The sequence below is a fragment of the Pleurodeles waltl genome, chromosome 12 (assembly GCF_031143425.1).
Source record: "Pleurodeles waltl isolate 20211129_DDA chromosome 12, aPleWal1.hap1.20221129, whole genome shotgun sequence".
Taxonomy (NCBI): domain Eukaryota; kingdom Metazoa; phylum Chordata; class Amphibia; order Caudata; family Salamandridae; genus Pleurodeles; species Pleurodeles waltl.
This window is the reverse complement of record NC_090451.1, coordinates 579,564,716-579,635,672: the sequence shown is the minus strand read 5'-3', so window position 1 is coordinate 579,635,672 and position 70,957 is coordinate 579,564,716.

The following is a 70,957-nucleotide window of genomic DNA, read 5'->3' as shown; positions in this document are numbered from 1 at the left end:
ACCAAAATGTGAGGAAAATGTGTTTTTTAGCCAAATTATGAGGTTTGCAAAGGATTCTGGGTAACAGAACCTGGTCAGAGCCCCACAAGTCACCCCATCTTAGATTCCCCTAGGTCACTAGTTTTCAAAAATGCACAGGTTTGGTAGGTTTCCCCAGGTGCCGGCTGAGCTAGAGGCCAAAATCTACAGGTAGGCACTTTGCAAGAAACACCTGTTTTCTTTAAAAAAATGTGATGTGTCCACTTTGCGTTTTGGGGCATTTCCTGTCGCGGGCGCTAGGCCTACCCACACAAGTGTGGTATCATTTTTATCAGGAGACTTGGGGGAACGCTGGGTGGAAGGAAATGTGTGACTCCTCTCTGATTCCAGAACTTTCTGTCACCAAAATGTGAGGAAAATTTGTTTTTTTAGCCAAATTCTGAGGTTTGCAAAGGATTCTGGGTAACAGAACTTGGTCAGAGCCCCACAAGCCACCCCATCTTGGGTTCACCTAGGTCTCTAGTTTTCAAAAATGCACAGGTTTGGTAGGTTTCCCCAGGAGCCGGCTGAGCTAGAGGCCAAAATCTACAGGTAGGCACTTTGCAAAAAACACCTCTGTTTTCTTCCAAAAAATGTGATGTGTCCACGTTGCGTTTTGGGGCATTTCCTGTCGCGGGCGCTAGGCCTACCCACACAAGTGAGGTATCATTTTTATCAGGAGACTTGGGGGAACGCTGGGTGGAAGGAAATTTGTGACTCCTCTCTGATTCCAGAACTTTCTGTCACCAAAATGTGAGGAAAATTTGTTTTTTTAGCCAAATTTTGAGGTCTGCAAAGGATTCTGGGTAACAGAACTTAGTCAGAGCCCCACAAGCCACCCCATCTTGGATTCACCTAGGTCTCTAGTTTTCAAAAATGCACAGGTTTGGTAGGTTTCCCCAGGTGCCGGCTGAGCTAGAGGCCAAAATCTACAGGTAGGCACTTTGCAAAAAATACCTCTGTTTTCTTTAAAAAAATGTGATGTGTCCATGTTGCGTTTTGGGGCATTTCCTGTCGCGGGCGCTAGGCCTACCCACACAAGTGAGGTATCATTTTTATCAGGAGACTTGGGGGAACGCTGGGTGGAAGGAAATTTGTGACTCCTCTCTGATTCCAGAACTTTCTGTCACCAAAATGTGAGGAACATTTGTTTTTTTAGCCAAATTTTGAGGTTTGCAAAGGATTCTGGGTAACAGAACTTGGTCAGAGCCCCACAAGCCACCCCATCATGGATTCACCTAGGTCTCTAGTTTTCAAAAATGCACAGATTTGGTAGGTTTCCCCAGGTGCCGGCTGAGCTAGAGGCCAAACTCTACAGGTAGGCACTTTGCAAAAAACACCTCTGTTTTCTTTAAAAAAATGTGATGTGTCCACGTTGCGTTTTGGGGCATTTCCTGTAGCGGGCGCTAGGCCTATTCACACAAGTGAGGTATCATTTTTATCTGGAGACTTGGGGGAACGCTGGGTGGAAGGAAACTTCTGGCTCCTCTCTGATTCAAGAACTTTCTGTCACCAAAATGTGAGGAAAATGTGTTTTTTAGCCAAATTATGAGGTTTGCAAAGGATTCTGGGTAACAGAACCTGGTCAGAGCCCCACAAGTCACCCCATCTTAGATTCCCCTAGGTCACTAGTTTTCAAAAATGCACAGGTTTGGTAGGTTTCCCCAGGTGCCGGCTGAGCTAGAGGCCAAAATCTACAGGTAGGCACTTTGCAAAAAACACCTCTGTTTTCTTTCAAAAAATGTGATGTGTCCACGTTGCGTTTTGGGGCATTCCCTGTCGCGGGCGCTAGGCCTACCCACACAAGTGAGGTATCATTTTTATCAGGAGACTTGACGGAACGCTGGGTGGAAGGAAATGTGTGACTCCTCTCTGATTCCAGAACTTTCTGTCACCAAAATGTGAGGAAAATTTGTTTTTTTAGCCAAATTCTGAGGTTTGCAAAGGATTCTGGGTAACAGAACTTGGTCAGAGCCCCACAAGCCACCCCATCTTGGGTTCACCTAGGTCTCTAGTTTTCAAAAATGCACAGGTTTGGTAGGTTTCCCCAGGAGCCGGCTGAGCTAGAGGCCAAAATCTACAGGTAGGCACTTTGCAAAAAACACCTCTGTTTTCTTCCAAAAAATGTGATGTGTCCACGTTGCGTTTTGGGGCATTTCCTGTCGCGGGCGCTAGGCCTACCCACACAAGTGAGGTATCATTTTTATCAGGAGACTTGGGGGAACGCTGGGTGGAAGGAAATTTGTGACTCCTCTCTGATTCCAGAACTTTCTGTCACCAAAATGTGAGGAAAATTTGTTTTTTTAGCCAAATTTTGAGGTCTGCAAAGGATTCTGGGTAACAGAACTTAGTCAGAGCCCCACAAGCCACCCCATCTTGGATTCACCTAGGTCTCTAGTTTTAAAAAGTGCACAGGTTTGGTAGGTTTCCCCAGGTGCCGGCTGAGCTAGAGGCCAAAATCTACAGGTAGGCACTTTGCAAAAAATACCTCTGTTTTCTTTAAAAAAATGTGATGTGTCCATGTTGCGTTTTGGGGCATTTCCTGTCGCGGGCGCTAGGCCTACCCACACAAGTGAGGTATCATTTTTATCAGGAGACTTGGGGGAACGCTGGGTGGAAGGAAATTTGTGACTCCTCTCTGATTCCAGAACTTTCTGTCACCAAAATGTGAGGAAAATTTGTTTTTTTAGCCACATTTTGAGGTTTGCAAAGGATTCTGGGTAACAGAACTTGGTCAGAGCCCCACAAGCCACCCCATCATGGATTCACCTAGGTCTCTAGTTTTCAAAAATGCACAGATTTGGTAGGTTTCCCCAGGTGCCGGCTGAGCTAGAGGTCAAACTCTACAGGTAGGCACTTTGCAAAAAACACCTCTGTTTTCTTTAAAAAAATGTGATGTGTCCACGTTGCGTTTTGGGGCATTTCCTGTAGCGGGCGCTAGGCCTATTCACACAAGTGAGGTATCATTTTTATCTGGAGACTTGGGGGAACGCTGGGTGGAAGGAAACTTCTGGCTCCTCTCTGATTCAAGAACTTTCTGTCACCAAAATGTGAGGAAAATGTGTTTTTTAGCCAAATTATGAGGTTTGCAAAGGATTCTGGGTAACAGAACCTGGTCAGAGCCCCACAAGTCACCCCATCTTAGATTCCCCTAGGTCACTAGTTTTAAAAAATGCACAGGTTTGGTAGGTTTCCCCAGGTGCCGGCTGAGCTAGACGCCAAAATCTACAGGTAGGCACTTTGCAAAAAACACCTCTGTTTTCTTTAAAAAAATGTGATGTGTCCACGTTGCGTTTTGGGGCATTCCCTGTCGCGGGCGCTAGGCCTACCCACACAAGTGAGGTATCATTTTTATCAGGAGACTTGACGGAACGCTGGGTGGAAGGAAATTTGTGGCTCCTCTCAGATTCCAGAACTTTCTGTCACCGAAATGAGAGGAAAAAGTGTTTTTTTTGGCCAAATTTTGATGTTTGCAAAGGATTCAGGGTAACAGAACCTGGTCAGAGCCCCACACGTCACCCCATCTTGGATTCCCCTGGGTTTCTAGTTTTCAAAAATGCACTGGTTTGCTAGGTTCCCCAGGTGCTGGCTGAGCTAGGGGCCATAATCCACAGGTAGGCACTGTTTTCTATTAAAAAATGTGATGTGTCCACGTTGTGTTTTGGGCCATTTCCTTTCGTGGGCGCTAGGCTTACCCACACAAGTGAGGCACCATTTTTATCGGGAGACTTGGGGGAACGCTGGGTTGAAGGAAATTTGTGGCTCCTCTCAGATTCCACAACTTTCTGTCACCGAAATGAGTGGAAAATTTGTTTTTTAGCCAAATGTTGAGGTTTGCAAAGGATTCTGGGTAACAGAACCTGGTTACAGCCCCACAAGTCACCCCATCTTGGATTCCCCTAGGTCTCTAGTTTTAAAAAATGCACAGGTTTGGTAGGTTTCCCTAGGTGCCGGCTGAGCTAGAGGCCAAAATCTACAGGTAGGCACTTTGCAAAAAACACCTCTGTTTTCTTTAAAAAAATGTGATGTGTCCACGTTGCGTTTTGGAGCATTTCCTGTCGCGGGCGCTAGGCCTACCCACACAAGTGACGTATCATTTTTATCAGGAGACTTGGGGGAAAGCTGGGTGGAAGGAAATGTGTGGCTCCTCTCAGATTCCAGAACTTTCTGTCACCGAAATTAGAGGAAAAAGTGTTTTTTTTGGCCAAATTTTGATGTTTGCAAAGGATTCTGGGTAACAGAACCTGGTCAGAGCCCTACATGTCACCCCATCTTGGATTCCCCTGGGTTTCTAGTTTTAAAAAATGCGCTGGTTTGCTGGGTTTCCCCAGGTGCTGGCTGAGATAGAGGCCAAAATCCACAGGGAGCCCTGTTTTCTATGAAAAAATGTGATGTGTCCACATTGTGTTTTGGGCCATTTCCTTTCGTGGGCGCTAGGCCTACCCACACAAGTGAGGTATCATTTTTATCAGGAGACTTGACGGAACGCTGGGTGGAAGGAAATTTGTGGCTCCTCTCAGATTCCAGAACTTTCTGTCACCGAAATGAGAGGAAAAAGTGTTTTTTTTGGCCAAATTTTGATGTTTGCAAAGGATTCAGGGTAACAGAACCTGGTCAGAGCCCCACACGTCACCCCATCTTGGATTCCCCTGGGTTTCTAGTTTTCAAAAATGCACTGGTTTGCTAGGTTCCCCAGGTGCTGGCTGAGCTAGGGGCCATAATCCACAGGTAGGCACTGTTTTCTATTAAAAAATGTGATGTGTCCACGTTGTGTTTTGGGCCATTTCCTTTCGTGGGCGCTAGGCTTACCCACACAAGTGAGGCACCATTTTTATCGGGAGACTTGGGGGAACGCTGGGTTGAAGGAAATTTGTGACTCCTCTCTGATTCCAGAACTTTCTGTCACCAAAATGTGAGGAAAATTTGTTTTTTTAGCCAAATTTTGAGGTTTGCAAAGGATTCTGGGTAACAGAACTTGGTCAGAGCCCCACAAGCCACCCCATCATGGATTCACCTAGGTCTCTAGTTTTCAAAAATGCACAGATTTGGTAGGTTTCCCCAGGTGCCGGCTGAGCTAGAGGCCAAACTCTACAGGTAGGCACTTTGCAAAAAACACCTCTGTTTTCTTTAAAAAAATGTGATGTGTCCACGTTGCGTTTTGGGGCATTTCCTGTAGCGGGCGCTAGGCCTATTCACACAAGTGAGGTATCATTTTTATCTGGAGACTTGGGGGAACGCTGGGTGGAAGGAAACTTCTGGCTCCTCTCTGATTCAAGAACTTTCTGTCACCAAAATGTGAGGAAAATGTGTTTTTTAGCCAAATTATGAGGTTTGCAAAGGATTCTGGGTAACAGAACCTGGTCAGAGCCCCACAAGTCACCCCATCTTAGATTCCCCTAGGTCACTAGTTTTAAAAAATGCACAGGTTTGGTAGGTTTCCCCAGGTGCCGGCTGAGCTAGAGGCCAAAATCTACAGGTAGGCACTTTGCAAAAAACACCTCTGTTTTCTTTAAAAAAATGTGATGTGTCCACGTTGCGTTTTGGGGCATTCCCTGTCGCGGGCGCTAGGCCTACCCACACAAGTGAGGTATCATTTTTATCAGGAGACTTGACGGAACGCTGGGTGGAAGGAAATTTGTGGCTCCTCTCAGATTCCAGAACTTTCTGTCACCGAAATGAGAGGAAAAAGTGTTTTTTTTGGCCAAATTTTGATGTTTGCAAAGGATTCAGGGTAACAGAACCTGGTCAGAGCCCCACACGTCACCCCATCTTGGATTCCCCTGGGTTTCTAGTTTTCAAAAATGCACTGGTTTGCTAGGTTCCCTAGGTGCTGGCTGAGCTAGGGGCCATAATCCACAGGTAGGCACTGTTTTCTATTAAAAAATGTGATGTGTCCACGTTGTGTTTTGGGCCATTTCCTTTCGTGGGCGCTAGGCTTACCCACACAAGTGAGGCACCATTTTTATCGGGAGACTTGGGGGAACGCTGGGTTGAAGGAAATTTGTGGCTCCTCTCAGATTCCACAACTTTCTGTCACCGAAATGAGTGGAAAATTTGTTTTTTAGCCAAATGTTGAGGTTTGCAAAGGATTCTGGGTAACAGAACCTGGTTACAGCCCCACAAGTCACCCCATCTTGGATTCCCCTAGGTCTCTAGTTTTAAAAAATGCACAGGTTTGGTAGGTTTCCCTAGGTGCCGGCTGAGCTAGAGGCCAAAATCTACAGGTAGGCACTTTGCAAAAAACACCTCTGTTTTCTTTAAAAAAATGTGATGTGTCCACGTTGCGTTTTGGAGCATTTCCTGTCGCGGGCGCTAGGCCTACCCACACAAGTGACGTATCATTTTTATCAGGAGACTTGGGGGAAAGCTGGGTGGAAGGAAATGTGTGGCTCCTCTCAGATTCCAGAACTTTCTGTCACCGAAATTAGAGGAAAAAGTGTTTTTTTTGGCCAAATTTTGATGTTTGCAAAGGATTCTGGGTAACAGAACCTGGTCAGAGCCCTACATGTCACCCCATCTTGGATTCCCCTGGGTTTCTAGTTTTAAAAAATGCGCTGGTTTGCTGGGTTTCCCCAGGTGCTGGCTGAGATAGAGGCCAAAATCCACAGGTAGCCCTGTTTTCTATGAAAAAATGTGATGTGTCCACATTGTGTTTTGGGCCATTTCCTTTCGTGGGCGCTAGGCCTACCCACACAAGTGAGGTACCATTTTTATCGGGAGACTTGAGGGAACGCTGGGTGGAAGGAAACTTGTGGCTCCTCTCTGATTCCAGAACTTTCTGTCACCAAAATGTGAGGAAAATTTGTTTTTTTAGCCAAATTCTGAGGTTTGCAACGGATTCTGGGTAACAGAACTTGGTCAGAGCCCCACAAGCCACCCCATCTTGGGTTCACCTAGGTCTCTAGTTTTAAAAAATGCACAGGTTTGGTAGGTTTCCCCAGGAGCCGGCTGAGCTAGAGGCCAAAATCTACAGGTAGGCACTTTGCAAAAAACACCTCTGTTTTCTTTAAAAAAATGTGATGTGTCCATGTTGCGTTTTGGGGCATTTCCTGTAGCGGGCACTAGGCCTACCCACACAAGTGAGGTATCATTTTTATCTGGAGACTTGAGGGATCGCTGGGTGGAAGGAAATTTGTGGCTCCTCTCTGATTCCAGAACTTTCTGTCACCAAAATGTGAGGAAAATGTGTTTTTTAGCCAAATTATGAGGTTTGCAAAGGATTCTGGGTAACAGAACCTGGTCAGAGCCCCACAAGTCACCCCATCTTGGATTCCCCTAGGTCTCTAGTTTTCAGAAATGCACAGGTTTGGTAGGTTTCCCCAGGTGCCGGCTGAGCTAGAGGCCAAAATCTACAGGTAGGCACTTTGCAAAAAACACCTCTGTTTTCTTTCAAAAAATGTGATGTGTCCACGTTGCGTTTTGGGGCATTTCCTGTCGCGGGCGCTAGGCCTACCCACACAAGTGAGGTATCATTTTTATCAGGAGACTTGGGGGAACGCTGGGTGGAAGGAAATTTGTGACTCCTCTCTGATTCCAGAACTTTCTGTCACCAAAATGTGAGGAAAATGTGTTTTTTTAGCCAAATTCTGAGGTTTGCAAAGGATTCTGGGTAACAGAACTTGGTCAGAGCCCCACAAGCCACCCCATCTTGGGTTCACCTAGGTCTCTAGTTTTAAAAAATGCACAGGTTTGGTAGGTTTCCCCAGGAGCCGGCTGAGCTAGAGGCCAAAATCTACAGGGTGGCACTTTGCAAAAAACACCTCTGTTTTCTTTAAAAAAATGTGATGTGTCCACGTTGCGTTTTGGGGCATTTCCTGTAGCGGGCGCTAGGCCTACCCACACAAGTGAGGTATCATTTTTATCTGGAGACTTTAGGGATCGCTGGTGGAAGGAAATTTGTGGCTCCTCTCTGATTCCAGATCTTTCTGTCACCAAAATGTGAGGAAAATGTGTTCTTTAGCCAAATTATGAGGTTTGCAAAGGATTCTGGGTAACAGAACCTGGTCAGAGCCCCACAAGTCACCCCATCTTGGATTCCCCTAGGTCTCTAGTTTTCAGAAATGCACAGGTTTGGTAGGTTTCTCCAGGTGCCGGCTGAGCTAGAGGCCAAAATCTACAGGTAGGCACTTTGCAAAAAACACCTCTGTTTTCTTCCAAAAAATGTGATGTGTCCACGTTGCGTTTTGGGGTATTTCCTGTCGCGGGCGCTAGGCCTACCCACACAAGTGAGGTATCATTTTTATCGGGAGACTTGGGGTAACGCTGGGTGGAAGGAAATTTGTGGCTCCTCTCTGATTCCAGAACTTTCTGTCACCAAAATGTGAGGAACATTTGTTTTTTTAGCCAAATTTTGAGTTTTGCAAGGGATTCTGGGTAACAGAACCTGGTCAGAGCCCCACAAGTCAACTCATCTTGGATTCCCCTAAGTCTCTAGTGTTAAAAAATGCACAGGTTTGGTAGGTTTCCCTAGGTGCCGGCTGAGCTAGAGGCCAAAATCTACAGGTAGGCACTTTGCAAATAACACCTCTGTTTTCTTTAAAAAAATGTGATGTGTCGACGTTGCGTTTTGGAGCATTTCCTGTCGCGGGCGCTAGGCCTACCCACACAAGTGAGGTATCATTTTTATCAGGAGACTTGACGGAACGCTGGGTGGAAGGAAATTTGTGGCTCCTCTCAGATTCCAGAACTTTCTGTCACCGAAATGAGAGGAAAAAGTGTTTTTTTTGGCCAAATTTTGATGTTTGCAAAGGATTCTGGGTAACAGAACCTGGTCAGAGCCCCACACGTCACCCCATCTTGGATTCCCCTGGGTTTCTAGTTTTCAAAAATGCACTGGTTTGCTAGGTTCCCCAGGTGCTGGCTGAGCTAGGGGCCAAAATCCACAGGTAGGCACTGTTTTCTATTAAAAAATGTGATGTGTCCACGTTGTGTTTTGGGCCATTTCCTTTCGTGGGCGCTAGGCTTACCCACACAAGTGAGGCACCATTTTTATCGGGAGACTTGGGGGAACGCTGGGTTGAAGGAAATTTGTGGCTCCTCTCAGATTCCACAACTTTCTGTCACCGAAATGAGTGGAAAATTTGCTTTTTAGCCAAATGTTGAGGTTTGCAAAGGATTCTGGGTAACAGAACCTGGTTAGAGCCCCACAAGTCACCCCATCTTGGATTCCCCTAGGTCTCTAGTGTTAAAAAATGCACAGGTTTGGTAGGTTTCCCTAGGTGCCGGCTGAGCTAGAGGCCAAAATCTACAGGTAGGCACTTTGCAAAAAACACCTCTGTTTTCTTTAAAAAAATGTGATGTGTCCACGTTGCGTTTTGGAGCATTTCCTGTCGTGGGCGCTAGGCCTACCCACACAAGTGACGTATCATTTTTATCAGGAGACTTGGGGGAAAGCTGGGTGGAAGGAAATGTGTGGCTCCTCTCAGATTCCAGAACTTTCTGTCACCGAAATGAGAGGAAAAAGTGTTTTTTTTGGCCAAATTTTGATGTTTGCAAAGGATTCTGGGTAACAGAACCTGGTCAGAGCCCCACATGTCACCCCATCTTGGATTCCCCTGGGTTTCTAGTTTTAAAAAATGCGCTGGTTTGCTGGGTTTCCCCAGGTGCTGGCTGAGATAGAGGCCAAAATCCACAGGTAGCACTGTTTTCTATGAAAAAATGTGATGTGTCCACATTGTGTTTTGGGCCATTTCCTTTCGTGGGCGCTAGGCCTACCCACACAAGTGAGGTACCATTTTTATCGGGAGACTTGAGGGAACACTGGGTGGAAGGAAACTTGTGGCTCCTCTCTGATTTCTGTCACCAAAATGTGAGGAAAATGTGTTTTTTAGCCAAATTATGAGGTTTGCAAAGGATTCTGGGTAACAGAACCTGGTCAGAGCCCCACAAGTCACCCCATCTTAGATTCCCCTAGGTCACTAGTTTTAAAAAATGCACAGGTTTGGTAGGTTTCCCCAGGTGCCGGCTGAGCTAGAGGCCAAAATCTACAGGTAGGCACTTTGCAAAAAACACCTCTGTTTTCTTTCAAAAAATGTGATGTGTCCACGTTGCGTTTTGGGGCATTTCCTGTCGCGGGCGCTAAGCCTACCCACACAAGTGAGGTATCATTTTTATCGGGAGACTTGGGGTAACGCTGGGTGGAAGGAAATTTGTGGCTCCTCTCAGATTCCAGAACTTTCTGTCACCGAAATGAGAGGAAAAAGTGTTTTTTGTGGCCAAATTTTGATGTTTGCAAAGGATTCTGGGTAACAGAACCTGGTCAGAGCCCCACACGTCACCCCATCTTGGATTCCCCTGGGTTTCTAGTTTTCAAAAATGCACTGGTTTGCTAGGTTCCCCAGGTGCTGGCTGAGCTAGGGGCCAAAATCCACAGGTAGGCACTGTTTTCTATTAAAAAATGTGATGTGTTCACGTTGTGTTTTGGGCCATTTCCTTTCGTGGGCGCTAGGCTTACCCACACAAGTGAGGTACCATTTTTATCGGGAGACTTGGGGGAACGCTGGGTTGAAGGAAATTTGTGGCTCCTCTCAGATTCCACAACTTTCTGTCACCGAAATGAGTGGAAAATTTGTTTTTTAGCCAAATGTTGAGGTTTGCAAAGGATTCTGGGTAACAGAACCTGGTTAGAGCCCCACAAGTCACCCCATCTTGGATTCCCCTAGGTCTCTAGTGTTAAAAAATGCACAGGTTTGGTAGGTTTCCCTAGGTGCCGGCTGAGCTAGAGGCCAAAATCTACAGGTAGGCACTTTGCAAAAAACACCTCTGTTTTCTTTAAAAAAATGTGATGTGTCCACGTTGCGTTTTGGAGCATTTCCTGTCGCGGGCGCTATGCCTACCCACACAAGTGAGGTATCATTTTTATCAGGAGACTTGGGGGAAAGCTGGGTGGAAGGAAATGTGTGGCTCCTCTCAGATTCCAGAACTTTCTGTCACCGAAATTAGAGGAAAAAGTGTTTTTTTTGGCCAAATTTTGATGTTTGCAAAGGATTCTGGGTAACAGAACCTGGTCAGAGCCCCACATGTCACCCCATCTTGGATTCCCCTGGGTTTCTAGTTTTAAAAAATGTGCTGGTTTGTTGGGTTTCCCCAGGTGCTGGCTGAGATAGAGGCCAAAATCCACAGGTAGCACTGTTTTCTATGAAAAAATGTGATGTGTCCACGTTGTGTTTTGGGCCATTTCCTTTCGTGGGCGCTAGGCCTACCCACACAAGTGAGGTACCATTTTTATCGGGAGACTTGTGGGAACGCTGGGTTGAAGGAAATTTGTGGCTCCTCTCAGATTCCACAACTTTCTGTCACCGAAATGAGTGGACAATTTGTTTTTTTAGCCAAATGTTGAGGTTTGCAAAGGATTCTGGGTAACAGAACCTGGTCAGAGCCCCACAAGTCACCCCATCTTGCATTCCCCTAGGTCTCTAGTTTTAAAAAATGCACAGGTTTGGTAGGTTTCCCTAGGTGCCGGCTGAGCTAGAGGCCAAAATCTACAGGTAGGCACTTTGCAAAAAACACCTCTGTTTTCTTTCAAAAAATGTGATGTGTCCACTTTGTGTTTTGGGGCATTTCCTGTCGCGGGCGCTAGGCCTACACACACAAGTGAGGTATCATTTTTATCAGGAGACCTGGGGCAACGCTGGGTGGAAGGAAATTTGTGACTCCTCTCTGATTCAAGAACTTTCTGTCACCAAAATGTGATGAAAACTTGTTTTTTTGGCCAAATTTTGAGGTCTGCAAAGGATTCTGGGTAACAGAACTTGGTCAGAGCCCCACAAGCCACCCCATCTTGGATTCACCTAGGTCTCTAGTTTTCAAAAATGGACAGGTTTGGTAGGTTTCCCCAGGTGCCGGCTGAGCTAGAGGCCACAATCTACAGGTAGGCACTTTGCAAAAAATACCTCTGTTTTCTTTCAAAAAATGTGATGTGTCCACGTTGCGTTTTGGGGCATTTCCTGTCGCGGGCGCTAGGCCTACCCACACAAGTGAGGTATCACTTTTATCAAGCGACTTGGGGGAACGCTGGGTGGAAGGAAATTTGTGACTCCTCTCTGATTCCAGAACTTTCTGTCACCAAAATGTGATGAAATTTTGTTTTTTTAGCCAAATTTTTAGGTCTGCAAAGGATTCTGGGTAACAGAACTTGGTCAGAGCCCCACAAGCCACCCCATCTTGGGTTCACCTAGGTCTCTAGTTTTAAAAAATGCACAGGTTTGGTAGGTTTCCCCAGGTGTCGGCTGAGCTAGAGGCCAAAATCTACAGGTAGGCACTTTGCAAAAAACACCTCTGTTTTCTTCCCAAAAATGTGATGTGTCCACGTTGCGTTTTGGGGCATTTCCTGTCGGGGGCGCTAGGCCTACCCACACAAGTGAGGTATCATTTTTATAGGGAGACTTGGGGTAACGCTGGATGGAAGGAAATTTGTGGCTCCTATCTGATTCCAGAACTTTCTGTCACCAAAATGTGAGGAAAATTTGTTTTTTTAGCCAAATTTTGAGTTTTGCAAAGGATTCTGGGTAACAGAACCTGGTCAGAGCCCCACAAGTCACCTCATCTTGGATTCCCCTAAGTCTCTAGTGTTAAAAAATGCACAGGTTTGGTAGGTTTCCCTAGGTGCCGGCTGAGCTAGAGGCCAAAATCTAAAGGTAGGCACTTTGCAAAAAACACCTCTGTTTTCTTTAAAAAAAATTGATGTGTCCACGTTGCATTTTGGAGCATTTCCTGTCGCGGGCGCTAGGCCTACCCACACAAGTGAGGTATCATTTTTATCAGGAGACTTGGGGGAACGCTGGGTGGATAGAAATTTGCGACTCCTCTCTGATTCCAGAACTTTCTGTCACCAAAATGTGAGGAAAATTTGTTTTTTTAGCCAAATTTTGAGGTCTGCAAATGATTCTGGGTAACAGAACTTAGTCAGAGCCCCACAAGCCACCCCATCTTGGATTCACCTAGGTCTCTAGTTTTCAAAAATGCACAGATTTGGTAGGTTTCCCCAGGTGCCGGCTGAGCTAGAGGCCAAAATCTACAGGTAGGCACTTTGCAAAAAATACCTCTGTTTTCTTTCAAAAAATGTGATGTGTCCACGTTCCGTTTTGGGGCATTTCTTGTCGCGGGCGCTAGGCCTACCCACACAAGTGAGGAATCATTTTTATCAGGACACTTATGGGAACGCTGGGTGGAAGGAAATTTGTGACTCCTCTCTGATTCCAGAACTTTCTGTCACCAAAATGTGAGGAAAATTTGTTTTTTTAGCCAAATTTTGAGGTTTGCAAAGGATTCTGGGTAACAGAACCTGGTCAGAGCCCCACATGTCACCCCATCTTGGATTCCCCTGGGTTTCTAGTTTTCAAAAATGCGCTGGTTTGTTAGGTTTCCCCAGGTGCTGGCTGAGCTAGGGGCCAAAATCCACAGGTAGGCACTGTTTTCTATTAAAAAATGTGATGTGTCCAGGTTGTGTTTTGGGCCATTTCCTTTCGTGGGCGCTAGGCCTATCCACACAAGTGAGGTGCCATTTTTATCGGGAGACTTGCGGGAACGCTGGGTTGAAGGAAACTTGTGGCTCCTCTCAGATTCCACAACTTTCTGTCACCGAAATGAGTGGAAACTTTGTTTTTTAGCCAAATGTTGAGGTTTGCAAAGGATTCTGGGTAACAGAACCTGGTCAGAGCCCCACAAGTCACCCCATCTTGGATTCCCCTAGGTCTCTAGTTTTCAAAAATGCACAGGTTTGGTAGGTTTCCACAGGTGCCGGCTGAGCTAAAGGCCAAAATCTACAGGTAGGCACTTTGCAAAAAATACCTCTGTTTTCTTTAAAAAAATGTGAAGTGTCCACTTTGCGTTTTGGGGTGTTTCCTGTTGCGGCGCTAGGCCTACCCACACAAGTGAGGTATCATTTTTATCGGGAGACTTGGGGGAACGCTGGGTGGAAGGAAATTTGTGGCTCCTCTCTGATTCCAGAACTTCCTGTCACCAAAATGTGAGGAAAATGTGTTTTTTTAGCCAAATTTTGAGGTTTGCAAAGGATTCTGGGTAACAGAACCTGGTCAGAGCCCCCCATGTCACCCCATCTTGGATTCCCCTAGGTCTCTAGTTTTAAAAAAATGCACATGTTTGGTAGGTTTCCCTAGGTGCCGGCTGAGCTAGAGGCCAAAATCTACAGGTAGGCACTTTGCAAAAAATACCTCTGTTTTCTTTAAAAAAATGTCATGTGTCCACGTTGCGTTTTGGGGCATTTCCTGTCGCGGGCGCTAGGCCTACCCACACAAGTGAGGTATCATTTTTATCAGGAGAATTGGGGGAACGCTGGGTGGATAGAAATTTGCGACTCCTCTCTGATTCCAGAACTTTCTGTCACCAAAATGTGAGGAAAATTTGTTTTTTTAGCCAAATTTTGAGGTCTGCAAAGGATTCTGGGTAACAGAACTTAGTCAGAGCCCCACAAGCCACCCCATCTTGGATTCACCTAGGTCTCTAGTTTTCAAAAATGCACAGGTTTGGTAGGTTTCCCCAGGTGCCGGCTGAGCTAGAGGCCAAAATCTACAGGTAGGCACTTTGCAAAAAATACCTCTGTTTTCTTTCAAAAAATGTGATGTGTCCACGTTCCGTTTTGGGGCATTTCCTGTCGCGGGCGCTAGGCCTACCCACACAAGTGAGGAATCATTTTTATCAGGACACTTGGGGGAACGCTGGGTGGAAGGAAATTTGTGACTCCTCTCTGATTCCAGAACTTTCTGTCACCAAAATGTGAGGAAAATTTGTTTTTTTAGCCAAATTTTGAGGTTTGCAAAGGATTCTGGGTAACAGAACCTGGTCAGAGCCCCACATGTCACCCCATCTTGGATTCCCCTGGGATTCTAGTTTTCAAAAATGCGCTGGTTTGTTAGGTTTCCCCAGGTGCTGGCTGAGCTAGGGGCCAAAATCCACAGGTAGGCACTGTTTTCTATTAAAAAATGTGATGTGTCCAGGTTGTGTTTTGGGCCATTTCCTTTCGTGGGCGCTAGGCCTATCCACACAAGTGAGGTGCCATTTTTATCGGGAGACTTGGGGGAACGCTGGGTTGAAGGAAATTTGTGGCTCCTCTCAGATTCCACAACTTTCTGTCACCGAAATGAGTGGAAACTTTGTTTTTTAGCCAAATGTTGAGGTTTGCAAAGGATTCTGGGTAACAGAACCTGGTCAGAGCCCCACAAGTCACCCCATCTTGGATTCCCCTAGGTCTCTAGTTTTCAAAAATGCACAGGTTTGGTAGGTTTCCACAGGTGCCGGCTGAGCTAAAGGCCAAAATCTACAGGTAGGCACTTTGCAAAAAATACCTCTGTTTTCTTTAAAAAAATGTGAAGTGTCCACTTTGCGTTTTGGGGTGTTTCCTGTTGCGGCGCTAGGCCTACCCACACAAGTGAGGTATCATTTTTATCGGGAGACTTGGGGGAACGCTGGGTGGAAGGAAATTTGTGGCTCCTCTCTGATTCCAGAACTTCCTGTCACCAAAATGTGAGGAAAATGTGTTTTTTTAGCCAAATTTTGAGGTTTGCAAAGGATTCTGGGTAACAGAACCTGGTCAGAGCCCCCCATGTCACCCCATCTTGGATTCCCCTAGGTCTCTAGTTTTAAAAAAATGCACATGTTTGGTAGGTTTCCCTAGGTGCCGGCTGAGCTAGAGGCCAAAATCTACAGGTAGGCACTTTGCAAAAAATACCTCTGTTTTCTTTAAAAAAATGTCATGTGTCCACGTTGCGTTTTGGGGCATTTCCTGTCGCGGGCGCTAGGCCTACCCACACAAGTGAGGTATCATTTTTATCAGGAGAATTGGGGGAACGCTGAATGGAAGGAAATTTGTGACTCCTCTCTGATTCCAGAACTTTCTGTCACCAAAATGTGAGGAAAATTTGTTTTTTTAGCCAAATTTTGAGGTTTGCAAAGGATTCTGGGTAACAGAACTTGGTCAGAGCCCCACAAGCCAGCCCATCATGGATTCACCTAGGTCTCTAGTTTTAAAAAATGCACAGGTTTGGTAGGTTTCCCAGGTGCCGGCTGAGCTAGAGGCCAAAATCTACAGGTAGGCACTTTGCAAAAAACACCTCTGTTTTCTTTAAAAAAATGTGATGTGTCCATGTTGTGTTTTGGGGCATTTCCTGTAGCGGGCGCTAGGCCTACTCACACAAGTGAGGTATCATTTTTATCTGGAGACTTGAGGGAACGCTGGGTGGAAGGAAACTTGTGACTCCTCTCTGATTCCAGAACTTTCTGTCACCAAAATGTGAGGAAAATTTGTTTTTTTAGCCAAATTCTGAGGTTTGCAAAGGATTCTGGGTAACAGAACCTGGTCAGAGCCCCACACGTCACCTCATCTTGGATTCCCCTAAGTCTCTAGTGTTAAAAAATGCACAGGTTTGGTAGGTTTCCCTAGGTGCCGGCTGAGCTAGAGGCCAAAATCTTCAGGTAGGCACTTTGCAAAAAACACCTCTGTTTTCTTTCAAAAAATGTGATGTGTCCACGTTGCGTTTTGGGGCATTTCCTGTCGCGGGCGCTAGGCCTACCCACACAAGTGAGGTATCATTTTTATCAGGAGACTTGGGGGAACGCTGGGTGGAAGGAAATTTGTGACTCCTCTCTGATTCCAGAACTTTCTGTCACCAAAATGTGAGGAAAATTTGTTTTTTTAAGCCAAATTTTGAGGTTTGCAAAGGATTCTGGGTAACAGAACTTAGTCAGAGCCCCACAAGCCACCCCATCTTGGATTCACCTAGGTCTCTAGTTTTCAAAAATGCACAGGTTTGGTAGGTTTCCCCAGGTGCCGGCTGAGCTAGAGGCCAAAATCTACAGGTAGGCACTTTGCAAAAAATACCTCTGTTTTCTTTCAAAAAATGTGATGTGTCCACGTTGCGTTTTGGGGCATTTCCTGTCGCGGGCACTAGGCCTACCCACACAAGTGAGGTATCATTTTTATCAGGAGACTTGGGGGAACGCTGGGTGGAAGGAAATTTGTGACTCCTCTCTGATTCCAGAACTTTCTGTCACCAAAATGTGAGGAAAATTTGTTTTTTTAGCCAAATTTTGAGGTTTGCAAAGGATTCTGGGTAACAGAACCTGGTCAGAGCCCCACATGTCACCCCATCTTGGATTCCCCTGGGTTTCTAGTTTTCAAAAATGCGCTGGTTTGTTAGGTTTCCCCAGGTGCTGGCTGAGCTAGGGGCCAAAATCTACAGGTAGGCACTGTTTTCTATTAAAAAATGTGATGTGTCCACGTTGTGTTTTGGGCCATTTCCTTTCGTGGGCGCTAGGCCTACCCACACAAGTGAGGTACCATTTTTATTGGGAGACTTGGGGGAACGCTGGGTTGAAGGAAATTTGTGGCTCCTCTCAGATTCCACAACTTTCTGTCACCGAAATGAGTGGAAAATTTCTTTTTTAGCCAAATGTTGAGGCTTGCAAAGGATTCTGGGTAACAGAACCTGGTCAGAGCCGCACAAGTCACCCCATCTTGGATTCCCCTAGGTCTCTAATTTTCAAAAATGCTCAGGTTTGGTAGGTTTCCACAGCTGCCGGCTGAGCTAAAGGCCAAAATCTACAGGTAGGCACTTTGCAAAAAATACCTCTGTTTTCTTTCAAAAAATGTGATGTGTCCACTTTGCGTTTTGGGGTGTTTCCTGTTGCGGCGCTAGGCCTACCCACACAAGTGAGGTATCATTTTTATCGGGAGACTTGGGGGAACGCTGGGTGGAAGGAAATTTGTGGCTCCTCTCTGATTCCAGAACTTCCTGTCACCAAAATGTGAGGAAAATGTGTTTTTTTAGCCAAATTTTGAGGTTTGCAAAGGATTCTGGGTAACAGAACCTGGTCAGAGCCCCCCATGTCACCCCATCTTGGATCCCTCTAGGTATCTAGTTTTAAAAAAATGCACATGTTTGGTAGGTTTCCCTAGGTGCCGGCTGAGCTAGAGGCCAAAATCTACAGGTAGGCACTTTGCAAAAAATACCTCTGTTTTCTTTAAAAAAAATGTGATGTGTCCACGTTGCGTTTTGGGGCATTTCCTGTCGCGGGCGCTAGGCCTACCCACACAAGTGAGGTATCATTTTTATCAGGAGACTTGGGGGAACGCTGGGTGGAAGGAAATTTGTGACTCCTCTCTGATTCCAGAACTTTCTGTCACCAAAATGTGATGAAAATTTGTTTTTTTATCCAAATTTTGAGGTCTGCAAAGGATTCTGGGTAACTGAACTTAGTCAGAGCCCCACAAGCCACCCCATCTTGGATTCACCTAGGTCTCTAGTTTTCAAAAATGCACAGGTTTGGTAGGTTTCCCCAGGTGCCGGCTGAGCTAGAGGCCAAAACCTACAGGTAGGCACTTTGCAAAAAATACCTCTGTTTTCTTTCAAAAAATGTGATGTGTCCACGTTGCGTTTTGGGGCATTTCCTGTCGCGGGCGCTAGGCCTACCCACACAAGTGAGGTATCATTTTTATCAGGAGACTTGGGGGAACACTGGGTGGAAGGAAATTTGTGACTCCTCTCTGATTCCAGAACTTTCTGTCACCAAAATGTGATGAAATTTTGTTTTTTTAGCCAAATTTTTAGGTCTGCAAAGGATTCTGGGTAACAGAACTTGGTCAGAGCCCCACAAGCCACCCCATCTTGGGTTCACCTAGGTCTCTAGTTTTAAAAAATGCACAGGTTTGGTAGGTTTCCCCAGGTGTCGGCTGAGCTAGAGGCCAAAATCTACAGGTAGGCACTTTGCAAAAAACACCTCTGTTTTCTTCCCAAAAATGTGATGTGTCCACGTTGCGTTTTGGGGCATTTCCTGTCGGGGGCGCTAGGCCTACCCACACAAGTGAGGTATCATTTTTATAGGGAGACTTGGGGTAACGCTGGATGGAAGGAAATTTGTGGCTCCTATCTGATTCCAGAACTTTCTGTCACCAAAATGTGAGGAAAATTTGTTTTTTTAGCCAAATTTTGAGTTTTGCAAAGGATTCTGGGTAACAGAACCTGGTCAGAGCCCCACAAGTCACCTCATCTTGGATTCCCCTAAGTCTCTAGTGTTAAAAAATGCACAGGTTTGGTAGGTTTCCCTAGGTGCCGGCTGAGCTAGAGGCCAAAATCTAAAGGTAGGCACTTTGCAAAAAACACCTCTGTTTTCTTTAAAAAAATGTGATGTGTCCACGTTGCATTTTGGAGCATTTCCTGTCGCGGGCGCTAGGCCTACCCACACAAGTGAGGTATCATTTTTATCAGGAGACTTGGGGGAACGCTGGGTGGATGGAAATTTGTGACTCCTCTCTGATTCCAGAACTTTCTGTCACCAAAATGTGAGGAAAATTTGTTTTTTTAGCCAAATTTTGAGGTCTGCAAAGGATTCTGGGTAACAGAACTTAGTCAGAGCCCCACAAGCCACCCCATCTTGGATTCACCTAGGTCTCTAGTTTTCAAAAATGCACAGGTTTGGTAGGTTTCCCCAGGTGCCGGCTGAGCTAGAGGCCAAAATCTACAGGTAGGCACTTTGCAAAAAACACCTCTGTTTTCTTCCAAAAAATGTGATGTGTCCACGTTGCGTTTTGGGGCATTTCCTGTCGCGGGCGCTAGGCCTACCCACACAAGTGAGGTATCATTTTTATCAGGAGACTTGGGGGAACGCTGGGTGGAAGGAAATTTGTGACTCCTCTCTGATTCCAGAACTTTCTGTCACCAAAATGTGAGGAAAATTTGTTTTTTTAGCCAAATTTTGAGGTCTGCAAAGGATTCTGGGTAACAGAACTTAGTCAGAGCCCCACAAGCCACCCCATCTTGGATTCACCTAGGTCTCTAGTTTTCAAAAATGCACAGGTTTGGTAGGTTTCCCCAGGTGCCGGCTGAGCTAGAGGCCAAAATCTACAGGTAGGCACTTTGCAAAAAATACCTCTGTTTTCTTTAAAAAAATGTGATGTGTCCATGTTGCGTTTTGGGGCATTTCCTGTCGCGGGCGCTAGGCCTACCCACACAAGTGAGGTATCATTTTTATCAGGAGACTTGGGGGAACGCTGGGTGGAAGGAAATTTGTGACTCCTCTCTGATTCCAGAACTTTCTGTCACCAAAATGTGATGAAATTTTGTTTTTTTAGCCAAATTTTTAGGTCTGCAAAGGATTCTGGGTAACAGAACTTGGTCAGAGCCCCACAAGCCACCCCATCTTGGGTTCACCTAGGTCTCTAGTTTTAAAAAATGCACAGGTTTGGTAGGTTTCCCCAGGTGTCGGCTGAGCTAGAGGCCAAAATCTACAGGTAGGCACTTTGCAAAAAACACCTCTGTTTTCTTCCCAAAAATGTGATGTGTCCACGTTGCGTTTTGGGGCATTTCCTGTCGGGGGCGCTAGGCCTACCCACACAAGTGAGGTATCATTTTTATAGGGAGACTTGGGGTAACGCTGGATGGAAGGAAATTTGTGGCTCCTATCTGATTCCAGAACTTTCTGTCACCAAAATGTGAGGAAAATTTGTTTTTTTAGCCAAATTTTGAGTTTTGCAAAGGATTCTGGGTAACAGAACCTGGTCAGAGCCCCACAAGTCACCTCATCTTGGATTCCCCTAAGTCTCTAGTGTTAAAAAATGCACAGGTTTGGTAGGTTTCCCTAGGTGCCGGCTGAGCTAGAGGCCAAAATCTAAAGGTAGGCACTTTGCAAAAAACACCTCTGTTTTCTTTAAAAAAATGTGATGTGTCCACGTTGCATTTTGGAGCATTTCCTGTCGCGGGCGCTAGGCCTACCCACACAAGTGAGGTATCATTTTTATCAGGAGACTTGGGGGAACGCTGGGTGGATGGAAATTTGTGACTCCTCTCTGATTCCAGAACTTTCTGTCACCAAAATGTGAGGAAAATGTGTTTTTTTAGCCAAATTTTGAGGTCTGCAAAGGATTCTGGGTAACAGAACTTAGTCAGAGCCCCACAAGCCACCCCATCTTGGATTCACCTAGGTCTCTAGTTTTCAAAAATGCACAGGTTTGGTAGGTTTCCCCAGGTGCCGGCTGAGCTAGAGGCCAAAATCTACAGGTAGGCACTTTGCAAAAAACACCTCTGTTTTCTTCCAAAAAATGTGATGTGTCCACGTTGCGTTTTGGGGCATTTCCTGTCGCGGGCGCTAGGCCTACCCACACAAGTGAGGTATCATTTTTATCAGGAGACTTGGGGGAACGCTGGGTGGAAGGAAATTTGTGACTCCTCTCTGATTCCAGAACTTTCTGTCACCAAAATGTGAGGAAAATTTGTTTTTTTAGCCAAATTTTGAGGTCTGCAAAGGATTCTGGGTAACAGAACTTAGTCAGAGCCCCACAAGCCACCCCATCTTGGATTCACCTAGGTCTCTATTTTTCAAAAATGCACAGGTTTGGTAGGTTTCCCCAGGTGCCGGCTGAGCTAGAGGCCAAAATCTACAGGTAGGCACTTTGCAAAAAATACCTCTGTTTTCTTTAAAAAAATGTGATGTGTCCATGTTGCGTTTTGGGGCATTTCCTGTCGCGGGCGCTAGGCCTACCCACACAAGTGAGGTATCATTTTTATCAGGAGACTTGGGGGAACGCTGGGTGGATGAAATTTGTGACTCCTCTCTGATTCCAGAACTTTCTGTCACCAAAATGTGAGGAAAATTTGTTTTTTTAGCCAAATTTTGAGGTTTGCAAAGGATTCTGGGTAACAGAACTTGGTCAGAGCCCCACAAGCCACCCCATCATGGATTCACCTAGGTCTCTAGTTTTCAAAAATGCACAGATTTGGTAGGTTTCCCCAGGTGCCGGCTGAGCTAGAGGCCAAACTCTACAGGTAGGCACTTTGCAAAAAACACCTCTGTTTTCTTTAAAAAAATGTGATGTGTCCACGTTGCGTTTTGGGGCATTTGCTGTAGCGGGCGCTAGGCCTATTCACACAAGTGAGGTATCATTTTTATCTGGAGACTTGGGGGAACGCTGGGTGGAAGGAAACTTCTGGCTCCTCTCTGATTCAAGAACTTTCTGTCACCAAAATGTGAGGAAAATGTGTTTTTTAGCCAAATTATGAGGTTTGCAAAGGATTCTGGGTAACAGAACCTGGTCAGAGCCCCACAAGTCACCCCATCTTAGATTCCCCTAGGTCACTAGTTTTCAAAAATGCACAGGTTTGGTAGGTTTCCCCAGGTGCCGGCTGAGCTAGAGGCCAAAATCTACAGGTAGGCACTTTGCAAAAAACACCTCTGTTTTCTTTCAAAAAATGTGATGTGTCCACGTTGCGTTTTGGGGCATTCCCTGTCGCGGGCGCTAGGCCTACCCACACAAGTGAGGTATCATTTTTATCAGGAGACTTGACGGAACGCTGGGTGGAAGGAAATTTGTGGCTCCTCTCAGATTCCAGAACTTTCTGTCACCGAAATGAGTGGAAAAAGTGTTTTTTTTGGCCAAATTTTGATGTTTGCAAAGGATTCAGGGTAACAGAACCTGGTCAGAGCCCCACACGTCACCCCATCTTGGATTCCCCTGGGTTTCTAGTTTTCAAAAATGCACTGGTTTGCTAGGTTCCCCAGGTGCTGGCTGAGCTAGAGGCCAAAATCCACAGGTAGGCACTGTTTTCTATTAAAAAATGTGATGTGTCCACGTTGTGTTTTGGGCCATTTCCTTTCGTGGGCGCTAGGCTTACCCACACAAGTGAGGCACCATTTTTATCGGGAGACTTGGGGGAATGCTGGGTTGAAGGAAATTTGTGGCTCCTCTCAGATTCCACAACTTTCTGTCACCGAAATGAGTGGAAAATTTGTTTTTTAGCCAAATGTTGAGGTTTGCAAAGGATTCTGGGTAACAGATCCTGGTTACAGCCCCACAAGTCACCCCATCTTGGATTCCCCTAGGTCTCTAGTGTTAAAAAATGCACAGGTTTGGTATGTTTCCCTAGGTGCCGGCTGAGCTAGAGGCCAAAATCTACAGGTAGGCACTTTGCAAAAAACACCTCTGTTTTCTTTAAAAAAATGTGATGTGTCCACGTTGCGTTTTGGAGCATTTCCTGTCGCGGGCGCTAGGCCTACCCACACAAGTGACGTATCATTTTTATCAGGAGACTTGGGGAAAGCTGGGTGGAAGGAAATGTGTGGCTCCTCTCAGATTCCAGAACTTTCTGTCACCGAAATTAGAGGAAAAAGTGTTTTTTTTGGCCAAATTTTGATGTTTGCAAAGGATTCTGGGTAACAGAACCTGGTCAGAGCCCTACATGTCACCCCATCTTGGATTCCCCTGGGTTTCTAGTTTTAAAAAATGCGCTGGTTTGCTGGGTTTCCCCAGGTGCTGGCTGAGATAGAGGCCAAAATCCACAGGTAGCCCTGTTTTCTATGAAAAAATGTGATGTGTCCACATTGTGTTTTGGGCCATTTCCTTTCGTGGGCGCTAGGCCTACCCACACAAGTGAGGTACCATTTTTATCGGGAGACTTGAGGGAACGCTGGGTGGAAGGAAACTTGTGGCTCCTCTCTGATTCCAGAACTTTCTGTCACCAAAATGTGAGGAAAATGTGTTTTTTAGCCAAATTATGAGGTTTGCAAAGGATTCTGGGTAACAGAACCTGGTCAGAGCCCCACAAGTCACCCCATCTTAGATTCCCCTAGGTCACTAGTTTTAAAAAATGCACAGGTTTGGTAGGTTTCCCCAGGTGCCGGCTGAGCTACAGGCCAAAATCTACAGGTAGGCACTTTGCAAAAAACACCTCTGTTTTCTTTAAAAAAATGTGATGTGTCCACGTTGCATTTTGGGGCATTTCCTATCGCGGGCGCTAGGCCTACCCACACAAGTGAGGTATCATTTTTATCAGGAGACTTGGGGGAACGCTGGGTGGAAGGAAATTTGTGACTCCTCTCTGATTCCAGAACTTTCTGTCACCAAAATGTGAGGAAAATTTGTTTTTTTAGCCAAATTCTGAGGTTTGCAAAGGATTCTGGGTAACAGAACTTGGTCAGAGCCCCACAAGCCACCCCATCTTGGGTTCACCTAGGTCTCTAGTTTTCAAAAATGCACAGGTTTGGTAGGTTTCCCCAGGAGCCGGCTGAGCTAGAGGCCAAAATCTACAGGTAGGCACTTTGCAAAAAACACCTCTGTTTTCTTTAAAAAAATGTGATGTGTCCATGTTGCGTTTTGGGGCATTTCCTGTAGCGGGCACTAGGCCTACCCACACAAGTGAGGTATCATTTTTATCTGGAGACTTGAGGGATCGCTGGGTGGAAGGAAATTTGTGGCTCCTCTCTGATTCCAGAACTTTCTGTCACCAAAATGTGAGGAAAATGTGTTTTTTAGCCAAATTATGAGGTTTGCAAAGGATTCTGGGTAACAGAACCTGGTCAGAGCCCCACAAGTCACCCCATCTTGGATTCCCCTAGGTCTCTAGTTTTCAGAAATGCACAGGTTTGGTAGGTTTCCCCAGGTGCCGGCTGAGCTAGAGGCCAAAATCTACAGGTAGGCACTTTGCAAAAAACACCTCTGTTTTCTTTCAAAAAATGTGATGTGTCCACGTTGCGTTTTGGGGCATTTCCTGTCGCGGGCGCTAGGCCTACCCACACAAGTGAAGTATCATTTTTATCAGGAGACTTGGGGGAACGCTGGGTGGAAGGAAATTTGTGACTCCTCTCTGATTCCAGAACTTTCTGTCACCAAAATGTGAGGAAAATTTGTTTTTTTAGCCAAATTCTGAGGTTTGCAAAGGATTCTGGGTAACAGAACTTGGTCAGAGCCCCACAAGCCACCCCATCGTGGGTTCACCTAGGTCTCTAGTTTTCAAAAATGCACAGGTTTGGTAGGTTTCCCCAGGAGCCGGCTGAGCTAGAGGCCAAAATCTACAGGGTGGCACTTTGCAAAAAACACCTCTGTTTTCTTTAAAAAAAATGTGATGTGTCCATGTTGCGTTTTGGGGCATTTCCTGTAGCGGGCGCTAGGCCTACCCACACAAGTGAGGTATCATTTTTATCTGGAGACTTTAGGGATCGCTGGTGGAAGGAAATTTGTGGCTCCTCTCTGATTCCAGAACTTTCTGTCACCAAAATGTGAGGAAAATGTGTTTTTTAGCCAAATTATGAGGTTTGCAAAGGATTCTGGGTAACAGAACCTGGTCAGAGCCCCACAAGTCACCCCATCTTGGATTCCCCTAGGTCTCTAGTTTTCAGAAATGCACAGGTTTGGTAGGTTTCTCCAGGTGCCGGATGAGCTAGAGGCCAAAATCTACAGGTAGTCACTTTGCAAAAAACACCTCTGTTTTCTTCCAAAAAATGTGATGTGTCCACGTTGCGTTTTGGGGTATTTCCTGTCGCGGGCGCTAGGCCTACCCACACAAGTGAGGTATCATTTTTATCGGGAGACTTGGGGTAACGCTGGGTGGAAGGAAATTTGTGGCTCCTCTCTGATTCCAGAACTTTCTGTCACCAAAATGTGAGGAACATTTGTTTTTTTAGCCAAATTTTGAGTTTTGCAAAGGATTCTGGGTAACAGAACCTGGTCAGAGCCCCACAAGTCAACTCATCTTGGATTCCCCTAAGTCTCTAGTGTTAAAAAATGCACAGGTTTGGTAGGTTTCCCTAGGTGCCGGCTGAGCTAGAGGCCAAAATCTACAGGTAGGCACTTTGCAAATAACACCTCTGTTTTCTTTAAAAAAATGTGATGTGTCGACGTTGCGTTTTGGAGCATTTCCTGTCGCGGGCGCTAGGCCTACCCACACAAGTGAGGTATCATTTTTATCAGGAGACTTGACGGAACGCTGGGTGGAAGGAAATTTGTGGCTCCTCTCAGATTCCAGAACTTTCTGTCACCGAAATGAGAGGAAAAAGTGTTTTTTTTGGCCAAATTTTGATGTTTGCAAAGGATTCTGGGTAACAGAACCTGGTCAGAGCCCCACACGTCACCCCATCTTGGATTCCCCTGGGTTTCTAGTTTTCAAAAATGCACTGGTTTGCTAGGTTCCCCAGGTGCTGGCTGAGCTAGGCGCCAAAATCCACAGGTAGGCACTGTTTTCTATTAAAAAATGTGATGTGTCCACGTTGTGTTTTGGGCCACTTCCTTTCGTGGGCGCTAGGCTTACCCACACAAGTGAGGCACCATTTTTATCGGGAGACTTGGGGGAACGCTGGGTTGAAGGAAATTTGTGGCTCCTCTCAGATTCCACAACTTTCTGTCACCGAAATGAGTGGAAAATTTGCTTTTTAGCCAAATGTTGAGGTTTGCAAAGGATTCTGGGTAACAGAACCTGGTTAGAGCCCCACAAGTCACCCCATCTTGGATTCCCCTAGGTCTCTAGTGTTAAAAAATGCACAGGTTTGGTAGGTTTCCCTAGGTGCCGGCTGAGCTAGAGGCCAAAATCTACAGGTAGGCACTTTGCAAAAAACACCTCTGTTTTCTTTAAAAAAATGTGATGTGTCCACGTTGCGTTTTGGAGCATTTCCTGTCGTGGGCGCTAGGCCTACCCACACAAGTGACGTATCATTTTTATCAGGAGACTTGGGGGAAAGCTGGGTGGAAGGAAATGTGTGGCTCCTCTCAGATTCCAGAACTTTCTGTCACCGAAATTAGAGGAAAAAGTGTTTTTTTTGGCCAAATTTTGATGTTTGCAAAGGATTCTGGGTAACAGAACCTGGTCAGAGCCCCACATGTCACCCCATCTTGGATTCCCCTGGGTTTCTAGTTTTAAAAAATGCGCTGGTTTGCTGGGTTTCCCCAGGTGCTGGCTGATATAGAGGCCTAAATCCACAGGTAGCACTGTTTTCTATGAAAAAATGTGATGTGTCCACATTGTGTTTTGGGCCATTTCCTTTCGTGGGCGCTAGGCCTACCCACACAAGTGAGGTACCATTTTTATCGGGAGACTTGAGGGAACACTGGGTGGAAGGAAACTTGTGGCTCCTCTCTGATTTCTGTCACCAAAATGTGAGGAAAATGTGTTTTTTAGCCAAATTATGAGGTTTGCAAAGGATTCTGGGTAACAGAACCTGGTCAGAGCCCCACAAGTCACCCCATCTTAGATTCCCCTAGGTCACTAGTTTTAAAAAATGCACAGGTTTGGTAGGTTTCCCCAGGTGCCGGCTGAGCTAGAGGCCAAAATCTACAGGTAGGCACTTTGCAAAAAACACCTCTGTTTTCTTTCAAAAAATGTGATGTGTCCACGTTGCGTTTTGGGGCATTTCCTGTCGCGGGCGCTAAGCCTACCCACACAAGTGAGGTATCATTTTTATCGGGAGACTTGGGGTAACGCTGGGTGGAAGGAAATTTGTGGCTCCTCTCAGATTCCAGAACTTTCTGTCACCGAAATGAGAGGAAAAAGTGTTTTTTTTGGCCAAATTTTGATGTTTGCAAAGGATTCTGGGTAACAGAACCTGGTCAGAGCCCCACACGTCACCCCATCTTGGATTCCCCTGGGTTTCTAGTTTTCAAAAATGCACTGGTTTGCTAGGTTCCCCAGGTGCTGGCTGAGCTAGGGGCCAAAATCCACAGGTAGGCACTGTTTTCTATTAAAAAATGTGATGTGTTCACGTTGTGTTTTGGGCCATTTCCTTTCGTGGGCGCTAGGCTTACCCACACAAGTGAGGTACCATTTTTATCGGGAGACTTGGGGGAACGCTGGGTTGAAGGAAATTTGTGGCTCCTCTCAGATTCCACAACTTTCTGTCACCGAAATGAGTGGAAAATTTGTTTTTTAGCCAAATGTTGAGGTTTGCAAAGGATTCTGGGTAACAGAACCTGGTTAGAGCCCCACAAGTCACCCCATCTTGGATTCCCCTAGGTCTCTAGTGTTAAAAAATGCACAGGTTTGGTAGGTTTCCCTAGGTGCCGGCTGAGCTAGAGGCCAAAATCTACAGGTAGGCACTTTGCAAAAAACACCTCTGTTTTCTTTAAAAAAATGTGATGTGTCCACGTTGCGTTTTGGAGCATTTCCTGTCGCGGGCGCTATGCCTACCCACACAAGTGAGGTATCATTTTTATCAGGAGACTTGGGGGAAAGCTGGGTGGAAGGAAATGTGTGGCTCCTCTCAGATTCCAGAACTTTCTGTCACCGAAATTAGAGGAAAAAGTGTTTTTTTTGGCCAAATTTTGATGTTTGCAAAGGATTCTGGGTAACAGAACCTGGTCAGAGCCCCACATGTCACCCCATCTTGGATTCCCCTGTGTTTCTAGTTTTAAAAAATGTGCTGGTTTGTTGGGTTTCCCCAGGTGCTGGCTGAGATAGAGGCCAAAATCCACAGGTAGCACTGTTTTCTATGAAAAAATGTGATGTGTCCACGTTGTGTTTTGGGCCATTTCCTTTCGTGGGCGCTAGGCCTACCCACACAAGTGAGGTACCATTTTTATCGGGAGACTTGTGGGAACACTGGGTTGAAGGAAATTTGTGGCTCCTCTCAGATTCCACAACTTTCTGTCACCGAAATGAGTGGACAATTTGTTTTTTTAGCCAAATGTTGAGGTTTGCAAAGGATTCTGGGTAACAGAACCTGGTCAGAGCCCCACAAGTCACCCCATCTTGCATTCCCCTAGGTCTCTAGTTTTAAAAAATGCACAGGTTTGGTAGGTTTCCCTAGGTGCCGGCTGAGCTAGAGGCCAAAATCTACAGGTAGGCACTTTGCAAAAAACACCTCTGTTTTCTTTCAAAAAATGTGATGTGTCCACTTTGTGTTTTGGGGCATTTCCTGTCGCGGGCGCTAGGCCTACACACACAAGTGAGGTATCATTTTTATCAGGAGACCTGGGGCAACGCTGGGTGGAAGGAAATTTGTGACTCCTCTCTGATTCAAGAACTTTCTGTCACCAAAATGTGATGAAAACTTGTTTTTTTGGCCAAATTTTGAGGTCTGCAAAGGATTCTGGGTAACAGAACTTGGTCAGAGCCCCACAAGCCACCCCATCTTGGATTCACCTAGGTCTCTAGTTTTCAAAAATGGACAGGTTTGGTAGGTTTCCCCAGGTGCCGGCTGAGCTAGAGGCCACAATCTACAGGTAGGCACTTTGCAAAAATTACCTCTGTTTTCTTTCAAAAAATGTGATGTGTCCACGTTGCGTTTTGGGGCATTTCCTGTCGCGGGCGCTAGGCCTACCCACACAAGTGAGGTATCACTTTTATCAAGCGACTTGGGGGAACGCTGGGTGGAAGGAAATTTGTGACTCCTCTCTGATTCCAGAACTTTCTGTCACCAAAATGTGATGAAATTTTGTTTTTTTAGCCAAATTTTTAGGTCTGCAAAGGATTCTGGGTAACAGAACTTGGTCAGAGCCCCACAAGCCACCCCATCTTGGGTTCACCTAGGTCTCTAGTTTTAAAAAATGCACAGGTTTGGTAGGTTTCCCCAGGTGTCGGCTGAGCTAGAGGCCAAAATCTACAGGTAGGCACTTTGCAAAAAACACCTCTGTTTTCTTCCCAAAAATGTGATGTGTCCACGTTGCGTTTTGGGGCATTTCCTGTCGGGGGCGCTAGGCCTACCCACACAAGTGAGGTATCATTTTTATAGGGAGACTTGGGGTAACGCTGGATGGAAGGAAATTTGTGGCTCCTATCTGATTCCAGAACTTTCTGTCACCAAAATGTGAGGAACATTTGTTTTTTTAGCCAAATTTTGAGTTTTGCAAAGGATTCTGGGTAACAGAACCTGGTCAGAGCCCCACAAGTCACCTCATCTTGGATTCCCCTAAGTCTCTAGTGTTAAAAAATGCACAGGTTTGGTAGGTTTCCCTAGGTGCCGGCTGAGCTAGAGGCCAAAATCTAAAGGTAGGCACTTTGCAAAAAACACCTCTGTTTTCTTTAAAAAAATTTGATGTGTCCACGTTGCATTTTGGAGCATTTCCTGTCGCGGGCGCTAGGCCTACCCACACAAGTGAGGTATCATTTTTATCAGGAGACTTGGGGGAACGCTGGGTGGATGGAATTTTGCGACTCCTCTCTGATTCCAGAACTTTCTGTCACCAAAATGTGAGGAAAATTTGTTTTTTTAGCCAAATTTTGAGGTCTGCAAAGGATTCTGGGTAACAGAACTTAGTCAGAGCCCCACAAGCCACCCCATCTTGGATTCACCTAGGTCTCTAGTTTTCAAAAATGCACAGGTTTGGTAGGTTTCCCCAGGTGCCGGCTGAGCTAGAGGCCAAAATCTACAGGTAGGCACTTTGCAAAAAATACCTCTGTTTTCTTTCAAAAAATGTGATGTGTCCACGTTCCGTTTTGGGGCATTTCCTGTCGCGGGCGCTAGGCCTACCCACACAAGTGAGGAATCATTTTTATCAGGAGACTTGGGGGAACGCTGGGTGGAAGGAAATTTGTGACTCCTCTCTGATTCCAGAACTTTCTGTCACCAAAATGTGAGGAAAATTTGTTTTTTTAGCCAAATTTTGAGGTTTGCAAAGGATTCTGGGTAACAGAACCTGGTCAGAGCCCCACATGTCACCCCATCTTGGATTCCCCTGGGTTTCTAGTTTTCAAAAATGCGCTGGTTTGTTAGGTTTCCCCAGGTGCTGGCTGAGCTAGGGGCCAAAATCCACAGGTAGGCACTGTTTTCTATTAAAAAATGTGATGTGTCCACGTTGTGTTTTGGGCCATTTCCTTTCGTGGGCGCTAGGCCTATCCACACAAGTGAGGTGCCATTTTTATCGGGAGACTTGGGGGAACGCTGGGTTGAAGGAAATTTGGGGCTCCTCTCAGATTCCACAACTTTCTGTCACCGAAATGAGTGGAAACTTTGTTTTTTAGCCAAATGTTGAGGTTTGCAAAGGATTCTGGGTAACAGAACCTGGTCAGAGCCCCACAAGTCACCCCATCTTGGATTCCCCTAGGTCTCTAGTTTTCAAAAATGCACAGGTTTGGTAGGTTTCCACAGGTGCCGGCTGAGCTAAAGGCCAAAATCTACAGGTAGGCACTTTGCAAAAAATACCTCTGTTTTCTTTAAAAAAATGTGAAGTGTCCACTTTGCGTTTTGGGGTGTTTCCTGTTGCGGCGCTAGGCCTACCCACACAAGTGAGGTATCATTTTTATCGGGAGACTTGGGGGAACGCTGGGTGGAAGGAAATTTGTGGCTCCTCTCTGATTCCAGAACTTCCTGTCACCAAAATGTGAGGAAAATGTGTTTTTTTAGCCAAATTTTGAGGTTTGCAAAGGATTCTGGGTAACAGAACCTGGTCAGAGCCCCCCATGTCACCCCATCTTGGATTCCCCTAGGTCTCTAGTTTTAAAAAAATGCACATGTTTGGTAGGTTTCCCTAGGTGCCGGCTGAGCTAGAGGCCAAAATCTACAGGTAGGCACTTTGCAAAAAATACCTCTGTTTTCTTTAAAAAAATGTCATGTGTCCACGTTGCGTTTTGGGGCATTTCCTGTCGCGGGCGCTAGGCCTACCCACACAAGTGAGGTATCATTTTTATCAGGAGAATTGGGGGAACGCTGAATGGAAGGAAATTTGTGACTCCTCTCTGATTCCAGAACTTTCTGTCACCAAAATGTGAGGAAAATTTGTTTTTTTAGCCAAATTTTGAGGTTTGCAAAGGATTCTGGGTAACAGAACTTGGTCAGAGCCCCACAAGCCAGCCCATCATGGATTCACCTAGGTCTCTAGTTTTCAAAAATGCACAGGTTTGGTAGGTTTCCACAGGTGCCGGCTGAGCTAAAGGCCAAAATCTACAGGTAGGCACTTTGCAAAAAATACCTCTGTTTTCTTTAAAAAAATGTGAAGTGTCCACTTTGCGTTTTGGGGTGTTTCCTGTTGCGGCGCTAGGCCTACCCACACAAGTGAGGTATCATTTTTATCGGGAGACTTGGGGGAACGCTGGGTGGAAGGAAATTTGTGGCTCCTCTCTGATTCCAGAACTTCCTGTCACCAAAATGTGAGGAAAATGTGTTTTTTTAGCCAAATTTTGAGGTTTGCAAAGGATTCTGGGTAACAGAACCTGGTCAGAGCCCCCCATGTCACCCCATCTTGGATTCCCCTAGGTCTCTAGTTTTAAAAAAATGCACATGTTTGGTAGGTTTCCCTAGGTGCCGGCTGAGCTAGAGGCCAAAATCTACAGGTAGGCACTTTGCAAAAAATACCTCTGTTTTCTTTAAAAAAATGTCATGTGTCCACGTTGCGTTTTGGGGCATTTCCTGTCGCGGGCGCTAGGCCTACCCACACAAGTGAGGTATCATTTTTATCAGGAGAATTGGGGGAACGCTGAATGGAAGGAAATTTGTGACTCCTCTCTGATTCCAGAACTTTCTGTCACCAAAATGTGAGGAAAATTTGTTTTTTTAGCCAAATTTTGAGGTTTGCAAAGGATTCTGGGTAACAGAACTTGGTCAGAGCCCCACAAGCCAGCCCATCATGGATTCACCTAGGTCTCTAGTTTTCAAAAATGCACAGGTTTGGTAGGTTTCCCCAGGTGCCGGCTGAGCTAGAGGCCAAAATCTACAGGTAGGCACTTTGCAAAAAACACCTCTGTTTTCTTTCAAAAAATGTGATGTGTCCATGTTGCGTTTTGGGGCATTTCCTGTAGCGGGCGCTAGGCCTACTCACACAAGTGAGGTATCATTTTTATCTGGAGACTTGAGGGAACGCTGGGTGGAAGGAAACTTGTGACTCCTCTCTGATTCCAGAACTTTCTGTCACCAAAATGTGAGGAAAATTTGTTTTTTTAGCCAAATTCTGAGGTTTGCAAAGGATTCTGGGTAACAGAACCTGGTCAGAGCCCCACACGTCACCTCATCTTGGATTCCCCTAAGTCTCTAGTGTTAAAAAATGCACAGGTTTGGTAGGTTTCCCTAGGTGCCGGCTGAGCTAGAGGCCAAAATCTTCAGGTAGGCACTTTGCAAAAAACACCTCTGTTTTCTTTCAAAAAATGTGATGTGTCCACGTTGCGTTTTGGGGCATTTCCTGTCGCGGGCGCTAGGCCTACCCACACAAGTGAGGCACCATTTTTATCGGGAGACTTGGGGGAACGCTGGGTTGAAGGAAATTTGTGGCTCCTCTCAGATTCCACAACTTTCTGTCACCGAAATGAGTGGAAAATTTGCTTTTTAGCCAAATGTTGAGGTTTGCAAAGGATTCTGGGTAACAGAACCTGGTTAGAGCCCCACAAGTCACCCCATCTTGGATTCCCCTAGGTCTCTAGTGTTAAAAAATGCACAGGTTTGGTAGGTTTCCCTAGGTGCCGGCTGAGCTAGAGGCCAAAATCTACAGGTAGGCACTTTGCAAAAAACACCTCTGTTTTCTTTAAAAAAATGTGATGTGTCCACGTTGCGTTTTGGAGCATTTCCTGTCGTGGGCGCTAGGCCTACCCACACAAGTGACGTATCATTTTTATCAGGAGACTTGGGGAAAGCTGGGTGGAAGGAAATGTGGGGCTCCTCTCAGATTCCAGAACTTTCTGTCACCGAAATTAGAGGAAAAAGTGTTTTTTTTGGCCAAATTTTGATGTTTGCAAAGGATTCTGGGTAACAGAACCTGGTCAGAGCCCCACATGTCACCCCATCTTGGATTCCCCTGGGTTTCTAGTTTTAAAAAATGCGCTGGTTTGCTGGGTTTCCCCAGGTGCTGGCTGAGATAGAGGCCAAAATCCACAGGTAGCACTGTTTTCTATGAAAAAATGTGATGTGTCCACATTGTGTTTTGGGCCATTTCCTTTCGTGGGCGCTAGGCCTACCCACACAAGTGAGGTACCATTTTTATCGGGAGACTTGAGGGAACACTGGGTGGAAGGAAACTTGTGGCTCCTCTCTGATTTCTGTCACCAAAATGTGAGGAAAATGTGTTTTTTAGCCAAATTATGAGGTTTGCAAAGGATTCTGGGTAACAGAACCTGGTCAGAGCCCCACAAGTCACCCCATCTTAGATTCCCCTAGGTCACTAGTTTAAAAAAATGCACAGGTTTGGTAGGTTTCCCCAGGTGCCGGCTGAGCTAGAGGCCAAAATCTACAGGTAGGCACTTTGCAAAAAACACCTCTGTTTTCTTTCAAAAAATGTGATGTGTCCACGTTGCGTTTTGGGGCATTTCCTGTCGCGGGCGCTAAGCCTACCCACACAAGTGAGGTATCATTTTTATCGGGAGACTTGGGGTAACGCTGGGTGGAAGGAAATTTGTGGCTCCTCTCAGATTCCAGAACTTTCTGTCACCGAAATGTGAGGAAAAAGTGTTTTTTTTGGCCAAATTTTGATGTTTGCAAAGGATTCTGGGTAACAGAACCTGGTCAGAGCCCCACACGTCACCCCATCTTGGATTCCCCTGGGTTTCTAGTTTTCAAAAATGCACTGGTTTGCTAGGTTCCCCAGGTGCTGGCTGAGCTAGGGGCCAAAATCCACAGGTAGACACTGTTTTCTATTAAAAAATGTGATGTGTTCACGTTGTGTTTTGGGCCATTTCCTTTCGTGGGCGCTAGGCTTACCCACACAAGTGAGGTACCATTTTTATCGGGAGACTTGGGGGAACGCTGGGTTGAAGGAAATTTGTGGCTCCTCTCAGATTCCACAACTTTCTGTCACCGAAATGAGTGGAAAATTTGTTTTTTAGCCAAATGTTGAGGTTTGCAAAGGATTCTGGGTAACAGAACCTGGTTAGAGCCCCACAAGTCACCCCATCTTGGATTCCCCTAGATCTCTAGTGTTAAAAAATGCACAGGTTTGGTAGGTTTCCCTAGGTGCCGGCTGAGCTAGAGGCCAAAATCTACAGGTAGGCACTTTGCAAAAAACACCTCTGTTTTCTTTAAAAAAATGTGATGTGTCCACGTTGCGTTTTGGAGCATTTCCTGTCGCGGGCGCTATGCCTACCCACACAAGTGAGGTATCATTTTTATCAGGAGACTTGGGGGAAAGCTGGGTGGAAGGAAATGTGTGGCTCCTCTCAGATTCCAGAACTTTCTGTCACCGAAATTAGAGGAAAAAGTGTTTTTTTTGGCCAAATTTTGATGTTTGCAAAGGATTCTGGGTAACAGAACCTGGTCAGAGCCCCACATGTCACCCCATCTTGGATTCCCCTGGGTTTCTAGTTTTAAAAAATGTGCTGGTTTGTTGGGTTTCCCCAGGTGCTGGCTGAGATAGAGGCCAAAATCCACAGGTAGCACTGTTTTCTATGAAAAAATGTGATGTGTCCACGTTGTGTTTTGGGCCATTTCCTTTCGTGGGCGCTAGGCCTACCCACACAAGTGAGGTACCATTTTTATCGGGAAACTTGTGGGAACGCTGGGTTGAAGGAAATTTGTGGCTCCTCTCAGATTCCACAACTTTCTGTCACCGAAATGAGTGGACAATTTGTTTTTTTAGCCAAATGTTGAGGTCTGCAAAGGATTCTGGGTAACAGAACTTGGTCAGAGCCCCACAAGCCACCCCATCTTGGATTCACCTAGGTCTCTAGTTTTCAAAAATGGACAGGTTTGGTTGGTTTCCCCAGGTGCCGGCTGAGCTAGAGGCCACAATCTACAGGTAGGCACTTTGCAAAAAATACCTCTGTTTTCTTTCAAAAAATGTGATGTGTCCACGTTGCGTTTTGGGGCATTTCCTGTCGCGGGCGCTAGGCCTACCCACACAAGTGAGGTATCACTTTTATCAAGCGACTTGGGGGAACGCTGGGTGGAAGGAAATTTGTGACTCCTCTCTGATTCCAGAACTTTCTGTCACCAAAATGTGATGAAATTTTGTTTTTTTAGCCAAATTTTTAGGTCTGCAAAGGATTCTGGGTAACAGAACTTGGTCAGAGCCCTACAAGCCACCCCATCTTGGGTTCACCTAGGTCTCTAGTTTTAAAAAATGCACAGGTTTGGTAGGTTTCCCCAGGTGTCGGCTGAGCTAGAGGCCAAAATCTACAGGTAGGCACTTTGCAAAAAACACCTCTATTTTCTTCCCAAAAATGTGATGTGTCCACGTTGCGTTTTGGGGCATTTCCTGTCGGGGGCGCTAGGCCTACCCACACAAGTGAGGTATCATTTTTATAGGGAGACTTGGGGTAACGCTGGATGGAAGGAAATTTGTGGCTCCTATCTGATTCCAGAACTTTCTGTCACCAAAATGTGAGGAAAATTTGTTTTTTTAGCCAAATTTTGAGTTTTGCAAAGGATTCTGGGTAACAGAACCTGGTCAGAGCCCCACAAGTCACCTCATCTTGGATTCCCCTAAGTCTCTATTGTTAAAAAATGCACAGGTTTGGTAGGTTTCCCTAGGTGCCGGCTGAGCTAGAGGCCAAAATCTAAAGGTAGGCACTTTGCAAAAAACACCTCTGTTTTCTTTAAAAAAAATTGATGTGTCCACGTTGCATTTTGGAGCATTTCCTGTCGCGGGCGCTAGGCCTACCCACACAAGTGAGGTATCATTTTTATCAGGAGACTTGGGGGAACGCTGGGTGGATAGAAATTTGCGACTCCTCTCTGATTCCAGAACTTTCTGTCACCAAAATGTGAGGAAAATTTGTTTTTTTAGCCAAATTTTGAGGTCTGCAAAGGATTCTGGGTAACAGAACTTAGTCAGAGCCCCACAAGCCACCCCATATTGGATTCACCTAGGTCTCTAGTTTTCAAAAATGCACAGGTTTGGTAGGTTTCCCCAGGTGCCGGCTGAGCTAGAGGCCAAAATCTAAAGGTAGGCACTTTGCAAAAAATACCTCTGTTTTCTTTCAAAAAATGTGATGTGTCCACGTTCCGTTTTGGGGCATTTCCTGTCGCGGGCGCTAGGCCTACCCACACAAGTGAGGAATCATTTTTATCAGGAGACTTGGGGGAACGCTGGGTGGAAGGAAATTTGTGACTCCTCTCTGATTCCAGAACTTTCTGTCACCAAAATGTGAGGAAAATTTGTTTTTTTAGCCAAATTTTGAGGTTTGCAAAGGATTCTGGGTAACAGAACCTGGTCAGAGCCCCACATGTCACCCCATCTTGGATTCCCCTGGGTTTCTAGTTTTCAAAAATGCGCTGGTTTGTTAGGTTTCCCCAGGTGCTGGCTGAGCTAGGGGCCAAAATCCACAGGTAGGCACTGTTTTCTATTAAAAAATGTGATGTGTCCACGTTGTGTTTTGGGCCATTTCCTTTCGTGGGCGCTAGGCCTATCCACACAAGTGAGGTGCCATTTTTATCGGGAGACTTGGGGGAACGCTGGGTTGAAGGAAATTTGGGGCTCCTCTCAGATTCCACAACTTTCTGTCACCGAAATGAGTGGAAACTTTGTTTTTTAGCCAAATGTAGAGGTTTGCAAAGGATTCTGGGTAACAGAACCTGGTCAGAGCCCCACAAGTCACCCCATCTTGGATTCCTCTAGGTCTCTAGTTTTCAAAAATGCACAGGTTTGGTAGGTTTCCACAGGTGCCGGCTGAGCTAAAGGCCAAAATCTACAGGTAGGCACTTTGCAAAAAATACCTCTGTTTTCTTTAAAAAAATGTGAAGTGTCCACTTTGCGTTTTGGGGTGTTTCCTGTTGCGGCGCTAGGCCTACCCACACAAGTGAGGTATCATTTTTATCGGGAGACTTGGGGGAACGCTGGGTGGAAGGAAATTTGTGGCTCCTCTCTGATTCCAGAACTTCCTGTCACCAAAATGTGAGGAAAATGTGTTTTTTTAGCCAAATTTTGAGGTTTGCAAAGGATTCTGGGTAACAGAACCTGGTCAGAGCCCCCCATGTCACCCCATCTTGGATTCCCCTAGGTCTCTAGTTTTAAAAAAATGCACATGTTTGGTAGGTTTCCCTAGGTGCCGGCTGAGCTAGAGGCCAAAATCTACAGGTAGGCACTTTGCAAAAAATACCTCTGTTTTCTTTAAAAAAATGTCATGTGTCCACGTTGCGTTTTGGGGCATTTCCTGTCGCGGGCGCTAGGCCTACCCACACAAGTGAGGTATCATTTTTATCAGGAGAATTGGGGGAACGCTGAATGGAAGGAAATTTGTGACTCCTCTCTGATTCCAGAACTTTCTGTCACCAAAATGTGAGGAAAATTTGTTTTTTTAGCCAAATTTTGAGGTTTGCAAAGGATTCTGGGTAACAGAACTTGGTCAGAGCCCCACAAGCCAGCCCATCATGGATTCACCTAGGTCTCTAGTTTTCAAAAATGCACAGGTTTGGTAGGTTTCCCCAGGTGCCGGCTGAGCTAGAGGCCAAAATCTACAGGTAGGCACTTTGCAAAAAACACCTCTGTTTTCTTTCAAAAAATGTGATGTGTCCATGTTGCGTTTTGGGGCATTTCCTGTAGCGGGCGCTAGGCCTACTCACACAAGTGAGGTATCATTTTTATCTGGAGACTTGAGGGAACGCTGGGTGGAAGGAAACTTGTGACTCCTCTCTGATTCCAGAACTTTCTGTCACCAAAATGTGAGGAAAATTTGTTTTTTTAGCCAAATTCTGAGGTTTGCAAAGGATTCTGGGTAACAGAACCTGGTCAGAGCCCCACACGTCACCTCATCTTGGATTCCCCTAAGTCTCTAGTGTTAAAAAATGCACAGGTTTGGTAGGTTTCCCTAGGTGCCGGCTGAGCTAGAGGCCAAAATCTTCAGGTAGGCACTTTGCAAAAAACACCTCTGTTTTCTTTAAAAAAATGTGATGTGTCCACGTTGCGTTTTGGGGCATTTCCTGTCGCGGGCGCTAGGCCTACCCACACAAGTGAGGTATCATTTTTATCAGGAGACTTGGGGGAACGCTGGGTGGAAGGAAATTTGTGACTCCTCTCTGATTCCAGAACTTTCTGTCACCAAAATGTGAGGAAAATTTGTTTTTTTAAGCCAAATTTTGAGGTTTGCAAAGGATTCTGGGTAACAGAACTTAGTCAGAGCCCCACAAGCCACCCCATCTTGGATTCACCTAGGTCTCTAGTTTTCAAAAATGCACAGGTTTGGTAGGTTTCCCCAGGTGCCGGCTGAGCTAGAGGCCAAAATCTACAGGTAGGCACTTTGCAAAAAATACCTCTGTTTTCTTTCAAAAAATGTGATGTGTCCACGTTGCGTTTTGGGGCATTTCCTGTCGCGGGCACTAGGCCTACCCACGCAAGTGAGGTATCATTTTTATCAGGAGACTTGGGGGAACGCTGGGTGGAAGGAAATTTGTGACTCCTCTCTGATTCCAGAACTTTCTGTCACCAAAATGTGAGGAAAATTTGTTTTTTTAGCCAAATTTTGAGGTTTGCAAAGGATTCTGGGTAACAGAACCTGGTCAGAGCCCCACATGTCACCCCATCTTGGATTCCCCTGGGTTTCTAGTTTTCAAAAATGCGCTGGTTTGTTTGGTTTCCCCAGGTGCTGGCTGAGCTAGGGGCCAAAATCCACAGGTAGGCACTGTTTTCTATTAAAAAATGTGATGTGTCCACGTTGTGTTTTGGGCCATTTCCTTTCGTGGGCGCTAGGCCTACCCACACAAGTGAGGTACCATTTTTATTGGGAGACTTGGGGGAACGCTGGGTTGAAGGAAATTTGTGGCTCCTCTCAGATTCCACAACTTTCTGTCACCGAAATGAGTGGAAAATTTGTTTTTTAGCCAAATGTTGAGGTTTGCAAAGGATTCTGGGTAACAGAACCTGGTCAGAGCCCCACAAGTCACCCCATCTTGGATTCCCCTAGGTCTCTAATTTTCAAAAATGCTCAGGTTTGGTAGGTTTCCACAGCTGCCGGCTGAGCTAAAGGCCAAAATCTACAGGTAGGCACTTTGCAAAAAATACCTCTGTTTTCTTTCAAAAAATGTGATGTGTCCACTTTGCGTTTTGGGGTGTTTCCTGTTGCGGCGCTAGGCCTACCCACACAAGTGAGGTATCATTTTTATCGGGAGACTTGGGGGAACGCTGGGTGGAAGGAAATTTGTGGCTCCTCTCTGATTCCAGAACTTCCTGTCACCAAAATGTGAGGAAAATGTGTTTTTTTAGCCAAATTTTGAGGTTTGCAAAGGATTCTGGGTAACAGAACCTGGTCAGAGCCCCCCATGTCACCCCATCTTGGATCCCTCTAGGTATCTAGTTTTAAAAAAATGCACATGTTTGGTAGGTTTCCCTAGGTGCCGGCTGAGCTAGAGGCCAAAATCTACAGGTAGGCACTTTGCAAAAAATACCTCTGTTTTCTTTAAAAAAATGTGATGTGTCCACGTTGCGTTTTGGGGCATTTCCTGTCGCGGGCGCTAGGCCTACCCACACAAGTGAGGTATAATTTTTATCAGGAGACTTGGGGGAACGCTGGGTGGAAGGAAATTTGTGACTCCTCTCTGATTCCAGAACTTTCTGTCACCAAAATGTGATGAAAATTTGTTTTTTTAGCCAAATTTTGAGGTCTGCAAAGGATTCTGGGTAACAGAACTTAGTCAGAGCCCCACAAGCCACCCCATCTTGGATTCACCTAGGTCTCTAGTTTTCAAAAATGCACAGGTTTGGTAGGTTTCCCCAGGTGCCGGCTGAGCTAGAGGCCAAAATCTACAGGTAGGCACTTTGCAAAAAATACCTCTGTTTTCTTTCAAAAAATGTGATGTGTCCACGTTGCGTTTTGGGGCATTTCCTGTCGCGGGCGCTAGGCCTACCCACACAAGTGAGGTATCATTTTTATCAGGAGACTTGGGGGAACACTGGGTGGAAGGAAATTTGTGACTCCTCTCTGATTCCAGAACTTTCTGTCACCAAAATGTGAGGATAATTTGTTTTTTTAGCCATATTTTGAGGTTTGCAAAGGATTCTGGGAAACAGAACTTGGTCAGAGCCCCACAAGCCACCGCATCATGGATTCACCTAGGTCTCTAGTTTTAAAAAATGCACAGGTTTGGTAGGTTTCCCCAGGTGCCGGCTGAGCTAGAGGCCAAAATCTACAGGTAGGCACTTTGCAAAAAACACCTCTGTTTTCTTTCAAAAAATGTGATGTGTCCATGTTGCGTTTTGGGGCATTTCCTGTAGCGGGCGCTAGGCCTACTCACACAAGTGAGGTATCATTTTTATCTGGAGACTTGAGGGAACGCTGGGTGGAAGGAAACTTGTGGCTCCTCTCTGATTCCAGAACTTTCTGTCACCAAAATGTGAGGAAAATGTGTTTTTTAGCCAAATTATGAGGTTTGCAAAGGATTCTGGGTAACAGAACCTGGTCAGAGCCCCACAAGTCACCCCATCTTAGATTCCCCTAGGTCACTAGTTTTCAAAAATGCACAGGTTTGGTAGGTTTCCCCAGGTGCCGGCTGAGCTAGAGGCCAAAATCTACAGGTAGGCACTTTGCAAAAAACACCTCTGTTTTCTTTAAAAAAATGTGATGTGTCCACGTTGCGTTTTGGGGCATTTCCTGTCGCGGGCGCTAGGCCTACCCACACAAGTGAGGTATCATTTTTATCAGGAGACTTGGGGGAACGCTGGGTGGAAGGAAATTTGTGACTCCTCTCTGATTCCAGAACTTTCTGTCACCAAAATGTGAGGAAAATTTGTTTTTTTAGCCAAATTCTGAGGTTTGCAAAGGATTCTGGGTAACAGAACTTGGTCAGAGCCCCACAAGCCACCCCATCTTGGGTTCACCTAGGTCTCTAGTTTTCAAAAATGCACAGGTTTGGTAGGTTTCCTCAGGAGCCGGCTGAGCTAGAGGCCAAAATCTACAGGTAGGCACTTTGCAAAAAACACCTCTGTTTTCTTTAAAAAAATGTGATGTGTCCATGTTGCGTTTTGGGGCATTTCCTATACCGGGCGCTAGGCCTACCCACACAAGTGAGGAATCATTTTTATCTGGAGACTTGAGGGATCGCTGGGTGGAAGGAAATTTGTGGCTCCTCTCTGATTCCAAAACTTTCTGTCACCAAAATGTGAGGAAAATGTGTTTTTTAGCCAAATTATGAGGTTTGCAAAGGATTCTGGGTAACAGAACCTGGTCAGAGCCCCACAAGTCACCCCATCTTGGATTCCCCTAGGTTTCTAGTTTTCAGAAATGCACAGGTTTGGTAGGTTTCCCCAAGTGCCGGCTGAGCTAGAGGCCAAAATCTATAGGTAGGCACTTTGCAAAAAACACCTCTGTTTTCTTCCAAAAAATGTGATGTGTCCACGTTGCGTTTTGGGGTATTTCCTGTCGCGGGCGCTAGGCCTACCCACACAAGTGAGGTATCACTTTTATCAGGAGACTTGGGGGAACGCTGGGTGGAAGGAAATTTGTGGCTCCTCTCTGATTCCAGAACTTTCTGTCACCAAAATGTGAGGAACATTTGTTTTTTTAGCCAAATTTTGAGTTTTGCAAAGGATTCTGGGTAACAGAACCTGGTCAGAGCCCCACAAGTCAACTCATCTTTGATTCCCCTAAGTCTCTAGTGTTAAAAAATGCACAGGTTTGGTAGGTTTCCCTAGGTGCCGGCTGAGCTAGAGGCCAAAATCTACAGGTAGGCACTTTGCAAAAAACACCTCTGTTTTCTTTAAAAAAATGTGATGTGTCGACGTTGCGTTTTGGAGCATTTCCTGTCGCGGGCGCTAAGCCTACCCACACAAGTGAGGTATCATTTTTATCAGGAGACTAGACGGAACGCTGGGTGGAAGGAAATTTGTGGCTCCTCTCAGATTCCAGAACTTTCTGTCACCAAAATGAGAGGAAAAAGTGTTTTTTTTGGCCAAATTTTGATGTTTGCAAAGGATTCTGGGTAACAGAACCTGGTCAGAGCCCCACACGTCACCCCATCTTGGATTCCCCTGGGTTTCTAGTTTTCAAAAATGCACTGGTTTGCTAGGTTCCCCAGGTGCTGGCTGAGCTAGGGGCCAAAATCCACAGGTAGGCACTGTTTTCTATTAAAAAATGTGATGTGTCCACGTTGTGTTTTGGGCCATTTCCTTTCGTGGGCGCTAGGCTTACCCACACAAGTGAGGTACCATTTTTATCGGGAGACTTGGGGGAACGCTGGGTTGAAGGAAATTTGTGGCTCCTCTCAGATTCCACAACTTTCTGTCACCGAAATGAGTGGAAAATTTGTTTTTTAGCCAAATGTTGAGGTTTGCAAAGGATTCTGGGTAACAGAACCTGGTTAGAGCCCCACAAGTCACCCCATCTTGGATTCCCCTAGGTCTCTAGTGTTAAAAAATGCACAGGTTTGGTAGGTTTCCCTAGGTGCCGGCTGAGCTAGAGGCCAAAATCTACAGGTAGGCACTTTGCAAAAAACACCTCTGTTTTCTTTAAAAAAATGTGATGTGTCCACGTTGCATTTTGGAGCATTTCCTGTCGCGGGCGCTAGGCCTACCCACACAAGTGAGGTATAATTTTTATCAGGAGACTTGGGGGAAAGCTGGGTGGAAGGAAATTTGTGGCTCCTCTCAGATTCCAGAACTTTCTGTCACCGAAATGAGAGGAAAAAGTGTTTTTTTGGGCCAAATTTTGATGTTTGCAAAGGATTCTGGGTAACAGAACCTGGTCAGAGCCCCACATGTCACCCCATCTTGGATTCCCCTGGGTTTCTAGTTTTCAAAAATGCGCTGGTTTGTTAGGTTTCCCCAGGTGCTGGCTGAGCTAGGGGCCAAAATCCACAGGTAGGCTCTGTTTTCTATTAAAAAATGTGATGTGTCCACGTTGTGTTTTGGGCCATTTCCTTTCGTGGGCGCTAGGCCTAAGCACACAAGTGAGGTACCATTTTTATCGGAAGACTTGGGGGAACGCTGGGTTGAAGGAAGTTTGTTACTCCTCTCAGATTCCACAAATTTCTGTCACCGAAATGAGTGGAAAATTAGTTTTTTAGCCAAATGTTGAGGTTTGCAAAGGATTCTGGGTAACAGAACCTGGTCAGAGCCCCACAAGTCACCCCATCTTGGATTCCCCTAGGTCTCTAGTTTTCAGAAATGCACAGGTTTGGTAGGTTTCCACAGGTGCCGGCTGAGCTAAAGGCCAAAATCTACAGGTAGGCACTTTGCAAAAAATACCTCTGTTTTCTTTCAAAAAATGTGATGTGTCCACTTTGCGTTTTGGGGTGTTTCCTGTTGCGGCGCTAGGCCTACCCACACAAGTGAGGTATCATTTTTAGCGGGAGACTTGGGGGAACGCTGGGTGGAAGGAAATTTGTGGCTCCTCTCTGATTCCAGAACTTCCTGTCAACAAAATGTGAGGAAAATGTGTGTTTTTAGCCAAATTTTGAGGTTTGCAAAGGATTCTGGGTTACAGAACCTGGTCAGAGCCCCCCATGTCACCCCATCTTGGATTCCCCTAGGTCTCTACTTTTAAAAAAATGCACATGTTTGGTAGGTTTCCCTAGGTGCCGGCTGAGCTAGAGGCCAAAATCTACAGGTAGGCACTTTGCAAAAAATACCTCTGTTTTCTTTAAAAAAATGTGATGTGTCCACGTTGCGTTTTGGGGCATTTCCTGTCACGGGCGCTAGGCCTACCCACACAAGTGAGGTATCATTTTTATCAGGAGACTTGGGGGAACGCTGGGTGGAAGGAAATTTGTGACTCCTCTCTGATTCCAGAACTTTCTGTCACCAAAATGTGAGGAAAATGTGTTTTTTTAGCCAAATTTTGAGGTCTGCAAAGGATTCTGGGTAACAGAACTTAGTCAGAGCCCCACAAGCCACCCCATCTTGGATTCACCTAGGTCTCTAGTTTTCAAAAATGCACAGGTTTGGTAGGTTTCCCCAGGTGCCGGCTGAGCTAGAGGCCAAAATCTACAGGTAGGCACTTTGCAAAAAATACCTCTGTTTTCTTTAAAAAAATGTGATGTGTCCACGTTGCGTTTTGGGGCATTTCCTGTCGCGGGCGCTAGGCCTACCCACACAAGTGAGGTATCATTTTTATCAGGAGACTTGGGGGAACGCTGGGTGGAAGGAAATTTGTGACTCCTCTCTGATTCCAGAACTTTCTGTCACCAAAATGTGAGGAAAATTTGTTTTTTTAGCCAAATTTTGAGGTTTGCAAAGGATTCTGGGTAATAGAACCTGGTCAGAGCCCCACATGTCACCCCATCTTGGATTCCCCTGGGTTTCTAGTTTTCAAAAATGCGCTGGTTTGTTAGGTTTCCCTAGGTGCTGGCTGAGCTAGGGGCCAAAATCCACAGGTAGGCACTGTTTTCTATTAAAAAATGTGATGTGTCCACGTTGTGTTTTGGGCCATTTCCTTTCGTGGGCGCTAGGCCTACCCACACAAGTGAGGTGCCATTTTTATCGGGAGACTTGGGGGAACGCTGGGTTGAAGGAAATTTGTGGATCCTCTCAGATTCCACAACTTTCTGTCACCGAAATGAGTGGAAAATGTGTTTTTTAGCCAAATGTTGAGGTTTGCAAAGGATTCTGGGTAACAGAACCTGGTCAGAGCCCCCCAAGTTACACCATCTTGGATTCCCCTAGGTCTCTAATTTTCAAAAATGCACAGGTTTGGTAGGTTGCCACAGGTGCCGGCTGAGCTAAAGGCCAAAATCTACAGGTAGGCACTTTGCAAAAAATACCTCTGTTTTCTTTCAAAAAATGTGATGTGTCCACTTTGCATTTTGGGGTGTTTCCTGTTGCGGCGCTAGGCCTACCCACACAAGTGAGGTATCATTTTTATCGGGAGACTTGGGGGAACGCTGGGTGGAAGGAAATTTGTGGCTACTCTCTGATTCCAGAACTTCCTGTCACCAAAATGTGAGGAAAATGTGTTTTTTTAGCCAAATTTTGAGGTTTGCAAAGGATTCTGGGTAACAGAACCTGGTCAGAGCCCCCCATGTCACCCCATCTTGGATTCCCCTAGGTCTCTAGTTTTAAAAAAATGCACATGTTTGGTAGGTTTCCCTAGGTGCCGGCTGAGCTAGAGGCCAAAATCTACAGGTAGGCACTTTGCAAAAAATACCTCTGTTTTCTTTCAAAAAATGTGATGTGTCCACGTTGCGTTTTGGGGCATTTCCTGTCGCGGGCGCTAGGCCTACCCACACAAGTGAGGTATAATTTTTATCAGGAGACTTGGGGGAACGCTGGGTGGAAGGAAATTTGTGACTCCTCTCTGATTCCAGAACTTTCTGTCACCAAAATGTGAGGAAAATTTGTTTTTTTAGCCAAATTTTGAGATTTGCAAAGGATTCTGGGTAACAGAACTTGGTCAGAGCCCCACAAGCCACCCCATCATGGATTCACCTAGGTCTCTAGTTTTCAAAAATGCACAGGTTTGGTAGGTTTCCCCAGGTGCCGGCTGAGCTAGAGGCCAAAATCTACAGGTAGGCACTTTGCAAAAAACACCTCTGTTTTCTTTCAAAAAATGTGATGTGTCCACATTGCGTTTTGGGGCATTTCCTGTAGCGGGCGCTAGGCCTATTCACACAAGTGAGGTATCATTTTTATCTGGAGACTTGGGGGAACGCTGGGTGGAAGGAAATTTGTGGCTCCTCTCTGATTCCAGAACTTTCTGTCACCAAAATGTGAGGAAAATGTGTTTTTTAGCCAAATTATGAGGTTTGCAAAGGATTCTGGGTAACATGACCTGGTCAGAGCCCCACAAGTCACCCCATCTTAGATTCCCCTAGGTCACTATTTTTCAAAAATGCACAGGTTAGGTAGGTTTCCCCAGGTGCCGGCTGAGCTAGAGGCCAAAATCTACAGGTAGGCACTTTGCAAAAAACACCTCTGTTTTCTTTCAAAAAATGTGATGTGTCCACGTTGCGTTTTGGGGCATTTCCTGTCGCGGGCGCTAGGCCTACCCACACAAGTGAGGTATCATTTTTATCAGGAGACTTGGGGGAACGCTGGGTGGAAGGAAATTTGTGACTCCTCTCTGATTCCAGAACTTTCTGTCACCAAAATGTGAGGAAAATTTGTTTTTTTAGCCAAATTCTGAGGTTTGCAAAGGATTCTGGGTAACAGAACTTGGTCAGAGCCCCACAAGCCACCCCATCATGGATTCACCTAGGTCTCTAGTTTTCAAAAATGCACAGGTTTGGTAGGTTTCCCCAGGTGCCGGCTGAGCTAGAGGCCAAAATTTACAGGTAGGCACTTTGCAAAAAATACCTCTGTTTTCTTTCAAAAAATGTGATGTGTCCACGTTGCGTTTTGGGGCATTTCCTGTCGCGGGCGCTAGGCCTACCCACACAAGTGAGGTATCATTTTTATCAGGAGACTTGGGGAACGCTGGGTGGAAGGAAATTTGTGACTCCTCTCTGATTCCAGAACTTTCTGTCACCAAAATGTGAGGAAAATTTGTTTTTTTAGCCATATTTTGAGGTTTGCAAAGGATTCTGGGTAACAGAACTTGGTCAGAGCCCCACAAGCCACCCCATCATGGATTCACCTAGGTCTCTAGTTTTCAAAAATGCACAGGTTTGGTAGGTTTCCCCAGGTGCCGGCTGAGCTAGAGGCCAAAATCTACAGGTAGGCACTTTGCAAAAAACACCTCTGTTTTCTTTCAAAAAATGTGATGTGTCCACGTTGCGTTTTGGGGCATTTCCTGTAGCGGGCGCGAGGCCTACTCACACAAGTGAGGTATCATTTTTATCTGGAGACTTGAGGGAACGCTGGGTGGAAGGAAACTTGTGGCTCCTCTCTGATTCCAGAACTTTCTGTCACCAAAATGTGAGGAAAATGTGTTTTTTAGCCAAATTATGAGGTTTGCAAAGGATTCTGGGTAACAGAACCTGGTCAGAGCCCCACAAGTCACCCAATCTTAGATTCCCCTAGGTCACTAGTTTTCAAAAATGCACAGGTTTGGTAGTTTTCCCCAGGTGCCGGCTGAGCTAGAGGCCAAAATCTACAGGTAGGCACTTTGCAAAAAACCTCTGTTTTCTTTCAAAAAATGTGATGTGTCCACGTTGCGTTTTGGGGCATTTCCTGTCGCGGGCGCAAGGCCTACCCACACAAGTGAGGTATCATTTTTATCAGGAGATTTGGGGGAACGCTGGGTGGAAGGAAATTTGTGACTCCTCTCTGATTCCAGAACTTTCTGTCACCAAAATGTGAGGAAAATTTGTTTTTTTAGCCAAATTCTGAGGTTCGCAAAGGATTCTGGGTAACAGAACTTGGTCAGAGCCCCACAAGCCACCCCATCTTGGGTTCACCTAGGTCTCTAGTTTTCAAAAATGAACAGGTTTGGTAGGTTTCCTCAGGAGCCGGCTGAGCTAGAGGCCAAAATCTACAGGTAGGCACTTTGCAAAAAACACCTCTGTTTTCTTTAAAAAAATGTGATGTGTCCATGTTGCGTTTTGGGGCATTTCCTGTAGCGGGCGCTAGGCCTACCCACACAAGTGAGGTATCATTTTTATCTGGAGACTTGAGGGATCGCTGGGTGGAAGGAAATTTGTGGCTCCTCTCTGATTCCAGAACTTTCTGTCACCAAAATGTGAGGAAAATGTGTTTTTTAGCCAAATTATGAGGTTTGCAAAGGATTCTGGGTAACAGAACCTGGTCAGAGCCCCACAAGTCACCCCATCTTGGATTCCCCTAGGTCTCTAGTTTTCAGAAATGCACAGGTTTGGTAGGTTTCCCCAGGTGCCGGCTGAGCTAGAGGCCAAAATCTACAGGTAGGCACTTTGCAAAAAACACCTCTGTTTTCTTCCAAAAAATGTGATGTGTCCACGTTGCGTTTTGGGGTGTTTCCCGTCGCGGGCGCTAGGCCTTCCCACACAAGTGAGGTATCATTTTTATCGGGAGACTTGGGGTAACGCTGGGTGGAAGGAAATTTGTGGCTCCTCTCTGATTCCAGAACTTTCTGTCACCAAAATGTGAGGAACATTTGTTTTTTTAGCCAAATTTTGAGTTTTGCAAAGGATTCTGGGTAACAGAACCTGGTCAGAGCCCCACAAGTCAACTCATCTTGGATTCCCCTAAGTCTCTAGTGTTAAAAAATGCACAGGTTTGGTAGGTTTCCCTAGGTGCCGGCTGAGCTAGAGGCCAAAATCTACAGGTAGGCACTTTGCAAAAAACACCTCTGTTTTCTTTAAAAAAATGTGATGTGTCGACGTTGCGTTTTGGAGCATTTCCTGTCGCGGGCGCTAAGCCTACCCACACAAGTGAGGTATCATTTTTATCAGGAGACTTGACGGAACGCTGGGTGGAAGGAAATTTGTGGCTCCTCTCAGATTCCAGAACTTTCTGTCACCAAAATGAGAGGAAAAAGTGTTTTTTTTGGCCAAATTTTGATGTTTGCAAAGGATTCTGGGTAACAGAACCTGGTCAGAGCCCCACACGTCACCCCATCTTGGATTCCCCTGGGTTTCTAGTTTTCAAAAATGCACTGGTTTGCTAGGTTCCCCAGGTGCTGGCTGAGCTAGGGGCCAAAATCCACAGGTAGGCACTGTTTTCTATTAAAAAATGTGATGTGTCCACGTTGTGTTTTGGGCCATTTCCTTTCGTGGGCGCTAGGCTTACCCACACAAGTGAGGTACCATTTTTATCGGGAGACTTGGGGGAACGCTGGGTGGAAGGAAATTTGTGGCTCCTCTCAGATTCCACAACTTTCTGTCACCGAAATGAGTGGAAATTTTTTTTTTAGCCAAATTTTGAGGTTTGCAAAGGATTTTGGGTAACAGAACCTGGTTAGAGCCCCACAAGTCACCCCATCTTGGATTCCCCTAGGTCTCTAGTGTTAAAAAATGCACAGGTTTGGTAGGTTTCCCTAGGTGCCGGCTGAGCTAGAGGCCAAAATCTACAGGTAGGCACTTTGCAAAAAACACCTCTGTTTTCTTTAAAAAAATGTGATGTGTCCACGTTGCGTTTTGGAGCATTTCCTGTCGCGGGTGCTAGGCCTACCCACACAAGTGACGCATCATTTTTATCAGGAGACTTGGGGGAAAGCTGGGTGGAAGGAAATGTGTGGCTCCTCTCAGATTCCAGAACTTTCTGTCACCGAAATTAGAGGAAAAAGTGTTTTTTTTGGCCAAATTTTGATGTTTGCAAAGGATTCTGGGTAACAGAACCTGGTCAGAGCCCCACATGTCACCCCATCTTGGATTACCCTGGGTTTCTAGTTTTAAAAAATGCGCTGGTTTGCTGGGTTTCCCCAGGTGCTGGCTGAGATAGAGGCCAAAATCCACAGGTAGCACTGTTTTCTATGAAATAATGTGATGTGTCCACGTTGTGTTTTGGGCCATATCCTTTCGTGGGCGCTAGGCCTACCCACACAAGTGAGGTACCATTTTTATCGGGAGACTTGAGGGAACGCTGGGTGGAAGGAAACTTGTGGCTCCTCTCTGATTCCAGAACTTTCTGTCACCAAAATGTGAGGAAAATGTGTTTTTTAGCCAAATTATGAGGTTTGCAAAGGATTCTGGGTAACAGAACCTGGTCAGAGCCCCACAAGTCACCCCATCTTAGATTCCCCTAGGTCACTAGTTTTAAAAAGTGCACAGGTTTGGTAGGTTTCCCCAGGTGCCGGCTGAGCTAGAGGCCAAAATCTACAGGTAGGCACTTTGCAAGAAACACCTCTGTTTTCTTTCAAAAAATGTGATGTGTCCACTTTGTGTTTTGGGGCATTTCCTGTCGCGGGCGCTAGGCCTACCCACACAAGTGAGGTATCATTTTTATCAGGAGACTTGGGGGAACGCTGGGTGGAAGGAAATTTGTGACTCCTCTCTGATTCCAGAACTTTCTGTCACCAAAATGTGAGGAAAATTTGTTTTTTTAGCCAAATTCTGAGGTTTGCAAAGGATTCTGGGTAACAGAACTTGGTCAGAGCCCCACAAGCCACCCCATCTTGGGTTCACCTAGGTCTCTAGTTTTCAAAAATGCACAGGTTTAGTAGGTTTCCCCAGGAGCCGGCTGAGCTAGAGGCCAAAATCTACAGGTAGGCACTTTGCAAAAAACACCTCTGTTTTCTTCCAAAAAATGTGATGTGTCCACGTTGCGTTTTGGGGCATTTCCTGTCGCGGGCGCTAGGCCTACCCACACAAGTGAGGTATCATTTTTATAGGGAGACTTGGGGTAACGCTGGGTGGAAGGAAATTTGTGGCTCCTCTCTGATTCCAGAACTTTCTGTCACCAAAATGTGAGGAAAATTTGTTTTTTTAGCCAAATTTTGAGTTTTGCAAAGGATTCTGGGTAACAGAACCTGGTCAGAGCCCCACAAGTCACCTCATCTTGGATTCCCCTAAGTCTCTAGTGTTAAAAAATCCACAGGTTTGGTAGGTTTCCCTAGGTGCCGGCTGAGCTAGAGGCCAAAATCTAAAGGTAGGCACTATGCAAAAAACACCTCTGTTTTCTTTAAAAAAATGTGATGTGTCCACGTTGCATTTTGGAGCATTTCCTGTCGCGGGCGCTAGGCCTACCCACACAAGTGAGGTATAATTTTTATCAGGAGACTTGGGGGAAAGCTGGGTGGAAGGAAATTTGTGGCTCCTCTCAGATTCCAGAACTTTCTGTCACCGAAATGAGAGGAAAAAGTGTTTTTTTGGGCCAAATTTTGATGTTTGCAAAGGATTCTGGGTAACAGAACCTGGTCAGAGCCCCACATGTCACCCCATCTTGGATTCCCCTGGGTTTCTAGTTTTCAAAAATGCGCTGGTTTGTTAGGTTTCCCCAGGTGCTGGCTGAGCTAGGGGCCAAAATCCACAGGTAGGCACTGTTTTCTATTAAAAAATGTGATGTGTCCACTTTGTGTTTTGGGCCATTTCCTTTCGTGGGCGCTAGGCCTACCCACACAAGTGAGGTACCATTTTTATCGGGAGACTTGGGGGAACGCTTGGTTGAAGGAAGTTTGTTACTCCTCTCAGATTCCACAAATTTCTGTCACCGAAATGAGTGGAAAATTAGTTTTTTAGCCAAATGTTGAGGTTTGCAAAGGATTCTGGGTAACAGAACCTGGTCAGAGCCCCACAAGTCACCCCATCTTGGATTCCCCTAGGTCTCTAGTTTTCAGAAATGCACAGGTTTGGTAGGTTTCCCTAGGTGCCGGCTGAGCTAGAGGCCAAAATCTACAGGTAGGCACTTTGCAAAAAATACCTCTGTTTTCTTTAAAAAAATGTGATGTGTCCACGTTGCGTTTTGGTGCATTTCCTGTCGCGGGCGCTTGTCCTACCCACACAAGTGAGGTATCATTTTTATCAGGAGACTTGGGGGAACGCTGGGTGGAAGGAAATTTGTGACTCCTCTCTGATTCCAGAACTTTCTGTCACCAAAATGTGAGGAAAATTTGTTTTTTTAGCCAAATTTTGAGGTCTGCAAAGGATTCTGGGTAACAGAACTTAGTCAGAGCCCCACAAGCCACCCCATCTTGGATTCACCTAGGACTCTAGTTTTCAAAAATGCACAGGTTTGGTAGGTTTCCCCAGGTGCCGGCTGAGCTAGAGGCCAAAATCTACAGGTAGGCACTTTGCAAAAAATACCTCTGTTTTCTTTCAAAAAATGTGATGTGTCCACGTTGCGTTTTGGGGCATTTCCTGTCGCGGGCGCTAGGCCTACCCACACAAGTGAGGTATCATTTTTATCAGGAGACTTGGGGGAACGCTGGGTGGAAGGAAATTTGTGACTCCTCTCTGATTCCAGAACTTTCTGTCACCAAAATGTGAGGAAAATTTTTTTTTTTAGCCAAATTTTGAGGTTTGCAACGGATTCTGGGCAATAGAACCTGGTCAGAGCCCCACATGTCACCCCATCTTGGATTCCCCTGGGTTTCTAGTTTTCAAAAATGCGCTGGTTTGTTAGGTTTCCCTAGGTGCTGGCTGAGCTAGGGGCCAAAATCCACAGGTAGGCACTGTTTTCTATTAAAAAATGTGATGTGTCCACGTTGTGTTTTGGGCCATTTCCTTTCGTGGGCGCTAGGCCTACCCACACAAGTGAGGTGCCATTTTTATCGGGAGACTTGGGGGAACGCTGGGTTGAAGGAAATTTGTGGCTCCTCTCAGATTCCACAACTTTCTGTCACCGAAATGAGTGGAAAATTTGTTTTTTAGCCAAATGTTGAGGTTTGCAAAGGATTCTGGGTAACAGAACCTGGTCAGAGCCCCACAAGTTACCCCATCTTGGATTCCCCTAGGTCTCTAATTTTCAAAAATGCACAGGTTTGGTAGGTTGCCACAGGTGCCGGCTGAGCTAAAGGCCAAAATCTACAGGTAGGCACTTTGCAAAAAATACCTCTGTTTTCTTTCAAAAAATGTGATGTGTCCACTTTGCATTTTGGGGTGTTTCCTGTTGCGGCGCTAGGCCTACCCACACAAGTGAGGTATCATTTTTATCGGGAGACTTGGGGGAACGCTGGGTGGAAGGAAATTTGTGGCTACTCTCTGATTCCAGAACTTCCTGTCACCAAAATGTGAGGAAAATGTGTTTTTTTAGCCAAATTTTGAGGTTTGCAAAGGATTCTGGGTAACAGAACCTGGTCAGAGCCCCCCATGTCACCCCATCTTGGATTCCCCTAGGTCTCTAGTTTTAAAAAAATGCACATGTTTGGTAGGTTTCCCTAGGTGCCGGCTGAGCTAGAGGCCAAAATCTACAGGTAGGCACTTTGCAAAAAATACCTCTGTTTTCTTTCAAAAAATGTGATGTGTCCACGTTGCGTTTTGGGGCATTTCCTGTCGCGGGCGCTAGGCCTACCCACACAAGTGAGGTATCATTTTTATCAGGAGACTTGGGGGAACGCTGGGTGGAAGGAAATTTGTGACTCCTCTCTGATTCCAGAACTTTCTGTCACCAAAATGTGAGGAAAATTTGTTTTTTTAGCCAAATTTTGAGGTTTGCAAAGGATTCTGGGTAACAGAACTTGGTCAGAGCCCCACAAGCCACCCCATCATGGATTCACCTAGGTCTCTAGTTTTCAAAAATGCACAGGTTTGGTAGGTTTCCCCAGGTGCCGGCTGAGCTAAAGGCCAAAATCTACAGGTAGGCACTTTGCAAAAAACACCTCTGTTTTCTTTCAAAAAATGTGATGTGTCCACGTTGCGTTTTGGGGCATTTCCTGTAGCGGGCGCTAGGCCTATTCACACAAGTGAGGTATCATTTTTATCTGGAGACTTGGGGGAACGCTGGGTGGAAGGAAACTTGTGGCTCCTCTCTGATTCCAGAACTTTCTGTCACCAAAATGTGAGGAAAATGTGTTTTTTAGCCAAATTATGAGGTTTGCAAAGGATTCTGGGTAACATAACCTGGTCAGAGCCCCACAAGTCACCCCATCTTAGATTCCCCTAGGTCACTAGTTTTCAAAAATGCACAGGTTAGGTAGGTTTCCCCAGGTGCCGGCTGAGCTAGAGGCCAAAATCTACAGGTAGGCACTTTGCAAAAAACACCTCTGTTTTCTTTCAAAAAATGTGATGTGTCCACGTTGCGTTTTGGGGCATTTCCTGTCGCGGGCGCTAGGCCTACCCACACAAGTGAGGTATCATTTTTATCAGGAGACTTGGGGGAACGCTGGGTGGAAGGAAATTTGTGACTCCTCTCTGATTCCAGAACTTTCTGTCACCAAAATGTGAGGAAAATTTGTTTTTTTAGCCAAATTCTGAGGTTTGCAAAGGATTCTGGGTAACAGAACTTGGTCAGAGCCCCGCAAGCCACCCCATCTTGGGTTCACCTAGGTCTCTAGTTTTCAAAAATGCACAGGTTTGGTAGGTTTCCCCAGGTGCCGGCTGAGCTAGAGGCCAAAATCTACAGGTAGGCACTTTGCAAAAAACACCTCTGTTTTCTTTCAAAAAATGTGATGTGTCCACGTTGCGTTTTGGGGCATTTCCTGTCGCTGGCGCTAGGCCTACCCACACAAGTGAGGTATCATTTTTATCAGGAGACTTGGGGGAACGCTGGGTGGAAGGAAATTTGTGACTCCTCTCTGATTCCAGAACTTTCTGTCACCAAAATGTGAGGAACATTTCTTTTTTTAGCCAAATTCTGAGGTTTGCAAAGGATTCTGGGTAACAGAACTTGGTCAGAGCCCCACAAGCCACCCCATCTTGGGTTCACCTAGGTCTCTAGTTTTCAAAAATGCACAGGTTTGGTAGGTTTCCTCAGGAGCCGGCTGAGCTAGAGGCCAAAATCTACAGGTAGGCACTTTGCAAAAAACACCTCTGTTTTCTTTAAAAAAATGTGATGTGTCCATGTTGCGTTTTGGGGCATTTCCTGTAGCGGGCGCTAGGCCTACCCACACAAGTGAGGTATCATTTTTATCTGGAGACTTGAGGGATCGCTGGGTGGAAGGAAATTTGTGGCTCCTCTCTGATTCCAGAACTTTCTGTCACCAAAATGTGAGGAAAATGTGTTTTTTAGCCAAATTATGAGGTTTGCAAAGGATTCTGGGTAACAGAACCTGGTCAGAGCCCCACAAGTCACCCCATCTTGGATTCCCCTAGGTCTCTAGTTTTCAGAAATGCACAGGTTTGGTAGGTTTCCCCAGGTGCCGGCTGAGCTAGAGGCCAAAATCTACAGGTAGGCACTTTGCAAAAAACACCTCTGTTTTCTTCCAAAAAATGTGATGTGTCCACGTTGCGTTTTGGGGTATTTCCTGTCGCGGGCGCTAGGCCTTCCCACACAAGTGAGGTATCATTTTTATCGGGAGACTTGGGGTAACGCTGGGTGGAAGGAAATTTGTGGCTCCTCTCTGATTCCAGAACTTTCTGTCACCAAAATGTGAGGAACATTTGTTTTTTTAGCCAAATTTTGAGTTTTGCAAAGGATTCTGGGTAACAGAACCTGGTCAGAGCCCCACAAGTCAACTCATCTTGGATTCCCCTAAGTCTCTAGTGTTAAAAAATGCACAGTTTTGGTAGGTTTCCCTAGGTGCCGGCTGAGCTAGAGGCCAAAATCTACAGGTAGGCACTTTGCAAAAAACACCTCTGTTTTCTTTAAAAAAATGTGATGTGTCGACGTTGCGTTTTGGAGCATTTCCTGTCGCGGGCGCTAAGCCTACCCACACAAGTGAGGTATCATTTTTATCAGGAGACTTGACGGAACGCTGGGTGGAAGGAAATTTGTGGCTCCTCTCAGATTCCAGAACTTTCTGTCACCAAAATGAGAGGAAAAAGTGTTTTTTTTGGCCAAATTTTGATGTTTGCAAAGGATTCTGGGTAACAGAACCTGGTCAGAGCCCCACACGTCACCCCATCTTGGATTCCCCTGGGTTTCTAGTTTTCAAAAATGCACTGGTTTGCTAGGTTCCCCAGGTGCTGGCTGAGCTAGGGGCCAAAATCCACAGGTAGGCACTGTTTTCTATTAAAAAATGTGATGTGTCCACGTTGTGTTTTGGGCCATTTCCTTTCGTGGGCGCTAGGCTTACCCACACAAGTGAGGTACCATTTTTATCGGGAGACTTGGGGGAACGCTGGGTGGAAGGAAATTTGTGGCTCCTCTCAGATTCCACAACTTTCTGTCACCGAAATGAGTGGAAAATTTGTTTTTTAGCCAAATTTTGAGGTTTGCAAAGGATTCTGGGTAACAGAACCTGGTCAGAGCCCCACAAGTCAACTCATCTTGGATTCCCCTAAGTCTCTAGTGTTAAAAAATGCACAGGTTTGGTAGGTTTCCCTAGGTGCCGGCTGAGCTAGAGGCCAAAATCTACAGGTAGGCACTTTGCAAAAAACACCTCTGTTTTCTTTAAAAAAATGTGATGTGTCCACGTTGCGTTTTGGAGCATTTCCTGTCGCGGGTGCTAGGCCTACCCACACAAGTGATGCATCATTTTTATCAGGAGACTTGGGGGAAAGCTGGGTGGAAGGAAATGTGTGGCTCCTCTCAGATTCCAGAACTTTCTGTCACCGAAATTAGAGGAAAAAGTGTTTTTTTTGGCCAAATTTTGATGTTTGCAAAGGATTCTGGGTAACAGAACCTGGTCAGAGCCCCACATGTCACCCCATCTTGGATTCCCCTGGGTTTCTAGTTTTAAAAAATGCGCTGGTTTGCTGGGTTTCCCCAGGTGCTGGCTGAGATAGAGGCCAAAATCCACAGGTAGCACTGTTTTCTATGAAAAAATGTGATGTGTCCACGTTGTGTTTTGGGCCATTTCCTTTCGTGGGCGCTAGGCCTACCCACACAAGTGAGGTACCATTTTTATCGGGAGACTTGGGGGAACGCTGGGTTGAAGGAAATTTGTTGCTCCTCTCAGATTCCACAAATTTCTGTCACCGAAATGAGTGGAAAATTAGTTTTTTAGCCAAATGTTGAGGTTTGCAAAGGATTCTGGGTAACAGAACCTGGTCAGAGCCCCACAAGTCACCCCATCTTGGATTCCCCTAGGTCTCTAGTTTTCAAAAATGCACAGGTTTGGTAGGTTTCCCCAGGTGCCGGCTGAGCTAGAGGCCAAAATCTACAGGTAGGCACTTTGCAAAAAACACCTCTGTTTTCTTCCAAAAAATGTGATGTGTCCACGTTGCGTTTTGGGGTATTTCCTGTCGCGGGCGCTAGGCCTTCCCACACAAGTGAGGTATCATTTTTATCGGGAGACTTGGGGTAACGCTGGGTGGAAGGAAATTTGTGGCTCCTCTCTGATTCCAGAACTTTCTGTCACCAAAATGTGAGGAACATTTGTTTTTTTAGCCAAATTTTGAGTTTTGCAAAGGATTCTGGGTAACAGAACCTGGTCAGAGCCCCACAAGTCAACTCATCTTGGATTCCCCTAAGTCTCTAGTGTTAAAAAATGCACAGTTTTGGTAGGTTTCCCTAGGTGCCGGCTGAGCTAGAGGCCAAAATCTACAGGTAGGCACTTTGCAAAAAACACCTCTGTTTTCTTTAAAAAAATGTGATGTGTCGACGTTGCGTTTTGGAGCATTTCCTGTCGCGGGCGCTAAGCCTACCCACACAAGTGAGGTATCATTTTTATCAGGAGACTTGACGGAACGCTGGGTGGAAGGAAATTTGTGGCTCCTCTCAGATTCCAGAACTTTCTGTCACCAAAATGAGAGGAAAAAGTGTTTTTTTTGGCCAAATTTTGATGTTTGCAAAGGATTCTGGGTAACAGAACCTGGTCAGAGCCCCACACGTCACCCCATCTTGGATTCCCCTGGGTTTCTAGTTTTCAAAAATGCACTGGTTTGCTAGGTTCCCCAGGTGCTGGCTGAGCTAGGGGCCAAAATCCACAGGTAGGCACTGTTTTCTATTAAAAAATGTGATGTGTTTACGTTGTGTTTTGGGCCATTTCCTTTCGTGGGCGCTAGGCTTACCCACACAAGTGAGGTACCATTTTTATCGGGAGACTTGGGGGAACGCTGGGTGGAAGGAAATTTGTGGCTCCTCTCAGATTCCACAACTTTCTGTCACCGAAATGAGTGGAAAATTTGTTTTTTAGCCAAATTTTGAGGTTTGCAAAGGATTCTGGGTAACAGAACCTGGTCAGAGCCAGACAAGTCAACTCATCTTGGATTCCCCTAAGTCTCTAGTGTTAAAAAATGCACAGGTTTGGTAGGTTTCCCTAGGTGCCGGCTGAGCTAGAGGCCAAAATCTACAGGTAGGCACTTTGCAAAAAACACCTCTGTTTTCTTTAAAAAAATGTGATGTGTCCACGTTGCGTTTTGGAGCATTTCCTGTCGCGGGTGCTAGGCCTACCCACACAAGTGATGCATCATTTTTATCAGGAGACTTGGGGGAAAGCTGGGTGGAAGGAAATGTGTGGCTCCTCTCAGATTCCAGAACTTTCTGTCACCGAAATTAGAGGAAAAAGTGTTTTTTTTGGCCAAATTTTGATGTTTGCAAAGGATTCTGGGTAACAGAACCTGGTCAGAGCCCCACATGTCACCCCATCTTGGATTCCCCTGGGTTTCTAGTTTTAAAAAATGCGCTGGTTTGCTGGGTTTCCCCAGGTGCTGGCTGAGATAGAGGCCAAAATCCACAGGTAGCACTGTTTTCTATGAAAAAATGTGATGTGTCCACGTTGTGTTTTGGGCCATATCCTTTCGTGGGCGCTAGGCCTACCCACACAAGTGAGGTACCATTTTTATCGGGAGACTTGAGGGAACGCTGGGTGGAAGGAAACTTGTGGCTCCTCTCTGATTCCAGAACTTTCTGTCACCAAAATGTGAGGAAAATGTGTTTTTTAGCCAAATTATGAGGTTTGCAAAGGATTCTGGGTAACAGAACCTGGTCAGAGCCCCACAAGTCACCCCATCTTAGATTCCCCTAGGTCACTAGTTTTAAAAAGTGCACAGGTTTGGTAGGTTTCCCCAGGTGCCGGCTGAGCTAGAGGCCAAAATCTACAGGTAGGCACTTTGCAAGAAACACCTCTGTTTTCTTTCAAAAAATGTGATGTGTCCACTTTGTGTTTTGGGGCATTTCCTGTCGCGGGCGCTAGGCCTACCCACACAAGTGAGGTATCATTTTTATCAGGAGACTTGGGGGAACGCTGGGTGGAAGGAAATTTGTGACTCCTCTCTGATTCCAGAACTTTCTGTCACCAAAATGTGAGGAAAATTTGTTTTTTTAGCCAAATTCTGAGGTTTGCAAAGGATTCTGGGTAATAGAACTTGGTCAGAGCCCCACAAGCCACCCCATCTTGGGTTCACCTAGGTCTCTAGTTTTCAAAAATGCACAGGTTTGGTAGGTTTCCCCAGGAGCCGGCTGAGCTAGAGGCCAAAATCTACAGGTAGGCACTTTGCAAAAAACACCTCTGTTTTCTTCCAAAAAATGTGATGTGTCCACGTTGCGTTTTGGGGCATTTCCTGTCGCGGGCGCTAGGCCTACCCACACAAGTGAGGTATCATTTTTATAGGGAGACTTGGGGTAACGCTGGGTGGAAGGAAATTTGTGGCTCCTCTCTGATTCCAGAACTTTCTGTCACCAAAATGTGAGGAAAATTTGTTTTTTTAGCCAAATTTTGAGTTTTGCAAAGGATTCTGGGTAACAGAACCTGGTCAGAGCCCCACAAGTCACCTCATCTTGGATTCCCCTAAGTCTCTAGTGTTAAAAAATCCAAAGGTTTGGTAGGTTTCCCTAGGTGCCGGCTGAGCTAGAGGCCAAAATCTAAAGGTAGGCACTTTGCAAAAAACACCTCTGTTTTCTTTAAAAAAATGTGATGTGTCCACGTTGCATTTTGGAGCATTTCCTGTCGCGGGCGCTAGGCCTACCCACACAAGTGAGGTATAATTTTTATCAGGAGACTTGGGGGAAAGCTGGGTGGAAGGAAATTTGTGGCTCCTCTCAGATTCCAGAACTTTCTGTCACCGAAATGAGAGGAAAAAGTGGTTTTTTGGGCCAAATTTTGATGTTTGCAAAGGATTCTGGGTAACAGAACCTGGTCAGAGCCCCACATGTCACCCCATCTTGGATTCCCCTGGGTTTCTAGTTTTCAAAAATGCGCTGGTTTGTTAGGTTTCCCCAGGTGCTGGCTGAGCTAGGGGCCAAAATCCACAGGTAGGCACTGTTTTCTATTAAAAAATGTGATGTGTCCACGTTGTGTTTTGGGCCATTTCCTTTCGTGGGCGCTAGGCCTACCCACACAAGTGAGGTACCATTTTTATCGGGAGACTTGGGGGAACGCTGGGTTGAAGGAAATTTGTTGCTCCTCTCAGATTCCACAAATTTCTGTCACCGAAATGAGTGGAAAATTAGTTTTTTAGCCAAATGTTGAGGTTTGCAAAGGATTCTGGGTAACAGAACCTGGTCAGAGCCCCACAAGTCACCCCATCTTGGATTCCCCTAGGTCTCTAGTTTTCAGAAATGCACAGGTTTGGTAGGTTTCCACAGGTGCCGGCTGAGCTAAAGGCCAAAATCTACAGGTAGGCACTTTGCAAAAATACCTCTGTTTTCTTTCAAAAAATGTGATGTGTCCACTTTGCGTTTTGGGGTGTTTCCTGTTGCAGCGCTAGGCCTACCCACACAAGTGAGGTATCATTTTTATAGGGAGACTTGGGGGAACGCTGGGTGGAAGGAAATTAGTGGCTCCTCTCTGATTCCAGAACTTCCTGTCACCAAAATGTGAGGAAAATGTGTGTTTTTAGCCAAATTTTGAGGTTTGCAAAGGATTCTGGGTTACAGAACCTGGTCAGAGCCCCCCATGTCACCCCATCTTGGATTCCCCTAAGTCTCTAGTTTTAAAAAAATGCACATGTTTGGTAGGTTTCCCTAGGTGCCGGCTGAGCTAGAGGCCAAAATCTACAGGTAGGCACTTTGCAAAAAATACCTCTGTTTTTTTTCAAAAAATGTGATGTGTCCACGTTGCGTTTTGGGGCATTTCCTGTCGCGGGCGCTAGGCCTACCCACACAAGTGAGGTATCATTTTTATCAGGAGACTTGGGGGAACGCTGGGTGGAAGGAAATTTGTGACTCCTCTCTGATTCCAGAACTTTCTGTCACCAAAATGTGAGGAAAATTTGTTTTTTTAGCCAAATTTTGAGGTCTGCAAAGGATTCTGGGTAACAGAACTTAGTCAGAGCCCCACAAGCCACCCCATCTTGGATTCACCTAGGTCTCTAGTTTTCAAAAATGCACAGGTTTGGTAGGTTTCCCCAGGTGCCGGCTGAGCTAGAGGCCAAAATCTACAGGTAGGCACTTTGCAAAAAATACCTCTGTTTTCTTTCAAAAAATGTGATGTGTCCACGTTGCGTTTTGGGGCATTTCCTGTCGCGGGCGCTAGGCCTACCCACACAAGTGAGGTATCATTTTTATCAGGAGACTTGGGGGAACGCTGGGTGGAAGGAAATTTGTGACTCCTCTCTGATTCCAGAACTTTCTGTCACCAAAATCTGAGGAAAATTTGTTTTTTTAGCCAAATTTTGAGGTTTGCAAAGGATTCTGGGTAACAGAACCTGGTCAGAGCCCTACATGTCACCCCATCTTGGATTCCCCTGGGTTTCTAGTTTTCAAAAATGTGCTGGTTTGTTAGGTTTCCCCAGGTGCTGGCTGAGCTAGGGGCAAAATTCACAGGTAGGCACTGTTTTCTATTAAAAAATGTGATGTATCCACGTTGTATTTTGGGCCATTTCCTTTCGTGGGCGCTAGGCCTACCCACACAAGTGAGGTACCATTTTTATCGGGAGACTTGGGGGAACGCTGGGTTGAAGGAAATTTGTGGCTCCTCTCAGATTCCACAACTTTCTGTCACCGAAATGAGTGGAACATTTGTTTTTTAGCCAAATGTTGAGGTTTGCAAAGGATTCTGGGTAACAGAACCTGGTCAGAGCCCCACAAGTTACCCCATCTTGGATTCCCCTAGGTCTCTAATTTTCAAAAATGCACAGGTTTGGTAGGTTTCCACAGGTGCCGGCTGAGCTAAAGGCCAAAATCTACTGGTAGGCACTTTGCAAAAAATACCTCTGTTTTCTTTCAAAAAATGTGATGTGTCCACGTTGCGTTTTGGGGCATTTCCTGTCGCGGGCGCTAGGCCTACCCACACAAGTGAGGTATCATTTTTATCAGGAGACTTGGGGGAACGCTGGGTGGAAGGAAATTTGTGACTCCTCTCTGATTCCAGAACTTTCTGTCACCAAAATGTGAGGAAAATGTGTTTTTTTAGCCAAATTTTGAGGTTTGCAAAGGATTCTGGGTAACAGAACTTGGTCAGAGCCCCACAAGCCACCCCATCATTGATTCACCTAGGTCTCTAGTTTTCAAAAATGCACAGGTTTGGTAGGTTTCCCCAGGTGCCGGCTGAGCTAGAGGCCAAAATCTACAGGTAGGCACTTTGCAAAAAACACCTCTGTTTTCTTTCAAAAAATGTGATGTGTCCACGTTGCGTTTTGGGGCATTTCCTGTAGCGGGCGCTAGGCCTATTCACACAAGTGAGGTATCATTTTTATCTGGAGACTTGGGGGAACGCTGGGTGGAAGGAAACTTGTGGCTCCTCTCTGATTCCAGAACTTTCTGTCACCAAAATGTGAGGAAAATGTGTTTTTTAGCCAAATTATGAGGTTTGCAAAGGATTCTGGGTAACAGAACCTGGTCAGAGCCCCACAAGTCACCCCATCTTAGATTCCCCTAGGTCACTAGTTTTCAAAAATGCACAGGTTTGGTAGGTTTCCCCAGGTGCCGGCTGAGCTAGAGGCCAAAATCTACAGGTAGGCACTTTGCAAAAAACACCTCTGTTTTCTTTAAAAAAATGTGATGTGTCCACGTTGCGTTTTGGGGCATTTCCTGTCGCGGGCGCTAGGCCTACCCACACAAGTGAGGTATCATTTTTATCAGGAGACTTGGGGGAACGCTGGGTGGAAGGAAATTTGTGACTCCTCTCTGATTCCAGAACTTTCTGTCACCAAAATGTGAGGAAAATTTGTTTTTTTAGCCAAATTCTGAGGTTTGCAAAGGATTCTGGGTAACAGAACTTGGTCAGAGCCCCACAAGCCACCCCATCTTGGGTTCACCTAGGTCACTAGTTTTCAAAAATGCACAGGTTTGGTAGGTTTCCCCAGGAGCCGGCTGAGCTAGAGGCCAAAATCTACAGGTAGGCACTTTGCAAAAAACACCTCTGTTTTCTTTAAAAAAATGTGATGTTTCCACGTTGCGTTTTGGGGTATTTCCTGTCGCGGGCGCTAGGCCTACCCACACAAGTGAGGTATAATTTTCCCAGGATTCCCCTGGGCTCACCCACACAAGTGAGGTACCATTTTTATCGGGAGACTTGGGGGAACGCTGGGTTGAAGGAAATTTGTGGCTCTTCTCAGATTCCACAACTTTCTGTCACCGAAATGAGTGGAAAATTTGATTTTTAGCCAAATGTTGAGGTTTGCAAAGGATTCTGGGTAACAGAACCTGGTTAGAGCCCCACAAGTCACCCCATCTTGGATTCCCCTACGTCTCTAGTGTTAAAAAATGCACAGGTTTGGTAGGTTTCCCTAGGTGCCGGCTGAGCTAGAGGCCAAAATCTACAGGTAGGCACTTTGCAAAAAACACCTCTGTTTTCTTTCAAAAAATGTGATGTGTCCACTTTGTGTTTTGGGGCATTTCCTGTCGCGGGCGCTAGGCCTACCCACACAAGTGAGGTATCATTTTTATCAGGAGACTTGGTGGAACGCTGGGTGGAAGGAAATTTGTGACTCCTCTCTGATTCCAGAACTTTCTGTCACCAAAATGTGAGGAAAATTTATTTTTTTAGCCAAATTTTGAGTTTTGCAAAGGATTCTGGGTAACAGAACCTGGTCAGAGCCCCACAAGTCACCTCATCTTGGATTCCCCTAAGTCTCTAGTGTTAAAAAATCCAAAGGTTTGGTAGGTTTCCCTAGGTGCCGGCTGAGCTAGAGGCCAAAATCTAAAGGTAGGCACTTTGCAAAAAACACCTCTGTTTTCTTTAAAAAAATGTGATGTGTCCACGTTGCATTTTGGAGCATTTCCTGTCGCGGGCGCTAGGCCTACCCACACAAGTGAGGTATAATTTTTATCAGGAGACTTGGGGAAAAGCTGGGTGGAAGGAAATTTGTGGCTCCTCTCAGATTCCAGAACTTTCTGTCACCGAAATGAGAGGAAAAAGTGTTTTTTTGGGCCAAATTTTGATGTTTGCAAAGGATTCTGGGTAACAGAACCTGGTCAGAGCCCCACATGTCACCCCATCTTGGATTCCCCTGGGTTTCTAGTTTTCAAAAATGCGCTGGTTTGTTAGGTTTCCCCAGGTGCTGGCTGAGCTAGGGGCCAAAATCCACAGGTAGGCACTGTTTTCTATTAAAAAATGTGATGTGTCCACGTTGTGTTTTGGGCCATTTCCTTTCGTGGGCGCTAGGCCTACCCACACAAGTGAGGTACCATTTTTATCGGGAGACTTGGGGGAACGCTGGGTTGAAGGAAATTTGTTGCTCCTCTCAGATTCCACAAATTTCTGTCACCGAAATGAGTGGAAAATTAGTTTTTTAGCCAAATGTTGAGGTTTGCAAAGGATTCTGGGTAACAGAACCTGGTCAGAGCCCCACAAGTCACCCCATCTTGGATTCCCCTAGGTCTCTAGTTTTCAGAAATGCACAGGTTTGGTAGGTTTCCACAGGTGCCGGCTGAGCTAAAGGCCAAAATCTACAGGTAGGCACTTTGCAAAAAATACCTCTGTTTTCTTTCAAAAAATGTGATGTGTCCACTTTGCGTTTTGGGGTGTTTCCTGTTGCAGCGCTAGGCCTACCCACACAAGTGAGGTATCATTTTTATCGGGAGACTTGGGGGAACGCTGGGCGGAAGGAAATTAGTGGCTCCTCTCTGATTCCAGAACTTCCTGTCACCAAAATGTGAGGAAAATGTGTGTTTTTAGCCAAATTTTGAGGTTTGCAAAGGATTCTGGGTTACAGAACCTGGTCAGAGCCCCCCATGTCACCCCATCTTGGATTCCCCTAGGTCTCTAGTTTTAAAAAAATGCACATGTTTGGTAGGTTTCCCTAGGTGCCGGCTGAGCTAGAGGCCAAAATCTACAGGTAGGCACTTTGCAAAAAATACCTCTGTTTTTTTTCAAAAAATGTGATGTGTCCACGTTGCGTTTTGGGGCATTTCCTGTCGCGGGCGCTAGGCCTACCCACACAAGTGAGGTATCATTTTTATCAGGAGACTTGGGGGAACGCTGGGTGGAAGGAAATTTGTGACTCCTCTCTGATTCCAGAACTTTCTGTCACCAAAATGTGAGGAAAATTTGTTTTTTTAGCCAAATTTTGAGGTCTGCAAAGGATTCTGGGTAACAGAACTTAGTCAGAGCCCCACAAGCCACCCCATCTTGGATTCACCTAGGTCTCTAGTTTTCAAAAATGCACAGGTTTGGTAGGTTTCCCCAGGTGCCGGCTGAGCTAGAGGCCAAAATCTACAGGTAGGCACTTTGCAAAAAATACCTCTGTTTTCTTTCAAAAAATGTGATGTGTCCACGTTGCGTTTTGGGGCATTTCCTGTCGCGGGCGCTAGGCCTACCCACACAAGTGAGGTATCATTTTTATCAGGAGACTTGGGGGAACGCTGGGTGGAAGGAAATTTGTGACTCCTCTCTGATTCCAGAACTTTCTGTCACCAAAATCTGAGGAAAATTTGTTTTTTTAGCCAAATTTTGAGGTTTGCAAAGGATTCTGGGTAACAGAACCTGGTCAGAGCCCTACATGTCACCCCATCTTGGATTCCCCTGGGTTTCTAGTTTTCAAAAATGTGCTGGTTTGTTAGGTTTCCCCAGGTGCTGGCTGAGCTAGGGGCAAAATTCACAGGTAGGCACTGTTTTCTATTAAAAAATGTGATGTGTCCACGTTGTGTTTTGGGCCATTTCCTTTCGTGGGCGCTAGGCCTACCCACACAAGTGAGGTACCATTTTTATCGGGAGACTTGGGGGAACGCTGGGTTGAAGGAAATTTGTGGCTCCTCTCAGATTCCACAACTTTCTGTCACCGAAATGAGTGGAAAATTTGTTTTTTAGCCAAATGTTGAGGTTTGCAAAGGATTCTGGGTAACAGAACCTGGTCAGAGCCCCACAAGTTACCCCATCTTGGATTCCCCTAGGTCTCTAATTTTCAAAAATGCACAGGTTTGGTAGGTTTCCACAGGTGCCGGCTGAGCTAAAGGCCAAAATCTACTGGTAGGCACTTTGCAAAAAATACCTCTGTTTTCTTTAAAAAAATGTGATGTGTCCACGTTGCGTTTTGGGGCATTTCCTGTCGCGGGCGCTAGGCCTACCCACACAAGTGAGGTATCATTTTTATCAGGAGACTTGGGGGAACGCTGGGTGGAAGGAAATTTGTGACTCCTCTCTGATTCCAGAACTTTCTGTCACCAAAATGTGAGGAAAATGTGTTTTTTTAGCCAAATTTGAGGTTTGCAAAGGATTCTGGGTAACAGAACTTGGTCAGAGCCCCACAAGCCACCCCATCATGGATTCACCTAGGTCTCTAGTTTTCAAAAATGCACAGGTTTGGTAGGTTTCCCCAGGTGCCGGCTGAGCTAGAGGCCAAAATCTACAGGTAGGCACTTTGCAAAAAACACCTCTGTTTTCTTTCAAAAAATGTGATGTGTCCACGTTGCGTTTTGGGGCATTTCCTGTAGCGGGCGCTAGGCCTATTCACACAAGTGAGGTATCATTTTTATCTGGAGACTTGGGGGAACGCTGGGTGGAAGGAAACTTGTGGCTCCTCTCTGATTCCATAACTTTGTGTCACCAAAATGTGAGGAAAATGTGTTTTTTAGCCAAATTATGAGGTTTGCAAAGGATTCTGGGTAACAGAACCTGGTCAGAGCCCCACAAGTCACCCCATCTTAGATTCCCCTAGGTCACTAGTTTTCAAAAATGCACAGGTTTGGTAGGTTTCCCCAGGTGCCGGCTGAGCTAGAGGCCAAAATCTACAGGTAGGCACTTTGCAAAAAACACCTCTGTTTTCTTTAAAAAAATGTGATGTGTCCACGTTGCGTTTTGGGGCATTTCCTGTCGCGGGCGCTAGGCCTACCCACACAAGTGAGGTATCATTTTTATCAGGAGACTTGGGGGAACGCTGGGTGGAAGGAAATTTGTGACTCCTCTCTGATTCCAGAACTTTCTGTCACCAAAATGTGAGGAAAATTTGTTTTTTTAGCCAAATTCTGAGGTTTGCAAAGGATTCTGGGTAACAGAACTTGGTCAGAGCCCCACAAGCCACCCCATCTTGGGTTCACCTAGGTCACTAGTTTTCAAAAATGCACAGGTTTGGTAGGTTTCCCTAGGTGCCGGCTGAGCTAGAGGCCAAAATCTACAGGTAGGCACTTTGCAAAAAACACCTCTGTTTTCTTTAAAAAAATGTGATGTGTCGACGTTGCGTTTTGGAGCATTTCCTGTCGCGGGCGCTAAGCCTACCCACACAAGTGAGGTATCATTTTTATCAGGAGACTTGACGGAACGCTGGGTGGAAGGAAATTTGTGGCTCCTCTCAGATTCCAGAACTTTCTGTCACCAAAATGAGAGGAAAAAGTGTTTTTTTTGGCCAAATTTTGATGTTTGCAAAGGATTCTGGGTAACAGAACCTGGTCAGAGCCCCACACGTCACCCCATCTTGGATTCCCCTGGGTTTCTAGTTTTCAAAAATGCACTGGTTTGCTAGGTTCCCCAGGTGCTGGCTGAGCTAGGGGCCAAAATCCACAGGTAGGCACTGTTTTCTATTAAAAAATGTGATGTGTCCACGTTGTGTTTTGGGCCATTTCCTTTCGTGGGCGCTAGGCTTACCCACACAAGTGAGGTACCATTTTATCGGGAGACTTGGGGGAACGCTGGGTGGAAGGAAATTTGTGGCTCCTCTCAGATTCCACAACTTTCTGTCACCGAAATGAGTGGAAAATTTGTTTTTTAGCCAAATTTTGAGGTTTGCAAAGGATTCTGGGTAACAGAACCTGGTTAGAGCCCCACAAGTCACCCCATCTTGGATTCCCCTAGGTCTCTAGTGTTAAAAAATGCACAGGTTTGGTAGGTTTCCCTAGGTGCCGGCTGAGCTAGAGGCCAAAATCTACAGGTAGGCACTTTGCAAAAAACACCTCTGTTTTCTTTAAAAAAATGTGATGTGTCCACGTTGCGTTTTGGAGCATTTCCTGTCGCGGGTGCTAGGCCTACCCACACAAGTGACGCATCATTTTTATCAGGAGACTTGGGGGAAAGCTGGGTGGAAGGAAATGTGTGGCTCCTCTCAGATTCCAGAACTTTCTGTCACCGAAATTAGAGGAAAAAGTGTTTTTTTGGCCAAATTTTGATGTTTGCAAAGGATTCTGGGTAACAGAACCTGGTCAGAGCCCCACATGTCACCCCATCTTGGATTCCCCTGGGTTTCTAGTTTTAAAAAATGCGCTGGTTTGCTGGGTTTCCCCAGGTGCTGGCTGAGATAGAGGCCAAAATCCACAGGTAGCACTGTTTTCTATGAAAAAATGTGATGTGTCCACGTTGTGTTTTGGGCCATATCCTTTCGTGGGCGCTAGGCCTACCCACACAAGTGAGGTACCATTTTTATCGGGAGACTTGAGGGAACGCTGGGTGGAAGGAAACTTGTGGCTCCTCTCTGATTCCAGAACTTTCTGTCACCAAAATGTGAGGAAAATGTGTTTTTTAGCCAAATTATGAGGTTTGCAAAGGATTCTGGGTAACAGAACCTGGTCAGAGCCCCACAAGTCACCCCATCTTAGATTCCCCTAGGTCACTAGTTTTAAAAAGTGCACAGGTTTGGTAGGTTTCCCCAGGTGCCGGCTGAGCTAGAGGCCAAAATCTACAGGTAGGCACTTTGCAAGAAACACCTCTGTTTTCTTTCAAAAAATGTGATGTGTCCACTTTGTGTTTTGGGGCATTTCCTGTCGCGGGCGCTAGGCCTACCCACACAAGTGAGGTATCATTTTTATCAGGAGACTTGGGGGAACGCTGGGTGGAAGGAAATTTGTGACTCCTCTCTGATTCCAGAACTTTCTGTCACCAAAATGTGAGGAAAATTTGTTTTTTTAGCCAAATTCTGAGGTTTGCAAAGGATTCTGGGTAACAGAACTTGGTCAGAGCCCCACAAGCCACCCCATCTTGGGTTCACCTAGGTCTCTAGTTTTAAAAAATGCACAGGTTTGGTAGGTTTCCCCAGGAGCCGGCTGAGCTAGAGGCCAAAATCTACAGGTAGGCACTTTGCAAAAAACACCTCTGTTTTCTTCCAAAAAATGTGATGTGTCCACGTTGCGTTTTGGGGCATTTCCTGTCGCGGGCGCTAGGCCTACCCACACAAGTGAGGTATCATTTTTATAGGGAGACTTGGGGTAACGCTGGGTGGAAGGAAATTTGTGGCTCCTCTCTGATTCCAGAACTTTCTGTCACCAAAATGTGAGGAAAATTTGTTTTTTTAGCCAAATTTTGAGTTTTGCAAAGGATTCTGGGTAACAGAACCTGGTCAGAGCCCCACAAGTCACCTCATCTTGGATTCCCCTAAGTCTCTAGTGTTAAAAAATCCAAAGGTTTGGTAGGTTTCCCTAGGTGCCGGCTGAGCTAGAGGCCAAAATCTAAAGGTAGGCACTTTGCAAAAAACACCTCTGTTTTCTTTAAAAAAATGTGATGTGTCCATGTTGCATTTTGGAGCATTTCCTGTCGCGGGCGCTAGGCCTACCCACACAAGTGAGGTATAATTTTTATCAGGAGACTTGGGGGAAAGCTGGGTGGAAGGAAATTTGTGGCTCCTCTCAGATTCCAGAACTTTCTGTCACCGAAATGAGAGGAAAAAGTGGTTTTTTGGGCCAAATTTTGATGTTTGCAAAGGATTCTGGGTAACAGAACCTGGTCAGAGCCCCACATGTCACCCCATCTTGGATTCCCCTGGGTTTCTAGTTTTCAAAAATGCGCTGGTTTGTTAGGTTTCCCCAGGTGCTGGCTGAGCTAGGGGCCAAAATCCACAGGTAGGCACTGTTTTCTATTAAAAAATGTGATGTGTCCACGTTGTGTTTTGGGCCATTTCCTTTCGTGGGCGCTAGGCCTACCCACACAAGTGAGGTACCATTTTTATCGGGAGACTTGGGGGAACGCTGGGTTGAAGGAAATTTGTTGCTCCTCTCAGATTACACAAATTTCTGTCACCGAAATGAGTGGAAAATTAGTTTTTTAGCCAAATGTTGAGGTTTGCAAAGGATTCTGGGTAACAGAACCTGGTCAGAGCCCCACAAGTCACCCCATCTTGGATTCCCCTAGGTCTCTAGTTTTCAGAAATGCACAGGTTTGGTAGGTTTCCACAGGTGCCGGCTGAGCTAAAGGCCAAAATCTACAGGTAGGCACTTTGCAAAAATACCTCTGTTTTCTTTCAAAAAATGTGATGTGTCCACTTTGCGTTTTGGGGTGTTTCCTGTTGCAGCGCTAGGCCTACCCACACAAGTGAGGTATCATTTTTATCGGGAGACTTGGGGGAACGCTGGGTGGAAGGAAAATAGTGGCTCCTCTCTGATTCCAGAACTTCCTGTCACCAAAATGTGAGGAAAATGTATGTTTTTAGCCAAATTTTGAGGTTTGCAAAGGATTCTGGGTTACAGAACCTGGTCAGAGCCCCCCATGTCACCCCATCTTGGATTCCCCTAGGTCTCTAGTTTTAAAAAAATGCACATGTTTGGTAGGTTTCCCTAGGTGCCGGCTGAGCTAGAGGCCAAAATCTACAGGTAGGCACTTTGCAAAAAATACCTCTGTTTTTTTTCAAAAAATGTGATGTGTCCACGTTGCGTTTTGGGGCATTTCCTGTCGCGGGCGCTAGGCCTACCCACACAAGTGAGGTATCATTTTTATCAGGAGACTTGGGGGAACGCTGGGTGGAAGGAAATTTGTGACTCCTCTCTGATTCCAGAACTTTCTGTCACCAAAATGTGAGGAAAATTTGTTTTTTTAGCCAAATTTTGAGGTCTGCAAAGGATTCTGGGTAACAGAACTTGGTCAGAGCCCCACAAGCCACCCCA